This window comes from Rattus norvegicus, chromosome 8, assembly GCF_021556685.1.
Source record: "Rattus norvegicus strain SHRSP/BbbUtx chromosome 8, alternate assembly SHRSP_T2T, whole genome shotgun sequence".
NCBI lineage: Eukaryota > Metazoa > Chordata > Mammalia > Rodentia > Muridae > Rattus > Rattus norvegicus.
The window spans coordinates 35,624,724-35,696,812 of record NC_141541.1 but is presented as its reverse complement, the minus strand read 5'-3'; the positions used below and the strand labels follow the sequence as shown (position 1 = coordinate 35,696,812).

The window sequence follows — 72,089 nt, the reverse complement described above, 5'->3', positions numbered from 1 at the left end:
CTGATAGCAGGCCAAGAGCTGGTTTTCAAAGGGAGAATAGTTGTCTTCAGACGACAGTAGAGCTTTGCTCCAAAATACCAAAGGTCTTTTGTGATTCATCTACTGGGGCCTGCCCCAGAGGCTCCAAACAGCATCTCTATCTGCCATTGACACCTCGAGTACCATTGGGTCTGCTGGATCATATGGTCCAAGTGGTAGGCTGGACCTGTTGAAGAACCTTCTCCTGTTCCAGGCCCCACACAAAGCTAGCAGCTTTCTGAGTCTCTTGGTAAATAGGCCTGAGTAACACACCCAAGTGAGGAATGTGCTGTCTCCAGAATCCAAATAGAACCACTAAACATTCTTTCTTGGTAGTGGGAGGGGCCAGGTGCAATAACTTATCTTTCACCTTAGAAGGAATATCTCTGCACGCCCCACACCACTGGACTCCTAGGAATTTCACTGAGGTAGATGGTCCTTGAATTTTGGTTGGATTTATTTCCCATCCTCTGATCCGTATATGTGTTACCACATATGGTCCAATCAGCATAATGTCATCAGCATAGTGCATCAATGTGATATTTTGTGGAGCAGACAGATGATCAAGATCCCTTCTAACTAAGTTATGACACAGGGCAGGAGAGTTAATATATCCTTGAGGCAAAACTGTAAAGGTATACTGCTGGCCTTGCCAACTGAAAGCAGATTGCTTCTGGTGGTCCTTATGGACAGGTACTGAGAAGAAGGTATTTGCTAGATCAATAGCTGTGTACCAGGTACCAGGAGATGTGTTAATTTGTTTAAGTGAGGAAACTACATCTGCTACAGACGCTGCAGTCACAATTACTACATGACTTAGTTTTCAATAGTCAACTGTCATTCTCCATGATCCATCTGTCCTCTGCACTGTCCAGATAAGAGAGTTAAAGGGAGATGTGGTGGGAACCAGTACCCCTGCATACTTCAAGTCCTTAATGGTGGCACTAATTTCTACAATTCCTCCAGGAATATGATACTGTTTTGATTCGCTATTTTCTTTGGCAGAGGCAACTCTGCTAAACTTCCATTTAGCCTTTCCAACCATGATAGCTCTCACTCCACAGGTCAGGGAACCCATGTGAGAGTTCTGCCAATTTCTAAATATATCTATCCCAATTATATACATTCTGGAACTGGGGAAATGACAAGAGGATGTGTTTGGGGACCTACTGGACCTACTGTGAGTTGGAGTCAAAGCTCCATTAGTCACCTTGATTCCATAAGCCTCTATTTTAATTGGAAGCCCACAATGCTTCTTGGGATCTCCTAGGATCAGCATTGATTTAGAACCTGGAAAGTCTGATTATTTCCTTTTCCCGGGTGTACAGTTACCCTTGTAAAAGATAGATCTCTCTGGGGAAGAACTGGAGAAAGGCTAACAGCAAAAACTTTTAGGTGTCTTATCAAGCTCCTTCCTTAGGGGAGCCTGATCACCACTTCATTTAAGGGGTTCTGGGTCTGCGAACTGGCTCAAGTCTGGAAATTGATTCACTGGCTGAGATTGCCTTTTGCCATGATCCAATGTAGTCTTTCTTTCATTTATTTGAGAATATTTCTGATTATACAGATCAAATAGATATGCAGTGGGTTTCTTATCTACTTCATGCCAGGAAACACCAAGATAATTAGCCAGTACCAAAGGTCTGAACGAGTCATGCCATTAGAAATTTCACCTCTCCTGTGCTGACCATTTTGGGCTATGTCAATATAAACACTGTTTTGTCTATGATGTTCATTGTAATAACTATGATCACCTTGTCTCTGGCGATTCAATGCTGCCACCTGGCCCTTGTTACCTTGGGGCCCAATTAAACCCATTGCACTTAATTCATCCAATTGAGCAGCAGCATCTCCAACCCTAAGGTCTGCAAGGGAAAGGGCAAGAACAGAACTCTTAAAATGGGATTTGTGAAGGTCATATCTTCTGGGTCTTCCCATTGTGGAGGATTAGGTTTTACACAGCGTATCCCCTTTAGCATTGCAATTCCCTGAGCCTTAAAATCCCTTTGTCCATGCTAAGCCAAGGGACATCAGGCATCTCCAACTCCTGTTCAGTAAGTCATCTTTTGATAAATGCTTCGGCCAACCATTCAAACTTCTGACACCTTTTTCTTTTAAACTGTGCAAGCTTCCATATTAAGCCTAGACTCTCCACTCAGAGGGCTCATGTCAATACACTCAGCCTGATCTAGTTTTATGTTCCTTCCACCATTATCTCACACCCTTAAAATCCATTCCCACACATATTCTCCAGACTTCTGCTTGAATGACTTAGCAAACTCATTAAGCTCCTTAGTAGTGTAGTGCATTTCCTCATGGACAACACTTTCTACCTCCCCTCTAGGGGCCTGCTTTGCCTTGAGTCTGGTTATAGGTCTAGAAGAAACTATTGGTGGGCCTTGAGGAACATCAGTATTGTCTTCTCTGACATTTTCTTCAGAGAAGATCACTGCTGGTTTATCAGACTCTGAGGGATTAATTTCCTCATGTGAAAAAGGCATTATTTCAAGGGATGGGGCTGAGGGTACTACTTCCTCAGGAGGGGTAAACCCCTGAGAATCTGAAGATTCAAAGTTCTCAGCTTCAACAGGGTCCTTCCACATATCTCCATCCCAAGTTATAGGATCCCATTCTACGGCAATTAATGCCCTTACTTTAACTGCTGACACCCTCTGAGGCTGAGACTTGAATTTTTGCTTTAATTCAGTCAAACTTATTTTTTTTAAATGTATTTTTCTTGGATATTTTATGTATTTACATTTCAAATGTTATCCCCTTTTCTCCCTCTCTCATACCCTCTCCCCCTCCCCCTACTTCTATGAAGATGCTCCCACTCCCACCCACCCACTCCAACCTCAGTGCCGTGGCATTACCCTATATTGGGGAAATGAGCCTTCACAGGACCAAGGGCTTTTCTTCCTATTGATGCTGGACAATGCCATTCTCTGCTACATATGTGGCTGGAGTCATGGATCCCTCCATGTGTACTCATTGGTTGGTGGTTTAGTCCCTGGGAGCTCTGGGGGGTCTGGTTGGTTGAAATAGTTGTTCTTCCTATGGGGTTGCAAACCCCTTCAGCTCCTTCAGTCCTTTCTCTAACTCCTCTATTGGAGTCCCCTTGTTCAGTCCAATGGTTGGTTACCTGCAACCATCCTCATCTGTATTAGTAGGGCTCTGGCAGAACCTCTCAGGAGACACCCATATCTGGCTCCTGTCAGCAATCTCTTCTTGGCATCAGCAATACTGACTGGGTTTGGTGGCTGCATATGGGATGAATCCCCAGGTGAAGCAATCTTTGGATGACCTTTTCTTCAGTTCCTGCTTTGTATTTCCTCTTGTGAGTATTTTGTTCTCCCTTCTAAGAAGGAGTGAAGCATCCACATTTTGGTTTTCCTTCTTCTTGGGCTTCATATTATCTGTGAGTTTCTTCTTAGGTATTCCAAGCTTTTGGGATAATATCCACTTATCAATGAGTGCACACCATGTGTGTTCTTTTGTGACAGGATTACCTCGTTTGGATGATATTTTCTAGCTCCACAATTTGCCTAAGAATTTCATGTAGTCATTGTTTTTGATAGCTGAATAGTACTCCATTGTGTAGATGTACCACATTTTCTGTATCCATTCCTCTGTTGAAGGATATCTGGGTTCTTTCCAGCTTCTGGCTATTATAACTAAGGTTGTATGAACATAGTGGAGAATGTATCCTTGTTATATGTTATATGTTATATGTTATATGTTATATGTTATATGTTATATGTTAGAACATCTTTTGTGTGTATGCCCAGGAGTGGTATAGCTGGGTCCTCAGGTAGTACTATGTCCAATTTTCTGAGGAACTGGCAGACTGATTGCCAGAGTGGTTGTACCAGTTTGCAGTCCCACCAACAATGGAGGAGTGTTCCTGTTTCTCCACATCCTTGCCAGAATCTATTGTCATCTGAGTTTTTGAGCTTAGCCATTCTGACTGGTATCAGGTGGTATCTCAGGGTTGTTTTGATTTGCATTTCCCTGATGACTAAGGATGTTGAACATTTCTTTAGGTGCATCTCAGTCATTTGATATTCCTCCGTTGAGAATTTGTTTAGCTCTGAACACCATTTTTAAATGGGATTATTTGATTCTCTGGAGTCTAACTTCTTGTGTTCTTTGTATATATTAGATATTAGCCCTCTATCAGATGTAGGATTGATAAATCCCCTTTCCCAATCTGTTGGTTGCTGTTTTGTCCTATTGACAGTATCCTTTGCCTTACAAAAGTTTTGCAATTTTATACGGTCCCATTTATTGATTCTTGATCTTAGAACATAAGTCATTGGTGTTCTGTTAAGGAAAATTCCCCTGTGCCTATGTGTTCAAGGCTCTTCCCCACTTTCTCTTCTATTAGGTTCACTGTATCTGGTTTTATGTGGTGGTCTTGATCCACTTGGACTTGAGCATTGTGCAGGAAGATAAGAATGGATTGATTTGTTATTCCAAATGAATTTGCAAATTACTCTTTTTAAGTCTATGAAGAATTGTGTTGGAATTTTGATGGGGATTGCATTGAATCTGTAGATTGCTATTGGCAAAATGGCCATTTTTACTATATTAATCCTGAGAATCCATGAGCATGGGAGTTCTTTCCATCTTCTGAGATCTTCTTCAATTTCCTTCTTTAGAGACTTGAAGTTTTTGTCATACAGATCTTTCACTTGCTTAATTATAGTCGTATCCATTTTATATTATTTTTATATTATTTGTGACTATTGTGAAGGTGCCATTTCCCTAATTTCTTTCTCAGCCGGTTTATCTTTTGAGTAGAGGAAGGCTACCTATTTGTTTGAGTTAATTTTATATCCAGCTACTTTGCTGAAGTTGTTTATCAGCTGTAGGAGTTCTTTGGTGGAATTTTTGGTATTACTTAAATATACTATTATATCATCTGCAAATAGTGATATTTTGACTTCTTCCTTTCCAATTTGTATCCCCTTTACCTCTTTATGTTGTCTAATTGCTCTGGCTAGGACTTCAAGTACTATATTGAGTAGATAGGGAGAGAGTGGGAAGCCTTGTCTAGTTCCTGATTTTAATGGGATTGTTTCAAGTTTCTCTCCATTTAGCTTGATGTTGGCTACTTGCTATATATTGCCTTTACTATGTTTAATTATGGGCCTTAAATTCTCAATCTTTCCAAGACTTTTATCATGAAAGGGTGTTGAATTTTTCAAATGCTTTCTCAGCATCTAATGAAATGATCATGTGTGTTTTTTCCTTAGATTTGTTTATATAGTGAATTACTTCGATGGATTTATATTTATTGAACCATCCTTGCATCTCTGGGATAGAGCCTACTTGATCATGATGGATGATTGTTTTGATGTGTTCTTGGATTCTGTTTGCAAGAATTTTATTGAGTATTTTTGCATCAATATTCATAAGGGAAATTGGTCTGAAGTTCTTGTTGGGTCTTTGTGTGGTTTAGGTATAAGAGTAATTGTGGCTTCATAGAAGGAATTTGGTAGTGTTCTGTCTGGTTCAATTTTGTGGAATAGTTTGGATAGTATTGGTATGAGGTCTTCTATGAAAGTCTGATAGAATTCTGCACTGAACCCATCTGGACCTGGGCTCTTTTTGGTTGGGAGACTTTTAATGACTGCTTCTATTTCTTTAGGAATTATGGGGTTGTTTAAATGGTTTATCTCTTCGTGATATAACTTCAGTACCTGGTATTTGTCTAGGAAATTGGTCATTTCCTCCAGATTTTCAAGTTTTGTTGAATATAGGCTTCTGTAGTAGGATCTGATGATTTTTTTGAATTTCCTCTGATTCTGTTCTTATATCTCCATTTTCATTTCTGAGTTTGTTAATTTGGACACACTCTTTGTGTCCTCTGGTTAGCCTGGCTAAGGATTTATCTATCTTGTTGATTTTCTCAAAGAACCAGCTTTTGGTTCTGTTGATTCTTTGTGTAGTCCTTTTTGTTTCTACTTGGTTGATTTTAGTTCTGAGTTTGATTATTTCCTGCCTTCTATTCCTCCTGGGTGTATTTGCTTCTTTTTTTTTCTTTCCTTATTTGCTTGTTTATTTAAGATTTATCTTATTCTTTTTTTTTCTTTTTTTTTCGGAACTGGGGACCGAACCCAGGACCTTGCGCTCGCTAGGCAAGCGCTCTACCGCTGAGCTAAATCCCCAACCCCGATTTATCTTAATTGCATGATTGTGTATGTACCTGCCTGCATATGCACATGTGCGATTGAATACAAGTGCCTTTATAGGCCAGAGGCAGTGGATCTGCTTGAAGCTGGAGTTCCAAGCAGTTGTGAAACAAAGAACATGGGTGCTGGATCTGAACTCAGATCCTCAGCAATACCAGTACATTCTATACTATTAAGCCATTTCTCCATCCCAAAGCAGTTTTAAAAATCAATTCTCATGCATTTTCCACAGTGAAAAGGCATATTATAGAACCCCAAACAATATTGTTGTGTTTGTGTTTTTTTTTTTTTTATTAACTTGAGTATTTCTTATATACATTTCGAGTGTTATTCCCTTTCCCGGTTTCCGGGCAAACATCCTCCTCCCCCCTCCCCTTCCTTATGGGTGTTCCCCTCCCAACCCTCCCCCCATTGCCGCCCTCCCCCCAACAGTCTAGTTCACTGGGGGTTCAGTCTTAGCAGGACCCAGGGCTTCCCCTTCCACTGGTGCTCTTACTAGGATATTCATTGCTACCTATGAGGTCAGAGTCCAGGGTCAGTCCATGTATAGTCTTTAGGTAGTGGCTTACTTAGTCCCTGGAAGCTCTGGTTGCTTGGCATTGTTGTACTTTTGGGGTCTCGAGCCCCTTCAAGATCTTCCAGTTCTTTCTCTGATTCCTTCAATGGGGGTCCTATTCTCAGTTCAGTGGTTTGCTGCTGGCATTCGCCTCTGTATTTGCTGTATTCTGGCTGTGTCTCTCAGGAGCGATCTACATCCGGCTCCTGTCGGTCTGCATTTCTTTGCTTCATCCATCTTGTCTAATTGGGTGGCTGTATATGTATGGGCCACATGTGGGGCAGGCTCTGAATGGGTGTTCCTTCTGTGTCTGTTTTAATCTTTGCCTCTCTCTTCCCTGCCAAGGGTTGCCTCTCTCTTCCCTGCCAAGGGTGCTTCTTTTTGTTCTAGAGCTTTTAGGTGTGCTGTCAAGCTGCTGATATATGCTCTCTCCTGTTTCTTTCTGCAGGCACTAAGAGCTATGAGTTTTCCTCTTAGCACAACTTTCATTGTATCCCATTAGTTTGGGTATGTTGTACCTTCATTTTTATTAAATTCTAAGAAGTCTTTAATTTCTTTCTTTATTTCTTCCTTGGCCAGGTTATCATTGAGTAGAGCATTGTTCAACTTCCATGTATATGTGGGCATTCTTTCCTTATTGTTATTGAAGACCAGATTTAGTCTGTGGTGGTCAGATAGGACTCATGGGATTATTTCTATCTTTCTGTATTTGTTGAGACCTGTTTTGTGACCGATTATATGGTCAATTTTGGAGAAAGTACCATGAGGTGGTGAGAAGACGTTATATCCTTTTGTTTTAGGATAGAATGTTCTATAAATATCTGTTAAGTCCATTTAGTTCATAACTTCTGTTAGTCTGTCTATGTCTCTTTGTTTAATTTCTGTTTCCATGATCTGTCCATTGATGAGAGTGGCGTGTTGAAATCTCCTACTATTATTGTGTGCTTTGAGCTTTAGTAAGGTTTCTTTTATGTATGTAGGTGCCCTTGTATCTGGAGTATAGATATTTAGGATTGAGAGTTCATTTTGGTGGATTTTTCCTTTGATGAATATGAAGTGTCCTTCTTTATCTTTTTTGATGACTTTTGGTTGAAAATTGATTTTATTCAATATTAGAATGGCTACTCCAGCTTCCTTCTTCAGACCATTTGCTTGGAAAGTTGTTTTCCAGACTTTTACTTTGAGGTAGTGTCTGTCTTTGTCTCTGAGGTGTGTTTCCTGTAGGCAACAAAATGCTGGGTCCTCATTACGTATCCAGTTTGTTAATCTGTGTCTTTTTATTGAGGAATTGAGTCCATTGATGTTGAGAGATATTAAGGAATAGTGTTTGTTGCTTCCTATTATCTTTGTATTTGGAGGTGAGATTATGTTTGTGTGCTTCTTTTCTCTTTGTTTTGTTGCAAAAAGATTAGTTTCTCGCTTTTTCTAGGGTGTCCCTTGCTTCCTTGTGTTGGGCTTTACCATTTATTATCCTTTGTAGGGCCGAATTTGTAGAAAGATATTGTGTAAGTTTGGTTTTGTTATAGAATATCTTGGTTTCTCCATCTATGGTAATTGAGAGTTTTGTTGGATACAGTAACCTGGGCTGGCATTTGTGTTCTCTTAGGGTCTGTATGACATCTGTCCAGGATCTTCTGGCTTTCATAGTCTCTGGTGAGAAATCTGGTGTAATTCTGATAGGTCTGCCTTTATATGTTACTTGACCTTTTTCCCTTACTGCTTTCAAAATTCTTTCTTTGTTTTGTGCATTTGGTGTTTTGACTATTATGTGATGGGAGGAGTTTCTTTTCTAGTCCAATCTATTTGGAGTTCTGTAGGCTTCTTGTATGTTTTTGGGCATCTCTTTCTTTAGGTTAGGGAAGTTTTCTTCTATGATTTTGTTGAAGATATTTACTGGTCCTTTGAGCTGGGAGTCTTCACTCTCTTCTATACCTATTATCCTTAGGTTTGATCTTCTCAGTGTGTCCTGGATTTCCTGTATGTTTTGGGCCAGTAACTTTTTCCATTTTGTCTTTGATAGTTGTGTCGATGATTTCTATGGAATCTTCTGCTCCTGAGATTCTCTCTTCTATCTTTTGTGTTCTGTTGGTGATGTTTGTATCTATGGCTTCTTGTTTCTTCCTTTGGTTTTCTATATCCAGGGTTGTCTCCCTTTGTGCTTTCTTTATTATTTCTATTTCTATTTTCAATTCCTTCACCTGCTTTGTTGTGTTTTCCTCTAATCCTTTCAGGGATTTTTGTGTTTCCTCTCTAAGGCCTTCTACTTGTTTACTTGTGTTTTCCTGCATTTCTCTAAGGGAGTTCTTTATGTCTTTCTTAAAGTCCTCCATCATCATGATCAAATGTGATTCTAAATCTAGATCTTGCTTTTCTGGTGTGTTTAGATATTCAGTGTTTGCTTTGATGGGAGAATTGGGCTCTGATGAGGCCCATGTAATCTTGGTTTCTGTTGCCTGGGTTCCTGTGCTTGCCTCTTGCCATCAGGTTGTCTCTGGTGTTACTTTGTTTTGCAATTTCTGACAGTGGCTTGACCTTCCTATAGGCCTGTGTGTCAGGAGTGCTGTAGATCTATTTTCCTGTTTTCATCCAGTTATGGGAACAGAGTGTTCTGCTCTCAGGCATGTAGTCGTTCCTGTCCACTGACTTACAGCTGTTCCTGTGAGTGGGAACCAAAAGGACCTGCCCCTACTTCTGCTAGGTTCCTGTGTGCAGGGGCCCCTGATAGCACTAGGTGTTTTTCCATTGAGTCAGAAATGTGGGCAGAGATTAGTCTCCTGTGGTTTCCCAGGCATGTCTGACCCTCTGAAGGTTTAGCTCTCCCTCCCATGGGATTTGGGTATAGGGAACTGTTTTACCTGGTCCGCTCAGATCCGGGTGCATTCTGGACCGCAGGGCTCCTGCAGCTTGTCTGCTCCAATCTTCCTGTGCCCAGAGGCACTGTACAGTTTCCTCTTGGGCCAAGGATGTGAGCAAAGGTGGGCAGAAGTGGTGGTCCCTCCTGCCCTGCAGACTCAGGATTGCCCACCCTTCTGGGTAATCAGCTCTCTCTCCCATGGGGTTTGGGAGCAGGGACCCTGTATTTCTTTAAGGGAATTATTTATGCCCTTCTTAAAGTCCTCTAATGTCATCATGAGTTGTGATTTTAAATCAAAATCTTGCTTTTACAGTGTGTTGAGGTATCTAGGGCTTGCTGTGGTGGGGAAACTGGGTTCTGATGATGCCAAGTGGCCCTTGGTTTCTGTTGCTTACATTCTTGCCCTTGCCTCTTGCCATCTGCTTATCTCTGGTGTTAGCTGGTCTTGCTGTCTCTGACAGTGGCTTTACCCTTCTGTAAACCTTTGTGTCAGCACTTCTGGAGACCAGCTTTCTCCTGGTGGGATCTGGGTACAGAGAGCTGTGGGTCAGCTCTGAGCACAGACTGAAACCTGAAGGATCTTGTCCCAGAGTGCTCCTAGGTTCCTGTGTCCAGAGGGCCCCAGGCAGGTTCCTCTTGGGCCAGGAATATGAGCAGAAGTGGTGGTCTTATTTGTGCTCTCAGGTGTGACAGCACTCTTGGGAGACCAGCTTTCTCCCAGCATGATCTGGGTACTTCTTTTTTTAAAAAAATATTTATTTTATTTTATTTATATGTGTACACTGTAGCTGTTAGATGCACCAGAAGAGGGCATTGGCTTCCATTATAGATGGTTGTGAGCCACCATGTGGTTGCTGGGAATTGAAATCAGGACCTCTGGAAGAACAGTCAGTGCTCTCAATCACTGAGCCATTTCACCAGCTGAATAGGGCATTTCTTAAGTTATTGATGTGAGAGAGCCTAGCCCACTGTGGGTGTGGTCATGCCCTGTAATATTGGTCCTGGGTTCTGTAGAAAGCAGACTACGTGGGCCAGAAGGGGCAAGCCAGTGAGCAGCACTCCTCCTCAGGTTCTCCATCTGCTCCTGCCTTGTTTGATTTCCTGTCCGGATTGTCCCTATTACTCTTCTCATATTTTATCCTTACAGTTGCCATATTTTCCTTAAATGAGTTGTAGTTTTCCATATATAGTCTACAGAGTCCCACCTCCATGTCTCCTGCTTAACCATTTAGCATGTCAACAGGGTATTTACCCACATATGCCTATCTAAACTGTACTTAATCTTCAGAACTCAGATCAACAAGTCCATCCTTTATGAGTCTCCCCTGAACTTCCCTCTGGAATCAAGTGCTCCTTTTCTGAACTGTTGTATTGCCTTACTCTATATTATACTGTATATGACAGCTTCCTGTTTGAATGTCTTTCTCTTCTCCAATTAAAATGGAATTCTAAAGGATAGATCTTATCCTTTTGTAACTATTTTTTTAGATTTACTTTGATTATTTTTAGGGGAGAGAGGGGCAGTTTATGTGGTACCCTGGAAGGCATTGGGTAACCTTGAAGCATACAGTTGTGAATCACAAAGTATGGGTGCTAGGAACTGAATTCATGTTCTCTGCAAGAATGGTATAGTCCATTATTTAACAGCCATCTCTCCAGCCCTAGCAAATGTCATCATATTCCTCATAATATTTTACATTAGCCATTTCATGTAAAATTATTTCATGGATATTTGTGGGGTGAAGCAGCATGTGCAAGAATGAATTAACCATCAAGAATGAATGGTTAAATGGATGATTGGTGTGCCAGTATTGCCTAGATTTGAGAAAACCAAAATCAGACCAAATGGTTGGCTGGGCTTCACTTGGATCTTTCTTAGCTGCTTCTTCCAGGTGAGACGACTGGGGCCAAGAAAGACTAAATCCTCCTAGGAGTCACACTGCCCATTCCCAATATAGAGCTCTTAATTCTAAACCATTCTGCTCAATATTGGTCTTTTATTTCTCAGTGTCTGGCACATATATCATGGAATTAACTTTAGGAACACACATGTACACTATTTCTTTTTGTACCCTTCTTACTAATACTTTCTTAGTTCTATGCCTTCCTAGAAATCATAAATGACTTTACCATAACAGAAGATGTCATGCTCAGGATAAGTCATACAGTTGTGGCAACACAGTCCAAAAAGCGTCACTTAAAATCAAATCTAATTCCCCTAGTAGAGTCTATGGGCACGCAGGGCCTTAGCTATTATCAAAATCAACGGAACCAGGCATGGTGGCACATGCCTGTGCTCTTAGTAATTGGTAGACTGAGGCAGAAGGATCTCAATTTGAGGCTAGATTGGATTACATAGAAAGACCTGTCAGAAGAAGGAGAGGAGGTGAGGAGACGGGAAGAGAGGAAAGAAAGAAAGAATAAAAAAAAAAAAAGAAAGAACCACACAACAGGGAAACCTAAGCAATAATCTATCATAGCTGCCTCAAGCTATTGCTTCATAAGCAAGGCCCACATAATGTCAATAGCAGCTGACAAATCATTTCACAAAGCCACATTCCTAGATGAAAAGCTATAGGTGACCAATGGCTACTCAAATGGAAAATCAGATTCCTCTAGGGTCTTTACTGATAGACTGTTCAATTCTTATTGTATGTGCAACACTAATGAGGTCACGAACTTGAGCAGGGATGAAAGGGAGAAAACTATGCATACAGTATGCATATATAAAGTTTTTGTTTTTAGAGAAGCAGAAGAAAACAGCTTTGTGGAAGAGTCTTCATGCCTTTGGCCACAACACCAGGATGTCTTTGGTTTATAGCTACCTAAACTTGGTTCAGATTCTACCAAAGGACATTCTAAGACTGAGCATCTATCTTGTCCTTCTGAAAACTGACCAGAGGAAAAAAAACACAACCCTCCAGGTCCTATCATAAAACAATCATCATACCTAAAAGATCAGGGGCCACCCCTCTGAGACAGAGTAGACAGGTGCTAGGGAATGTTGCTGGAACACAGCAGTGCAATGACCACTGCTAAGCATGCAGACTAAGCCCTACTCAAAGGAACTTCTGGGAAATGTTTGCACAACTTCATTTGTGTGAACAGCACTTGCTGATAAAACTCAGGATGCAGGCTGTGGCTGTTAGCACCTCTGGGCTGGGTCCTGAAACTCCCTTGATAGTCTTTCTGCATGCTAGAGAAAGAAAACTCTGGGGGCTGGCAGTATCAGAGATCAGTCTAGAAGAAACGGTATCTCCTGCCTGGACTTTCCAAGGATAGTATGCTAAGTAGCCTTGTGCCTTTATCTCCTGAAGGCCTCAAAGCTGAGCAATCCCTAAATCCCCCAAGCCACATCAAACCCAACTAGGCACTCTGACCAGTAAATAAATACATAAATAAATAAATAAATAAATAAATAAATAAATAAATAAATAAGAAACCTTCTTCCAGGAGCCTCTGGCATCAAAGGAGTACTTCCTCCACAATGGACCCTAGACCACTTTGGGCTCCCGGCTAAACTTTCTCCACCAGAGCCTCTACTGTGAGTTCCCTACTAAGGGTCTGTAGTGCTCTGCCTCAAATTTAAATTTTGCTGATTATATCTTTGCCATCTAAATCACTCCTATGTCCTTCACATTTTATGTAACATAAAAACAAGTCCAAACACCTTTAAGAAATGAAGTTCAATTGTTTAGCCAAAAAAAAAAAAAAAACCAAAAACCAAAAAAAAAAAAAAAAAACCCCAAAACAAAACAAAACAAAAAAACCAAGAGACGATTGCTGCCACATCATACAAAGAGGCACGTGATATTTGGAGTGTAATGCTTTTAAGAAAAGAAGTGAATACCTTTGATTATCTTGAGCTATCAATTGTAACTGGTGATAAATTAGGTGACCTGGAGTATCAGATTTTCTACAACTTAGAAACATCTGCAGAAAATTCAGAAAATGATTTTGCTGGCTTCTTGCTCTTTCTCTCTCTGGAAAAATTGATGAAGGAAAAGAATGAGCTGTATGATAAAACTGAACAGCTTCAGATGCAGATAAACAATCTAAAGGTTTCTAAATGTCCCCTCGAAGAGAATCTTCTCTCCAGCAGCCATAGAACTAGAGTTGCAGAAAACCAAACTGAAGCTTTCACTATAAGGTTGGCTGAATTCTATCAGATCACTATGGACTAAGGCTGGCCTTCAACAACAACAAAAACATCAGAAAGCCCACATAAACATGGAATCTGAACAACTCTTTTCTCAATGACAACTGCTTTGTGGAAGAGTCTCCATTCCTCTGGACACAACACCAGGATGTCTTTGGTTTATAGCTAATAAAATAATAAATGTGGAGGAAATGGACAATTTTCTAGACCAAGTACCAAAGCTAAATCAGGATCAGATAAACCATCTAAACAGTCCTGTAACTCCTAATAAATTCCTACTCAGTTCTTTATAGAGATAGAAAGAGCAATTTGCAAATTCATTTGGAATAACAAAAAACCCAGATAGCGAAAATTATCCTCAAGAATAAAAGAACTTCTGGGGGAATCACCATCCCTGACCTCAAGCAGTATTACAGAGAAATAGTCATAAAAACTGTATGGTATTGGTACAGAGACCGGCAGGTAGATCAGTGGAATAGAATTAAGACCCAGAAATGAACCCACACATCTACAGTCACTTGATTTTTGACAAAGGAGCTAAAACCATCCAGAGGAAAAAAGATAGCATTTTCAACAAATGGTGCTGGTTCAGCATGTGGAAGAATGCAAATTGATCCATTCTTACTGCCCTGCATGAAGCTTAAGTCCAAGTGGATCAAGGACCTCCACATTGAACCAGATACACTCAATCTAATAGAAAAAAAATTGGGGAAGAGTCTTGAACACATGGGCACTGGGGAAAATTTCCCAAACAAAATACCAATGGCTTATGCTCTAAGATCAAGAATTGATAAATGGGACCTCATAAAACTGCAAAGCTTCTGTAAGGCAAAGGACACTGTCATTAGGACAAAATGGCAACCAACATATTGGGAAAAGATCTTTACCAATCCTACATCTGATAGAGGGCCAATATCCAATATATACAAAGAACTCAAAAAGTTAGACTCCAGAGAATCAAATAACCCTATTAAAAATGGGGAACAGAGCTAAACAAAGAATTCCCAAATGAGAAATATCATGGCTGAGAAGCACCTAAAGGAATGCTCATCAGTTAAATGCAAATCACAACAACCCTGAGATTCCACCCCACACCAGTCAGAATGGCTAAGATATAAAACTCTGGTGACAACAGATGCTGGCGAGGATATGGAGAAAGAGGAACACTCCTCCATTAGTGGGATTGCAAGCTGGTATAGCCACTGTGGAAATCAGTCTGGCAGTTCCTCAGAAAATTGGACATTGAATTACCTGAGGACCCAGCTATACCTCTCCTGGGCATATAAAAGATGCTCCAACATACAACAAAGACACATGCTCCACTATGTTTATAGCAGCCTTATTTTATAATAGCCAGAAGCTGGAAGGAACCCAGATGTCCCTCAACAGAGGAATGGATACTGAAAATGTGCATTACATAATGGAATACTACTCAGCTATTAAAAGTAATGACTTCATGAAATTCATAGGCAAATGGATGAAACTAGAAAATATCATTCTGAGTGAGGTAAACCAATCAGAAAACACACACACATGGTATGCACTCACTGATATTAGTCCAAAAAGCTTGGTTTACCCAACATACAATCCACAGACCACATGAAGCTCAAGAAGAAGGATGACCAAGTGCAGATGCTTCAGTTCTTCTTAGAAAGGGGAACAAAAATATTCATAGGAGGAGATATGGAGACAAAGTTTGGAGCAGAGACTGAAGAAAAGCCATCCAGAGACTCCACCTGGGAATCCAGTCCATATACATACAGCCATCAAATCCAGTCACTATTGCTGATACCACGAAGTGCATGCTGGCAGGAGCTTGATAATGTTGTCTCCTGAGAGGCTGTGCCAGAGCATGCCAAATTCAGAGGCAAATGCTCACAGCCAACTATTGAAGTGAGAACAGGGTCCCCATTAGAGGAGTTAGAGAAAGGATTGAAGGAGCTGAAGGGGTTTGCAACCTCATAAGAACAATATCAACCAACCAGATCTCCTAGGGACTAAACCACCATCCAAAGAGTACACATGGAGACCCCTGGATCCAGCTGCATATGTAGCAGGATGGCCTTGTTGGGCACCAATGGTAGGAGTATCCCTTGGTCCTGCCAAGGCTCCATGCCCCAGTGTAGGGAAATTTCAGGGTGGGGAGGCAGAAAGGGGTGAATGGGTGGGGAGCACCCTCATAGAAGCAAGGGTGGGGGAATGGCATAGGAGGTTTATGGACAGGAACCGGGAAAGGGGATAACATTTGAAATGTAAATATAAAAATATCCAATAAAAAATAAAAGAAAAAAATGCCCTATAGGCTTGCCTGCAGTTCAATCTCATGGATGCATTTTCTCAATTGAATTACCCACCTCTTAAATGACTTTAGCTTCTGGCTATTAGAAGTAAGGCTGCTATGAACACAGTGGAGCTTGTATCCTTGTTATATTTTGGAACACCTTTTGGGTATATGCCCAGGAGTGGTATAGCTGGGTCCTCAGGTAGCGCTATGTCCAATTTTCTGGGGATCCAACAGACTGATTTCCAGAGTGGTTGTAGCAGCTTTCAATCCCACCAACAATGGAAGAGTGTTCCTTTCTCCACATCCTTGCCAGCATCTGTTGTCACCTGAGTTTTTTATCTTAGCCATTCTGACTGGTGTGAGGTGGAGTCTCAGGGTTGTTTTGATTTGCATTTCCCTGATGACTCAGGATATTGAACATTTCTTTAGGTGCTTCTTGGCTATTCAATGTTCCTCAGTTGAGAATTCTTTGTTTGTACCCCATTTTTCATAGGGTTATTTTGGGGCTGGAGAAACGGCTCAGTGGTTAAAGCACTGACTGCTCTTTCAGAGGTCCTGACTTCCGCAGACCTCCTTCCACAGGGTCGGAACTATATCACACTCTGGGGAAGGACAACTGCAGGACGCGCCTGGTGAACTGACAGTGAAGTTGATGTCTGCCCAATGGTTTCCCAAGGGTGGGAGTTTGACAAGGTTTGCCAATGTACAGGATGCAAAAGTAGGCAGGTGGGATCCCAGAGCCTTTCATGTTGCCGCCCGTCTCTCAAGACTGAAGTGGCTTATCCCCAGTCCCACCCACTGCTTTACGGAGCCCATCTCTCCACACTCTCAAGATGGATTTCTCTCTGTGGTCAGTTAGGCCACTGTGTGGTTTCCCCTGCCGGATCCCCTTGTGGTTGGAGGGCAAACATTTTCTTGCCTGCTGGTGTGTGTGTGTGTGTGTGTGTGTGTGTGTGTGTGTGTGTGTGTGTGTGTGTGTGTGCTCGCGTATGCGCTACACAGGAGGGTTTTATTTTACTTCCCTTGAATGGAATGGCAGTTATCCAACAGGCCTGGGAGCATGTATAAATAGAGGGACACGTAAGCCTGCATTTAATATCCAGAACATAAACCAGCCACCCCGTGTGCTACACTGTCATGTTTTGATTAAAGGCTGCTGACAGCTCTACAGACCATACTGTGAGGCCGGCAAACCAACTAATCCCATTGCTGTAGTTCAGGCACAGACGGGCACGTTCACTGCCAGGAATAGTTTCTCTCCAGCAACCAGCAACTCTGAGCTACTTTTGCCTTTTCTTTTTTCTTTCTTTTTCTTTTTATTCTTGTTTCGAGTTTATTTGTAAAAACAGCATAGGACACTGGTCATCTGCAAATAGTGTGTAGGTAGGTGTGTCACAGCCGTCCGTCTGTCTTCACACTGGCAGGAGCCCTTTCTATGGGGCCTTCACAGGAGCCTGGGCACCCTTGGGGGCCTGGGCTGGAGCTGAAGTCTGGGCCTTAGCTGGAGCTTTGGCCTCTGCCTTGGTTTGTACCTCTGGCTTCGGTTGGCAGAGCCTACGACCCTTGGCCATGTAGCTTCGAATCCATTTCCCAAGCTCGGGGTGAGCCATGAACACCACACAGCTGAGTTTGCGGCTGGGCCCCTTTGGCCTCTTGGACCTTGACGGCCTGAGGCTTCACAAGGGCCTCGATGGCCTCTGCAAGTGCAGTCATTGCTTTTGCGTTGTTGGCCTGCAGCTTCTTCAGGCCTTTCTTTTTGTGCTACTTAGCAAAGCGCATGTTCCTCAGGAACGGGGGGAATCAACCCCCTTAAGAGATTCGTATCTTTGTGACTGGGGTTTCTTGATGCCATTTCTGTGCCATTTGCGGGACTGGCTGTGTGTGGTGTGGTTCTTGGACTTGGCCACGTCTGCAGGCTCCTGCAGTGCCTGGACCGGAAGAGGAGACTACTTTTGCCTTTTCTACCTCAGCTTCCTGTTACCTCTGAACCATGGCCAGAGGCCAAGTGCACATGGAAGACCGAACTGGACATGGAATCCCAAACAGTTGTCTTCTTTGATTCTTGACTTTTTTTTGTGCCAATAGTCATTCCCCAGTGTCTCTTGGACTTTAGAGCCATTTCAAAGGGGCCCATTGAAAAGTCTGCTTTTTTTTTAAAAATTTTTTTTCTTTTTTCAGTTTCCACACAAGAATGTCACTTTATGGCATATATGGCACAAAACAGAAACCTTTACTTCTAGTCAGTTCATCAATTGGATGAAAGTCATCTATCTTCTGTTTAAAACCATTACAGCTCCAGTGTCTGTGTAAAGAATGGTCTGTTTCCCAAGATCATCTCTCATTACTCTACTGTTCACTCCCTCTAGTTTAATTCTCTCTTTCTCTGCTAGCAACAGCATTTCCATCCACCTAGGCCTTCATGACCGTTCTCATTCCTCTGTGTCTTTCTCAAGACAGCACGGATTGTTTCCTAGTATTTGTTCAGTGACTAATTTATTACATGTGGTATTTTCTTTATCACCTTGTCTGCTGACTGCAGCAGACAGATTTTAGATTGGAATATAGATCTCTTGAGGATTAGAAACTCCGAAGGGAAAGGGGAGGGATCTGTGTGTCTTTGTAACACACACAGCGATGAATAGTCTGTTTGTTGATTGAATAACAATCCACTCTTGAAAAAACAGAATTCTGAGTACTTGCTAGTAAATCCAGTGAAATTTCAGTGGCATTCTCTGCCTAAATCCTGGGGAGCTGGGATACGCAGCAGTAATTCAAGTTATTTTCAGGCATCCAAGGGAGCCCAGAGAACATCATACCCCTGCTGCCCCAGAGCCCTCCAGAATGTCAGCTTGGAACTGAGCTTCCAGGTCGGATTGCTTTTAGTGCTTTTGGTTTCTCAGGATTTCATTTAATGAACTCAGAAGACCTAATTTTTACGATTGTTATCCTTTAAGAGCCTTAAAAGTTTCTACAAATCAATCAGAATTAAAAGGCCATGGACTAACATTTTATAAGATATTAAAGAAAATGTATAAGAAGTAAATTACTTTTATAGCAAATGTAGGGATTTTGTGCGTATGATAATGATGTTTGAAACTAGGGCCTCGTACATGCTAGATAAGTGCTCTATTATGGAGCCAAGCCCCTAGACACCCAAACAGCCTTTGAAATGCCTTACATATCTAAATATATCATCTCTGACTGTAAAAGTTGTTTTTAAATAGTTGATTTGACTTTAATTTATCTACATTATTTTTAAGCATGTGTGTGTGTGTGTGTGTGTGTGTGTGTGTGTGTGTGTGTGTGTGTTCACATGAATGTAGACACCCATGGAGGACAGAAGCATTGGATCCCCTGGAAGCTGGAGTTACAGGCAATCAAGAGCTGCTTGACCAAGGTGCTGTAAACCAAACTTAAGTCCCCTTTGAGAGAAAGAAGTGTACTTAACTGCTGAGCCATGTCTCCATCCCTGGACTTGACTTTGGAAACAATTTAAAGCTATTTTTGACTAATAAGATGGAGATTCCCATATGGTGTTTCCATTTAGTGTGTGCATACGCATGTGCTCCCCCAACACACAGATACAAGAATCTTGGATATGCATATAAAATGACTTCAAAGATACCCCAAAAGAGAATTGTCAGAAATGTAGTACATTTGAAAAATTATTCTGGTAGTAACAACTCCCATTTACTGAGTGGGTGCTGGAAACCAAACGAGTTCCCTGTGAGAGAAAATAAGTGTACCTAAATACTGAGCTGTGTCTCCCCAGTCCCTGGGTTCAACTTTTTGTGGGTTATTAAGTACTCCATCTCTCCATCTTAAAAAAAAAATCTCACTTGAAGATAAAAACATTCCTGTGAGAGGCATTTTATTTTTAATGAGCTCTGAGTTCTGTTTTGAGGCTGCAGGTTATAACCAGGACAGGAATTTGGATTTCTCAGACTCCAAAGTCCATGCCCTACCATAAACCCCATCATAAAGGACAGACACCAGCTAGATAGATCTGGGTACATGTGCAAGGTAGCCCAGGGCTGCTCATATCTCAGCTCCAGGGTGTCACCTGACTGCTTGTAACATCTTGAGGGTTTTCTGACAAATCTCCAGAGCTAGAAGGAGCAGTTTTTAAGAAGGAGAGGGGTTCTAATTCACAGTTGCTCTAACGTTGGTTTTGGCATTCCTTTGTCACATGCATAGGGAAGGTCCCTGAACTGGAGGCATTCAATGTTAAGAAACTTCTAGATAAACTGTATTGGTACAGATAAATCAGAGTTCATATTACTTAGCATAGGATGAGATTTTTTTTGAGATAGTAATCCCCTGTGTAGCCCTGGCTGGCCTGCATCTCACACATATTCACCTACCTCTGACTCCTGAGTGATGGAATTAAAGGTACGTGCCATCATGCCCAGTGGGTGCCATGACTTACTTGTGCTTGTGATAACTGATGCCCTGACTCTTTGGACATCAGTTTACCCCTACTTTTTTTACCCCTAATTTTCTTTTTTTTAACTCCTAATTTTCAGTGCTAATTTAGTGCAGCACCATGAGCAATGGATGTCATATACAGGAGATGCAATGATCCAACAGGGAGAAGGATCCTGAGAATGGAAGATGAAAGACAGAGGACCACATAGACATAGACTTCAAGTAAGGATGCAAAGATGATTTCAGTTAGCAAGCTGGAGAAAGATTGAATTAAAATGACTATTTGCATTAGAGTTGTGGCATCTGGAAGATAGACTAAAAAATCTTTGGGTTCATGGGAATAAGAAGAATTCATTGTGATAGAGTTAGGGAAAACTTCAGGGAAGAGTCACATCTGATTTAATGCTTGAAGAGTGGGCAAGACCCTGACAAAGAGGAAGAGAAAGATTAGTGGGAAAAACATGAGGTAGAAGTGGCCTAATGGTCAAAATGAAAATTGACTCTTCCAGAGAATCCTGGTTCAATTCTCAGCACCCACACAGTAGCTTCGCAACATCTGTAAATACAGTTTCAGATGATTCAACTGAAGATCTGAGGATTCTGGCCTCCAGTGGTAATGGATGTACATGTGGTACATAAATATACATACATATAAATAAATCTAAAGAGAAGATATTGTTGTTGTTGCTGATGATGCTGGTAATGATGATGATGTGTGTGGGTATGCCCTATGGGTAAGTGTGAAGGCAAGAGAATAGTCTTTGATATCTTTCCTCAGATATAATCAACATTCTTTTTTGAGACAGGGTCTCTCACTAGTCTTGAGTTCGCCAAACAGGCTGGGCTTTCCACTGGGCTAGTGAGCCTGAGAGATCTATCTTTGCCTCCCAAGTTCTGGCTGGGACTTCAAGCACACCACACCCAGCTTTTGAAAATGTGGGTTCTAAGGATCAAATTCAAGTCCCCATGCTTGAAGACAAATGTTTTAGTGATTAAGTGAGCTCACTAGCCTAATAGTTTAGGTTTAATATACAATGGCACTGATGAAGGCTTTAGAGCAGGGGAATTTTTTCCTGGAGATGTCTTCCTTGGCGTATGCAGCGTTAGCTGTATGACGTGGTGGGACAGTGTGTGTTTATTCTTTCCTGTCCAGAGCAGCTCTCCCAAGGAAAATGAATTTATACTGTTATTCCTGTCGGTCCCAACTTCTGTTTGATACTCTGCCATTCCTCATGTCTTTCCTTGCACATCTTTGGCAAGAGAGGAAACAGTATCATCTCATTCGTATTTCCTGCTAAGGTTTAAGTCAAGTGTTTGCTTTCACAGCCATTATCAAATGTCCTTTCTGGCGAATCAGAAGGATCGTGGACTAGGCAGTTAACCGTTGTCTAGCAGATGAAAACCCAGGTGAGTTTATGAAGGAAAAAGTTGGGAAAAGAAGCATACAGGCAGAGGTGCCGTATGGGTCAAAGCATAGATCAGCACACAACGGCTTGAGAAATATCTTAAAATAGAAGGTGCTTCTCCTGAGATTCACACTCCAGGTCCTGGCATGTAGCCCACCCTTATCATTATTAATTTCTGGAGTTCATATCAGGCACCGCACCCTGGTGTTAAGCTGTTAACCTCCAGAATCAAGGCCACAGACACTGAAGAGAATTCTTCTGTCTCAAGCTGTGGCTTTGTCGAATCTTCTATTCAGACATACCACAAAGGGTAAATATTCCATCTAATCCCATGATTCTGGGATTCTATAAATACTTTGGTGCCTCCCACTCATTTATGCCAGGACACACACACACACACACACACACACACACACACACACACACTCACACACACTCACATACACACACAGAGAGGGGAGAGGGAGAGTGAAAGGGAGAGGGAGACTATAGTAATGGCATCATTAACTACTACCAAAGAAAGAATTTGGCCCCCACTCCCCATGTGTGTCCTTAGAAGCTTAGGTGTCTCTTTGTGGCTCTGATTTCTTCTATTACTCAAAAGAATAAAATCTAAAATAACGTGGAAATAGCAAAGCATTTCTAGAGCTGTCTTTTCACAATGAAAATCTGTCCTAGGTTGAGAGACAAATTTCATTCTCAGAGTCAGGAGATGTTTAGAGTTTATCCAGTTTCCCCTGCTATGTGCTATGAAATTACAGTCAAGCCATCAGCAGAGGGCCCCCTCAGCCACAGAGCTGGTAGGAACGCTTGGAAGGCTAACCAATATGAGTGGGTGAACCTCTGACTGTGAGTGTTAAACTTAACATTCCATACAAATCTCGGGAGTGTTCTTTTTATTTTCATGAAGTACAACATTGATATTTGATAGGTGTTGCATTAAATATGCAGATTACACCAGTAATATTAATTCTTCTAGCCCGTGAGTAGAAAATACTTTTCTTTTTTTTTTTTTTTTTTTTTTGTTCTTTTTTTTCGGAGCTGGGGACCGAACCCAGGGCCTTGCGCTTCCTAGGTAAGCGCTCTACCACTGAGCCAAATCCCCAGCCCGAAAATACTTTTCTTATTTGTTTGTGTCATCTTTAATTTCTTTTGTCAATATTTAATGATTTTCACTGTAGAGACCTTTCACCTCCTTGCTTAAATAGAATAAGAATAATAAAAAATAAGGTCTTAAACTTTTTTCTATGTTTAATTATTTATGATGTATATGTATGAATGTGATGTCATATATGTGGAGGCATTTGGGGTACTGGGAATTGAACTTAGGTACTCCAGAAGAGCAGCAAGTGTTCTTAACCACTGAACCGTCTTTCTAGTCCCCGTAGTTTCTTTTCTTTCCTTTCTTCCCTCTTGTTCCTCCTTTCCTCCCTCCCCTTCTTCCCTCCTTCCTTCTTCCCCTCTTTCTTCCCCCTTTTTCTTTCTTAAGGCAATTAGAAATGCGAGCACGCTTCTTGATTTTGTATATGTGCTTTGTATCCTGTAACTTTATATTTATTAGCTCTAACAGCTCTTTTACTAGAGTTCTTAGGGTGTTCTCTATGTATGATCAAGCCATCTATAAACAGACTATTTGATTTCCTTTCCTCTAACCTGGCTGGTCTTTGATTCTTTCTCTTGTTTAGTTACTCTGGCTAGGACTTTTAGTCCTATGCTGAATAGACGTGGTGAAAATGGATATCCTTGCCTTGTTCCTGATTTTGGAGATCATAGTTAAGTGAAATAAGCCTGGCACACAAAGACACTCATAGGTGGAATCCAAGCTCACAGAACTATAGACAAGTACAGTGGTTACCAGATGCTGAAGATGAGGTAATGAGAGATATTGGGTAAAGGTACCTGTTGTAGCCAGACAGAAAGAATAAGTTTTGGTGTTGGGTTATACAGGTTAACCACAGTCAACAATACTATGTCATGTGATTCAAAATAGCTAAACGGGGCTGGGGAGGTGGCTGAGTGATAAAGAGCATATACTGTTCCTCCAGAGGACTGGGGTTCAATTCCCAGCAACTATATTAGGTGGCTCCCAACCTCCTGTAACTGTAGCTCTGGGCCAGAGCTTCCGTGGGTACCTGTTCTCATGTGCATATACTTATGCTTAGTTAAAAATATAATAATAAAATATTTTAAAAACAAAAATACCACAATATAGCTATAAGAGAGGATTTTAAAGGTTCTTATCACAGAAAAGTAGCAGATGGTTGAAATGATGGATAAATGATATATCTTAAGCTGTCCCTTACACAGTTTATAAAGTACCAAGCCCAACATTGTATTCTCTAAAGATGGCTGTCTTAGTGAGGGTTTTATTTCTGGGAACAGATCCATGTCCAAGACAACTCTTATAGTTTTCAATTAGCAATAATCGCACCTCGGATAAACCTCATTGGCTACGATACTGCCACTGTGCAAAGCTAAGACAACTCTTATAAAGGACAATATTTAATTGGGGCTGGCTTACTGTCTCAGAGGTTCAGTCCATTATCAAGCACGGCAGTGTCCAGGCAGGTATGGGGCGGGAGGAGGTGAGAGTTCTCCATCTTGTTCTGAAGGCAAAGAGGAGAAGACTAATTTCCAGGCAGTGAGGACTAGGGTCTCAAAGCCTAAGTCCTAACACACTTCCTCCAACAAGGCTACACCCACTCTAACAAGGGCACACCTCTTTTAGTGCCACTCCCTGGGTCAAGTATATTTAAACCACCACAATAATTGTTAGTTCAATTAAAACAAATTCAAAGTAACTTTATAGAGAACCCATCCTGAAAACAGAGTGCTTTAGCAAGAAGATATTTGTCAGCATTTACATTAAATGACTCTGTTTAAATTCCTGGACCAAGTTCAGCACAATGTTTAGGCTCAATGAAACACACAGCCAAGTTATCCTTCAAAGAAACCAAGAAGCAGGGCAACTCCTTGTCCAACCATTTTAATGTTTCTGGCTGGGCCATTTGGCAGCTCCTAATTATCAAATCACAGAGCCATCAGTCACTGCCCTAGGTCTGGACCAAAGCTCTATGGATGCCAGAACGCTCATTGGCATTTGCTCAGATTCACCCAGCTGACTGGAGAGCACCTGGTGGACAAGGCTCCTGTAGTGGAGCTAACGGCCATTCCCTGCTGGGTACAGAAGGCTAACATCCCTGAATGAAAATGGAGAGACTATGTAGTGAAAATATAGGTGGGGAGAAGAAATTGGATACAGATGAAATGATATTTTTCTGCAGGTAGAGCCTCTTGGGGGATATTCTGGATTTCCTCTTTGAAGTCCATACCAATTCAACACCCAGTCTGGCTCTAATCACTTGGAATTTGCTAGACTGCAGATGTCCAGATTTTCCTATCTAATTCTCCTCTGCCTGGTCCCTATCAACTTGAAGTTCATAATCAGCGTCCTTTGTTGTGCATTATCTGAGATGTGTTACCGTGAGTTAAGTCCCTTCTTTTTTTTTTTTTCCCTTTTTTTCGGAGCTGGGGATCAAACCTAGGGCCTTGTGCTTGCTAGGCAAGCGCTCTACCACTGAGCTAAATCCCCAACCCCTTAAGTCCCTTCTTGTTTGCCACCAGGTATGTTTCTATGAGAAAATAGTGAGAAAAGTCTACCAAATTTCTTGACCAGATTGAAGAGGCTCCTTGGTCTTTCACTGTGGGCAATGGGGACATATCTGGTTAGCACAGAAGGCTTTCGACCTTTTCAAATTCTAGGGAAAAGAATAGACCACATTATGACCGAATGTTTACCTCATCAAACAGTATTGAACACAGCAATAAGGCCCAATGACGATGGGAAGACTTGCATAGACACTCAGGAGGAAGTGGAGGGAAAGCAGGGTTTGTGAGGTCAGGGCTCATCTGCATGTTCCGGACAGGCTTCCAGCAAGGAACATGTCTTCCTTGGGATGGAAAGGTCGATGCATAGAAGCAGAAACTGGGGAAGCCAGAGTGGCCCGAGGGTGGTGGGAAACTCCATGATTCCTGTTTGTCCTGGCTGCTTTCGTTCAGATGGTTCTCATCAACCACGTTCAGATTGATTTCATTTGCAAAGCTCTCCTGGCAGCCTCCGTGGATGAGGCTTGGTGGCAAACTTTCTGGCACTTTCTGATCCTGTCCAGGCCTTGTCTCCTTGTGTAGTTTCTTGGCACTTGGGCTGTGCAGCAGAAATTGGCTAAGTGGAGGCTGCTGCTGAACAAAGCCAAATGTAAAACAGAGCCCTGGCAAGCCAAAGCAAGGGAGTTTTCTTAGCCTGGGGGAGGGAGCGAAGTGGATAGGAAAGCGAGAGGTTTCCTCAGAACCCTACGGAATCAGGCTCTGGGGAAGGTTTGTCATGGTAGCACCTTATCAGCATCCTTGCTAATTATGGAAGGCCAAAGGTTCGGTCTCCTGTGTGCTTTGGTCCACTAGTGGGCACTCTATAAAATGTCTGGGTCCCACTCAGTGCTACCTTCTCATTTTCTGGTCCTCATGAGACTCTGACTCCTCTTATTCCTCTGACTCCTTGTCAGTCTTCAGCTCTATCTTCTCTTGGCTGCTTCTCCGCCTCCCCCTCCAACTCCCTAAGCCCAGCTGCCTCCCAGCCCACCATTTCCCACATATGTCCCAGGTCTACTCTTCCCCTGGAAGGCATCTTGCCTATATCCCCTTGCTCGTCACATTGCTCCTGCAAGTAGAGAGTGTCTGTCTGGAGCAATGGCAATTCCTTCCCGTCCTGTCAACTGGGAAGGGACCACTGCTGCCAGGTACCATTCTCTCTATTTTTCCAAAATAGACAGTGTGTGTTTTGTTGCTCAGGTCCTGCACCTTGGCTGTCTGGCGCTCATTTTATTCCTGACATACGTCCTATAAACTCTCTCTCTCTCTCTCTCTCTCTCTCTCTCTCTCTCTCTCTCTCTCTAGCAACCACGTATATTCACATGCATTCAGTGCAGGTTTACAGTAACATGGCTTATTATCCAAAAGGTACATAATGACAGATGTGAGACATTTTTATCTTCTGAGTTAGGTAGGGTTTCATTGCTGTGAAGAGACACCATGACCACAGTAACTCTTATAAAGGAAAACATTTCACTGGAGTTGGCTTACAGTTAGAGGTTTAGTCTTTTGTTGTCATGGTGGGAAGCATGGCCACACACAGGCAGACACAGTGCTGGAGAAGGAGTTGAGAATTCTACATCTGGATTGGCAGGAAGCAGGAAGTGAAGCTGACACTGGCTAGGCTTGAACTTCTGAGATCTCAAAACCTACCTCCAGTGACACACCTCCTCCAATGAAGCCACACCTAGTCCAACAAGGCCACACCTTCTAATAGTGCCACTCCTTTTGGGCCTAGGGGGACCATTTTTATTCAAACAATCATATCCCCCATCTTTCTAGTTTTACTCTGTAAATAAGTCCTCTATCCTTCCCAATATGCATGTGCAAAGGAGAAAAATACGTGTGTGTGTGTGTGTGTGTGTGTGTGTGTGTGTGTGTTCATGTTTCTACCACTAGTAGGACACTGCTTTATTATATTTTTAAAAACTCTTTTACTTTTGAAATTAAGGTATAATCACATTATTTCTCCCTTCATTTTCACTCCCTGATCCTTCTCATGTACCCACTTGTTCTTTCTCGAGTTCACAGACTCTATTTCTTTAATTGTTGTTACACATACATACGTGCATTTGTTCTTAAATATATGAATACAATGTGCTCAGTCCATATAATTACTTGAATGTGTATGATTTCCAGACTGACCACTTGGTGTTATGTAACTGCTGGTTTTATATCAACCTGACATTTATCTGAGAGGAGGGTACCTCAACTGAAACTCTCTGTAAGATCAGGGTAGGCAAGCCTGTAGAGTATTTTATTAATAAGTGATTGAAGGGGGAGGGTCCAGCCCATTGTGAGTGGTCCTGGCTTTGATTAAAAAAAAGCAGGCTGAGGGTTGGAGATGTGATTCCATGTTTAAGTGCACTAGCTGTTCTTCCTTAGGTCTTGAGTTCAATTCTCAGCAAATGCACAGCAGTTCATAACCATCTATAATGGGATCTGTTGCTCTTTTCTGGCATGCAAGTAGGCAGAGCATTCATACATTAAAAGAATACACAAATAAATAATATTAAAAAACAAAATAAAACAGGCTGAGCAAGCCATGGGGAACAAACCAGTGACCAGTGCTCCTCCATACCTTCTGTGTCAGCTCCTGCCTCTAGGTTCCTGCCCTGTTTGAGTTCCTGTCTTGACTTCCTTCAGTGATGAGCAAGCAGTGCTGTGGAAGTGTAAGCTGAATAAAATCTTTCTTCTCCAACTTGCTTTTTGATCATGGTGTTTCATTGCAGCAATAGAAACTGAAACTGAGACAACTTTTCTCTCTCAATTTTGTGTGCTCCTTTTTAAATTCACTGAGTCCACTCAGTACCGCCAGTAGATGCATGGGGTCATCTACTAGAAGTGAGGGCATCCTCTAGGGGTCAAAACCCGAAAGGCAATCAAAACTCTCCCTTCCTCAATAGCAGTCCTAGTTACCGTTCTATTGCTATGAAGAGACATCATGATCAAGGCAGCTTATAAAGAAAGACATTTAACTGAGGGCTTGCTTATATAGTTTCAGGGATAAATCCATTTCCATCGTGGTGGGAAGGGTGGTGGCATGTAGGCAGGAGGGTATATCACCAGAGCAGTTGTGGAGAACTCATACCTGATCTGCAGGTAGAGAGAGAATAAGACTGGGCCTGGTGGGGGCTTTTGAAACCCCAAAGCCACCCCCAGTGACACACCTCCTTCAACAAGGGCACACCCCAATCCTTCCCGAAGAGTTTCACTAACTGGGGACCCAGCATTCAAACATATGATCCCATGATGGCCATTCTCATTCAAACTACTGTAACAACTATGGATCGTCAATAGCTCTTTGGCTAGTGGTGGAACTTCATAAGCTCCTACTTAACCATGGTGGGATTGGTTGGTTTGATACTGTACAGGTCTTGTGCAGTCAATCACAGCCACTGTGAGTTCATGGCAAGCTGTTTATTTTGTTCTGTACCTTACTTGTTCCACTTTTGAAATGGCTGTACGGTATTTCACTGAATTCTATACATTTATAATGTAATTAGTCATACTCAGAAGGGCATCAGGTTGTTTTTAACTGATGTTATAAAAAGTAACTTCTAATGATCCCCATAACTTATGTTTATTTTCCAAGCTTCCACTCTCCTAAGGTGGAGGACCAGGGTTAGAGTTCTATATTTCTGCTAAGCCCAACACTAAAATAAAGTGCCACACATATGGTTGGATGTTGTGTATAATTCCTATAAACCTGCTTTAAGCTCTGGGCAGACTGTGCTATACCCCCACCTGGAGAATATTGGATCCGAGGATGAAACACACACACACACACACACACACAGAGAGAGAGAGAGAGAGAGAGAGAGAGAGAGAGAGAGAGAGAGAGAGAGAGAGGGAGAGGGAGAGGGAGAGGGAGAGGGAGAGGGAGAGGGAGAGAGAGAGAGAGAGAGAGAGAGAGAGAGAGAGAGAGAGAGAGCGCTCAATTTCAACCTGCTTATTGGCTCAATTACTAGGTGATTCTAATTTCCCATGGCTAGCGTGCCCTTCCCAATAATCTTAACACCTTTTAATCTGCCCTCAGCTTAGTGATCCTGTTACCTTCTCCTTGTTTAACAAGCCTCAACTGCCCTCACCTTAGTTGTGTTTCTAATCTTCCACCTGGAGAAGTGGCCTATGACCACTCCACCCAAGATCACATGGTTGGTTACCTTTTCTCCCTCTGAAGCATGGTGAAATCCCCCTTTCTCTTCCTTAGTCTCTTAGCCTGCCTGCAGAGACTCAGAAGTTCCACTCCTTTTCTTCTGCCCAGAAACTAGCCTCTGTCATCTTTATTGATTGATCAAGAACCAAATAGGGAATAGGACCTCAGCATCAGAACCACCACCTACAGTCAGACCTGTGAAGCTTTCTTTTGTTTGTTTTGCCTTTTTTTTCTTTTACTAAAAACATTATTAACACATATTAATTGTGGGCATCAATAATAATGAATCTCATTATAACATTTCTATACATGTATTATAATAAGCATTATTAACAATCACCTTCTTCAAAAAACAGAGACCGAAGGAACACCCATTCAGAGCCTGCCCCACATGTGGCCCATACATATACAGCCACCCAATTAGACAAGATGGATGAAGCAAAGAAGTGCAGGCCGACAGGAGCCGGATGTAGATCTCTCCTGAGAGACACAGCCAGAATACAGCAAATACAGAGGCAAATGCCAGCAGCAATCCACTGAACTGAGAACAGGACCCCCGTTGATGGAATCAGAAAAAGGACTGAAAGAGCTCGAAGGGGCTTGAGACCCCATATGAACAACAATGCCAAGCAACCAGAGCTTCCAGGGACTAAGCCACTACCTAAAGACTATACATGGACTGACCCTGGACTCTGACCTCATAGGTAGCAATGCATATCCTAGTAAGAGCACCAGTGGAAGGGGAAGCCCTGGGTCCTGCTAAGACTGAACCCCCAGTGAACTAGATTGTTGGGGGGAGCGCGGCAATGGGGGGAGGGTGGGGAGGGCAATACCCATAAAGAAGGGGAGGGGGAGGGATTAGGGGGATGTTTGCCCGGAAACTGGGAAAGGGAATAACAATCGAAATGTATATAAGAAATACTCAAGTTAATAAAAAAAAAAGAAAAAAAATAATCACCTTCTTCCCCCCACCTTTTCTCCAACAGGCTGTGATACACAGCATTTATGCTTCAGATCCGGCTGTCCACTGGGTTAAGTAACTACACACTGTTTCTCCACCACTTCTTACATTCAGGGATTTTTGTAGCTGAAATGCCATTCCAACCTGTCACCTAACTGAATTTTATATATTAATTCTATAATTTGCCACACACATTCACATCTCATCCCTTTATTTATTAATTAAACTTTTTAATAAATAATGTCAGTGGGGTATTAACTGGGTGAAGAAAGTAGGGTCCACAGAAGCTGAGTTTGAAGGTTGCCCAAAGTCATCTACTTGATAATGACAGAGATAAAACTTGAAACCAGTCAACTTATCTTGTATTCTTCCTCTCCTTTCTGTCTCTCTCTGCCTCTGACTCTCTCTGCCTCTGTTTCTCTCTGTCATATCTATGAAATCAAACTTTTGCTTTTGGAATATGATAGGAGACTGAAACTCTAGAAAATTCTTCCCAAGATTTATTTCAATCGACAATTATAGTAAACTATTCAAACAAGAGGAATTATGGATAAATTTACTAATTGATTACATCTATCTGTTAGGACAGTGCACAATGGCATTTGTCTGTTGTGGAGGACCAGTCTGGAAGGCTCTGACTGGAAGCTTGTGTCTAATGAGGAAGTCAGGATGTGGGCCTGCAATTAGGGAAAAAGGACAGCAGGAAAGAACATACACATGTGGAGGGTACACATTGTGCATACTTACCCATCCATCACTTGCAGGACTTGGAAAGGACCTTTGCACTAATTCATGTCAGGTCATGCAATGCTCTACCCAGCAGATGGGGCAATTCCCAAAGGCAGACAAAGGACTCACAACTGATGGTATCCAGACAGAGGGTTAGGCTCTGTGCTCATCTCAGAATGATCTTGTCTCTCAAGGACTCAAGCCCAGCTCAGTAAGACTCTTCACTCCCTAAAGATGGGATTTCTCTCCAGTAGCTTCAAAGCTACAGGGTCTGGGCAGGTTTACCACTTGTGTCTACTGCACACGCTCAGAGCACTGCTTCTGCTGCTTCTGCTGCTAAAGAGTACAGAGGACCTATGCCTACAGAAGAAATCTGCACGTTTTAGGGAGTACTGCTAAAAGACCGTGAAATGCAGAGGTAGTGTCTGGGGTGATTGTGGGCTCGACAAGTGAACTGGAGACTTTAGGTGGAAGCAGGAGCTGCTGAGGAGCTCTGAGGAAAGGTGACAAACCTCTCACCATTTTGTTTGTTTGCTAATTTATTTATTGGATTTGGTAGGATTTAAAGTTATTTTTATTTTGTGAGTATGAATGTTTTGTCTATGTATGTATCTGTATACCACTTGCAAGCCTGGTTTCTAGGGAGGCCAGAAGAGGGTATCTGATCCCACTGGGATTGGAGTTACAGACAACTGTGAGTCACCACATAGGGAATTGAGCCTGGGTCTTCTGCAAAGGCATCCAGTGCTCTTTTTTTTTTTTTTTTTTTGGTTCTTTTTTTCGGAGCTGGGGACCTGGAGCTGGGGACCTGGGGACGGAACCCAGGGCCTTGCGCTTCCTAGGTAAGCGCTCTACCACTGAGCTAAATCCCCAGCCCCCAGTGCTCTTAACTAATGAGCCATCTCTCCAGCAGCCTTGTTGCTTATCTGTATTTCACATACTTGTTCTCTGAACACCACTAACATATGTGAAGAACAGAAGTAGTGTTCGTAGATTTACTTGTTGGGAAAGTCTTACTTGAAGGGGAAGAAACCAGAATTTTGTCACATCTAAAAGAAAAATAAAACTCTTAAAGGGATTGCAGAAATGACTCAGTGGTTTAGAACACTAAGCTGCTCTTCCAGGGATCCTGGGTTCAATTCCCAGTAACCACATGGTGGGTCACAAGCATCTGTTATGGGATCTGATTCCATCTTGTGATGTGCATGAAGACAGAACACTCATATATATGAAGTACACGAATAAACAAATCTTTTTTTTTTAAAGTCACTGTGAATAAAGTGAGGATAGGGTTAGAAGGTGGTCACATGGACCAGGAAAGGGTTAGGTAGCCATGCTGTGGCCAAGGATTCATAGATTCCGAGAAGGTGGCAGTGATGAGAGATAGAGAAGTATTGATACTTCAGCATCAGTGGACTGGTTGGCTGAGAAAGGAGGGGGAAAACAAAAGAGAGCCCATAGGTATAAGAACTGTGGGAGGAAGAGTGTTGAATCTGAGGGGAAAAAATGGAGCCAGGCCTAGTCATTGCAGAAGGGTAGTGAGTGCAACAGGCCTGACTGCTGTTCTCTAGATCACTGGCTGCAGGGTGTCCTTAGGCCAACATCTGGGAACCTGGCTTTCAGAATGACTCCCAAATGGTTAAGTGATAAGGTGGTTAGACTATGCAATCAATAGGAAGGTCTACTAGATTTTTGATAGTATTAAGAAGAAGGGGGCAACATGAATGGTCAACCTCAACTAAGCCCCATATCATCAAGTGTCTAATGGACTTCCTAACATGGAAATATCACCCCTGTGCTGCTGGGTTTTTGAGGCCAGGGGAGAGTGAATGAATCCCACTCTTCACAGAAGGGAGCTGGCATAGGCAGGCCGCATGTGGATTTCCCCAGATTCTGCCTGTGTGTGAACTGCCCATATTATTGATATGAGTATCTTTACTGCACCTCTATAACAAACCCTAGTCAGAGTTCAGCTGCAGACTGGGTCTTGAGTCCTGGAGAATCTCCAAGAGCTGGTGTGTTTTTAGGAGGTCCTTGACTCAAAAACCTCAGGATTTACACTTACACAGAGCACAGAAGAAACCAAAACCCAGAGGAACAGATGACATCAGCCAGGAAGCGTGAGGTAGAACCTCTAGGATTCCACAACTGAGGCCTAAACAAAAGGAGACAACATACACAGGAGGGCCAGAGCTCAGGCGACGATTGAGGAATGTCTGCTGGATCCAGCACAAAGTCATTAATGACCTTGGCCAGACAGTTCCTGTGGGCAGTTGTGGGGAGAACTGGCTCGTTAGGGGTCGTGAGAGGGAAGCTGTCCTCTCAAATATGAGAGGGGCAGGGACATGTGAGAGAAGTGCACACATTTTGAAAGATGGAAGAAAAAGTGAGTCTTGGAGCAAGATCTAGAAACGCAAGTGAGATGTACTATGTGGCTCACAAAGCATGTGGTCCAGCATCGATAGTAGGAAGGAATCCAGTGTCCTGGAGTATCTGGAAAGCAATGTGCTTGCAACGTGTTTAGCCCACCCTGAGGATGACAGTGACCTTTAATTCAGGACTTGACTAATGAGCAGAAGATCATAGAAGTGTAGGAAATCAACATTCTGGAAGAGGGGAGATCATATGTGGATGTCTGGAAAGAGAGACAGTCCGTGCTTCTGAGGGGTGTGGAGAGCACGGGGGAGTGGGAAATGACAGGAGTGAGTGGACTTGGCCCTGTCGACATTCTAGAACGTGCAATGGTCAGTGGAGCGAGAGGTGGGAAGTATGAACCTCAAGGAGGTGGAAAGCTGGCTGTCTCCAAGGGACACATTTTGACAGGAGAAACATATCCTCCCATGTAATAAGAACAGAGTACCCCCAAAGAATTTTAGGCTGACAGGGTTGTTCACTCCTTTAATTCCAGCACTTGGGAGATAGAGGAAGGCAGGTCTCTGTGAGCTCAAGGCCAGCCTGGTCCACAATGTGAGTTCCAAGACAGCCAGGGCCACATTGTGAGACAAATACCTTTTTTTCCCCCTCACAGTGATTTTCTAAACAAGATCAGATCCTTTCAGTTTTCCACTGTAACCCTTCAATGGCTTTCCAATACCCTAAGGATATAAATCCAACTGCTTGACAGTTCCGTGGGAACTGTCGCCTGCTCGATGCCAGCCTCCATTCTCACCATTCTTCCTCTGGTGCCAGCTTCTCTTGTCAGTTTCTTCCCAATACTTTTCTCACCTAAGAGCTCCATGCATGGTGCTTGAAGCCTAGGAGCGTCTCTTAACCTGCTTATGATTGATCTCCCCTCAAATTATCACTGTGAGGATGGGGTGGGGAGGGGTTTTTGTTTTTGTTTTTTAAAGGATGGTTTCAGCAATTAGGTGTAACTTTAGAATTAGTGGGAGAAATAGATGGAGTTCTATAACTTCTGTTTTCTGTGAATGAGGGTGTTTTTTTTTTCTACCATGAATAAGGGAATGAAATATTCCTTCAATCTGACATAACTGTATGCGAGGAAAACAGAAGGGGACTTTTGCAAATAAGACTCAAAGTGGAGAAGGAGATATTCTTTAAGATTATAACACATTACAGATAGGCTGGCAGGAAGCCAAGACTGGCACTGGGAGAAATCATTTGTCTTTATGTGTGCTGTGTTGGTCTGGTTCCATTGTGGACCTTCCTCTCCCTTCCTCCATTGCTGGGATCTGAAGAGTTATCTCTACTCAATAGTGAGATGCTTTCATGGCTTGTAGATCATGGGCAGCCAAGATATAGTGCAAGTGGTGGGAACCAGAGGGCTTCGTTGATGACGGGGAACAAAGGCTGAGTCATGAGGAACCATGTGAACATTGATTTGTGTCTCTCCTAAGAGCTGAATAATGAACTGATAAACTAGTAGAGTTAATTATTGTATCTTCATTATTTATGGAATTGACATAAATTGTAATATGCTTCTCTACTCCAGAATAATGTAAAATTGTAATGTTCTAGATTTGTCTCTGCTGGATCTGTTGACAGTGTCTCTTCCCTGTCTACTGTGATAAGAAATGCATTGTTGTGTTCTACTGAGTACTAGAGCCTAATGCTTCTTATCACAGTGAAATGTGGCAGCATTGTGAACTTGAGACTAGTGGAGAAATCACAAAATCATTTTCCTGGAAACCTAGAGCTAGAGCTGTCTGCCTCGGTCCCTGGAACAGTTCCCAGTGGACACTATGATCTATAGTGGCACGCGATGGTCTGTGGTATAACTTTACCAGTTGTGTGGATTCTGCTTGATTCTATAATGAATATGAATATTGAGCAGAATGAGTCCAGAGTGGGTCTCTGCAGTGGAGGACAAGGAAAACTCAACAAAGTAGGCGGCCTGAGAGAGGAACCTGTGCCTTGGAAAGCATTAGAACTCCAGTCAGGTCTTCATGCTTCTGTTGGCCCTTGATGAGCTGGAGAGTAAGTATACATCTCATTCTGGGTTGTGCATATATCTGTGGCAGGCCCCTTGCATATTAGAAGAATGTACTTAAGGGAAGCTGGCAACCTCAGAAAGGGCTGAATATACCCATCTGAGGCTGGAGTATTGGGAAGAAAGTCAGTGGGTCAAGGGTGTTGAGATGTTCAATGTCCTTAAGGTGCTCGAACATAGAGTTTAAATGACCCAGGAAATGACACAGCGACAAGGGAGTAGAGGCAGATGAAGAAAGTACATAACATGGGGATGGTCAATGATCTGAGGCCATGAGGATGAAGGATGTGTGGTAGGGCTAGTGAAAGATCTGGAAAGATGGTAAGTTGTGGTCAGGGAGCAGGATATTTAGATTTATGACTTCAGAGGTGGAGAAGCTCTGAGTAATCCACAAGTCAGGAAGTGGTCGTGGGAGGGGCACTGTTGACCCTTGTCATCACTGGGACCCGGTCTTTGATCTGACACTGACAAGGCTCCTCTCTCTCCTTTTAGCATCTGATGTGCCTCCCAACTCCCCTTTCTCCTCTTTCTTGTCCGGCAAGAGGAACTCAACAGCATCTCTTCTTATTTCCGGGGAAATTTATTCCACATGTGTCTGATTCACTTGAGTTTACAGAAACTCGAAATCTCTAGTGTCCAAATAGCCTTTCAACTCTTTTTTTCCCCTTCCCTTTCTTAGAAACAGGAAGTTGTGTTTGGCTGAGGACAACTCTCTCAGTGCTCCTGAGTCAAGATGTTTGGAATGGGGAACAGCGAGGCCTGGGGAAGGTTTCATTACTTTCCTCCTTGCTGGTGTGATTGTACATCACCTGCCAGGAGAGGTGAGGGGGAGCACTAGAATGTTCTGATCTCTTCTCTGAGCCAAGGCTAGAAGGAAAGTGCGTTCTAAAGGAGGCAGATGTCTTCCTCCTTCTCTGCCTTAGCTTGAAGTTTCAGTGTTTACATACTGGCATTTTTTCTCCCTTACCAGCAGTTTCTGAGAGGAACTCCTTTTTCTCTTCTGTGGTGTTTATCTGGGCTAGTCTGTAATGTTAAGAAAGGATGGCTACTTCTTTAGTGGAATGTCAGAGAATCTTCCCATTTGAAGCACAAACCAGGGAAATATGTGAGCTAGAAACAGATAGGTGCCTGGGAAGGGTCCCAATCTTCCTGAGGTAGAATGGGAGTCTCAGCTCACTTACAGTTTTCCATTAGTTCCTTTGGTGTGTTAGATAATATTGTTTAGAATATTCTTTCTCTATCTCTTCTCTAGCCTACATTTTTCTCCTTCCCCATTTTTTTTCCTGTGCTGGGGAATCAAAACCCAGGATTTCACTCATGCCAGCCATGCTTTCAACCCCAGAGCTACACTCCCAGACCTTCTACAATGTTTTCCCATGCAAAGCACATATATAGTGTTTGCTCCTTGAATAGTTGCCCATGAGCCTGCAGAAACGTCAGCTTCCATGGGTGACTTCTCTTTTATGTTTCATGCACAGAGATTTCCTCATAAAGCCATGCTGTTCTCCTGCCATGGGCCACCAAACTGCGAACCACAGTTTATCTTCTGTAATCTCAGGAGGAAGGTCTGTTTCCCACTTCCTCTGCCCTTTGTCTGCTCGTTCTGAATGATTTTAAGGTGGCTGAGGATCTGAATGATGAAGAATTTAGGGGTGTGGCTTGTTGGCAGGGATGCACCCCTTTTCACTTGGGGAATTCCCTTCCCAAACTTTTAGTCTCTGCTCATGTATTTGGGAATAACAGACACAGAAGAAACCCCAGACAAGAATTCACTTGATCTTTAATTTTTATGACAGAGTCTCATTTTGTAGCCTAGACTAGCACTGAATTTAAGATCCTCTAGTCATGGCTTCATGAGTGCTAGGGCTGCATTGGTGTGCCACCATGACTGATTCTGGATTTACTTATCATAAGGATGAAAAATTGGGAAAGAAAGGAAGAAACAAACAAACTGAAAATCGATGCCAATGCACTACCTTTGGAATATTTTGGCTAGATGCTTCGAGTATCCAGGTTAGTGGCTGAGTTACCTGCTGAATCAGGGCCTTAGGGCCTCCAATGAGAAAGCACGGGTACCACTTTCCAGGAGCAACGGGTATAAGGCGCAACCGCTCAGCAGAGGAAATCCAGTCTTTCCTTCTATGAGCTAAAAGGGTGGCTGTGGTTGGCTAGGGCCTACAACGGTGTGGTCTTCCTCCACAGCTCTGTTTGTTGAGTGCTGAGCTGCAGCTGTTGAATTTCCAGACACAAACAAGTATGTATTCTGTGAGCCTTGCTGAGCCCACACAGCAAGGGAGAGCCAAGCCGGATTCCATTCTGCCTTGCACATAAGCAACTCTGTTGCCAGCTGAACTCCAGGGCAAACACTGTGTCTGGTAACGATACTGGCCGGCGGATGGCACAGCTGGCCTGACATGGGCAGTTAGTGAGGACACACTTGTCTTTGATTATTTGGGAGAGAGTGAGGAACGGAAGGGCATACAAGACTTGCAGCAAACACACACCAGCCTCAGCAAACTGGGGCACAGAAAGGGGGGAAAGTCCCTGCGTTTATCAGCCAGGAACAACATGCCTGTGTGCACATGCTTGTTTAGATTTGCGTAAGTCCTGCCTCCTACTCACTAAAAAACTAGACGGACATGAAAAAGGCACCAAGCAGACAAGTAGATGTCAACTGTCTAGAGGCCAGCGGAGAAGGACAGTGGTGGTTGCAGTGCTACTGGCTTTACCTTGTGCCCCAAGGGTCTAAGTTCTTATTTATACTCGGACTCCATTTAGCATTGTGTTTGTCCCTGTGTCTTGAGAGAAACTTGGAACGAAGGAAAAAGGGTAATGAAAAACAGGAAGATGTAAATAGAAGGCATTTCCCTTCTATTGCTAGAATGTCATTTATTTTTTCCTTTCTTTTCTCTTTTCGTGTGTGTGTGTGTGTGTGTGTGTGTGTGTGTGTGTGTGTGTGTGTGTGTATTTATGCATGTGGCAGTCAGAGGCTGATATCAGCTGTCATTTTTGATTATCTTCCACTTTCTTTATTGAGGCAAGGCATCTGGCTGAACCCTGCGATGACGGTTACTCTAGCCAGTCAGTCTGCCTGTCGTGCCCTGTCGCTGCCTCTTGAGCTTGGAATCACACGCAGGCTGTCCAGCCCACTTGGCTTTTGACATGGGTACAGAAGATGTGAACTCCTAACTTCATATGTGTACACCAGGCACTTTATGCATGGAATCATCTCCTCGGCTCCTAGGGTGTATATATATATAATATATATATTATAATTATATTATATTATATATTATAAATATATTATATATATTATATTATAATATATTATATATATATATTTTAATGTCCACGTCATCTCATCCATTTGTGACCAAGGACTGGATTCCTTATATGGAAGACAGCCTGAGTGCTCTGCTGAACCTTGAGAGAGATGAGGAAGACAGGAGTTTAGAGGCTCTTGGGGAGACTTCCAATGGGTAGGGACTGGTCCAGGTTAATAGTGCTCATTGGGAAGCTGGAGTACAAAGAGTTTCAAGATAAGGATGAAATGTGGTGGTGGTGGGGTCACATGTTGAGCAGGAAGGGATGTCTCTGGAGTGATGGCCCCTAGGCAGAGGGTGTGAATTCTGGGATCCTAAAAGGCTCTTATGTTTTTTGTTTTTATTTTGCTTTTTGTTTGTTTTTGTTTTTGCTTAAATAAGGCAGGTCAGCACATAAGAAGGCTGATACAGCAGCTTGCTGAGTAGAACAATACTATTTCTCCAGAATAATAAGCCCCTGCCTCCAAAATAGATAGACAGACAGACAGACAGATTGATAGATAACCAGGTATGGTGGTACATACCTGCAATTCCAGCACTTGGGAGGTAGAGATAGGAGGATTAGAAGTTCAAGACCACCCTTGACTACATGGAGAGTTTAAGGTTAGCCTGGACTACATGAGATCCTCTCTCTAAATCAGAAAACACAATGAACATCAATGAAAAGATAGGGATCCCAGAGTCCTAAACTACATAACCTACAGGTTGGAATTTTCTTAAATGCAGGGTTCTTGGAATGCAGTCTCTAAAACTTCAGCCCTCCTATCACCTGATGGTTGCTGGGTATGCAGATCCACAGTCTGCTCAGCCATCATGTTGGACTGAGCCCTTTACAAGGCACTGGGGTTTGAGAACCACACTGATGTGCATCACACAGATGAACAGCTGCTTGCATGAGCTGGATTTAGCAGGCCTTTTAGATCCTAAGGCATCACTTTCTTACTGAAAGTTGAAGATACCCAGGGAAGACAGCGGCTGCCCTGTGTGTACCCCAGGTAAGCTCTGTTTAACCTTTGCCTTTGGATGCTGGGCCTCTGCCTCTTCCAAAGAAGTAATGAACCAGACTAGACAGTTTCATTGGTGTAAGATCACACTTTAGTTCAGAGACATATTTGCATAAATACTTGAAAGGGGTCCGCCCCAGCAGGAGGCAGCCTGAGAACAAGTGGCTTTCTATAACCCTGTGATGGACACCACCACCTTTTGAGACAACAGAGTTTTAATACTGAAAACAGCCATGGCCATTTCTGAAGATGGCTCGAAGATATCTATGGAGAGTGCCTTGGCACTCACCACTAACACCTGGCCTTATACACCAAGTTCCTCCCGCTGTGAGGTAGATTGATTATTGGAGAAACCAAAGAGAAAAAAAATTCTTCTTTCTCATTTAACCTTTCTAGTCCTTTGCAAAGAGGCTGGTTCTGAAATCTCACCTTTGGATCAATAAGCACACTTTTACCTTTTAACCTATACCATCTTCTTGGTCATAAACAAGGTCCAGTCCACTAGACAGTCAACTTTACAGTCTGTTACCCTTACATCCTCTTCTCTCTTCCTTATGAATTAGGTGGTACCCAAAGGGTTGTAGTAATAGAAGGCCTGGAAGGGCCATGCCATCTTGATATGTAGTGTCACCTCAGAGGAGACCTTTGTCTGTACGCCAGTAGCCCAAATCCATAAGCCTTAGACATGTCCACCAAGGGGATCAGAGGAGACATGGCTGGCTTCCACAGGGCTTGGCATCCTCAGGTTTCAGAGCCTCATCACAGGTGTCAGAGGCCTGACCTGAGGGGTCCCTGCATTCCACAGTCCGCCGCTGCCAGCCACCTCCACATGTGCTTGGACATTCAGACCAGTCCCCCAGCACCCACTCTGCATAGGGCAAGGACTGAATGATGTTGGTGCTTGCTCTTTCTTTGCTACTCTGCACGTTGAAGTCCGTGTCATTGGGGACGAAGAAGGTATATTTGACTTTTGGAGGGAAGACCTCACCAGACACAGTCAGGAGCTGTACTGTAAGAGGCTCAGGGAGGGCTTGGAAGCTCTGCAGCCGCTCCAGGGTGGCCATGGAACCACTGTACTTTAGGATGGTCCCCTTCATCAAGATGTCTTGCTCTATGGCAGAGATGGCTAGGTTACCATTGAGCAGGTACTGCCCATTGGCTGTCTTCAGTGCCAGGTAGCTGCCGTCATTCTGGACCCCTGGGTGGCTCCGTTGTTTCACATCAATATTTGTGGCACCAGCTGGGATGGTGACAATGTCATTGTAGCCATAACTATGATAGAGACAGAAAAACTCTGTTAGGGTTGGTGGCTTCCCAGCCTGGAAACTGAAATGGGTCCCCCAGCTGGTTGGGGGTGAACGGACAGAAGCAACTAGCAAATAACAAAGTGATTGACTCGAAGTTCAAAACAAATTAGATGCCAAGGCAGACAGAATTGTCTTGGGCATTGGGCTTTCTATGGCTTTCTGCTTCATCTGGCAATCTACTGCAGTGACTGAAGCAGTTAGATGCATTGATTTTGACAGCAACATAGGAGAGCCTAGGAGAAAAGGGCAGGCAACATACATTTACTACTTTGCAGTGGTAAAACTGGGCTTGGCTACCTCCAGACTCAGAGCTCAAACTCTTGTGGAAACATATGAGTCCTTTCCTTAGGCCAGAACCCAACCAGGACAGAGGACTGACACTGTCTCTTTGAATCAACCTGCATCTAGTGTTTGATTATTATGGACCTGGGAAGGGTGGGACATAAAGCTTGCTTCTTTGGAACCACTTCTTGAGTGTGCCCAAACACCAGGAGCACCATGGTTCTTAGTGATGGAATACTACTGGGGGAAATGCTTCCAGTCCATTGTAAACATGGGGCTTTATGTAGGATGTCAAAACCCAGTTACTATGGGAATCTGGGCTATTCAGGGTTGGGATAAACTATTAAGAAAGACCATCAGGTGGATTCCTTGCTATTCTTTCTGTATGTGCAGTCTAAGGTTAGGGGAGCTTTCTAAGGCCATATGTTTAGGAGGTAGGAGAAAGTGGTTAAGGTACCCATGATCTGAATAGCTCATGTTTTTTTTCATACTTATTTGAACTTACATTTGAAAACACTCCAGTGTTTTCTGGTTCTATTTTTTTTTTTTTGAGATATGTACTACCATAACATATGTAAAGAAGAAGATAGAAGAGAGGGGAGGGAGTGAAGGAGAAAGGAAGGAAAGGAGAGAGAGGAGGGATATGGAGAATTATGGAACAAGCTTCACTAGGTATAAAACCAGTCAGTAAAGGGACAAAAGCTCAGGTACTGGAGCTGGCTAGAAGGCTTAAATGCTAGAAAGTCACATGGATGTACTTGACACCAGAGAGACAAAAAAAACATTTGACCTTGACCTTGCTCTCCAGGAAGTGCAAGGGACAAACAATTGCCTGGTACTTAAAGAACCTGGTTTGCCACCCAGAGATGCCCTGGTTTTAATCTCGAGGATGGCAGGAAGAAGGAAAATGAAGAGGAAGAGGAAACAGAGGAAGAAAAAGAAATTCAGGTTTTCTGTCTATCACCAACTCTCAGTGTGACCTTAGAAGACTCAGCTAATCTTTTCCTGTCTCGGTCCCTTAATCTCAAGGTAGGGAATAACAGTTTTGTCCTTGTCTGGTAGAATAAAAGCACTTTGGAGAGCCCCAGGTGCTCTAACGCATGTGGGGTGCTCTAATGAATGTGGGGTGCTTGGGTGTGAGATTCTCTCCGAGCTCTTAGACCCGCAAGGCTACGGAACCACTGGTTTGCATCCTCTGCTCTGACGAAGGTCCAGTCACGGGAGTCAGGGCTCACTGGCCTTGGGGTTACATATCCTCTCCATAACAGGCCTAGGGGAAATGCTTTGTGGCTGAGCCCTGTGTTACTCAGTGTTGCTCTCCTGCTAACTGACTCAGAGCTGACGCATTCCCATCCATGTAGCCTTCAGCTCTAATAAAATAACGGCTACCCCAACCCATTCTCTTCAGAGCCAGACTCTGTTCCAGGTGCCCCACGCCTCCCACCTCAGTAAATCCTGACAATGACTGTGAGAAGAGGCAGCCACTGGAGCCTTGAAGTCTTTATAAGACCCCCTCACCCATCAACACAACTATTAACTACCAGCTGTTATCTAAGCTGGAGGCTATGAGTGTCCAAGGCCCTTTATGTTCCTCTGCCTAGGTACAACCTCTAGGAGACTCACCTGAAGGGGGTGAAAGAACCTGAGACCTTCCTACAGGCAGTGCCTTTGCCCCCACACACCCCACACTTGTCCAGCTTCTTAGGTGAGTTCACCACATGGTCACAGCCAGCCTTAACGCACTGTCCCCGCACACAGATGGCCAGAGTATCCGGTCCGCACAGAGTGCCATCGATCACCTGGGAAACGAAAGATAAGAGGGGGCACGTAGCACACAGAAACTGTCTGCAGGAGGACATCTCTGTCAGAGTCCAGGGGATTCTTTCTTACCTTAGTTTCAAACACTTTGAACTCACTCCTCCCACGGGCTCTGCAAAACAGTTTGCATCGGTCTCGGGGGGACACTCCTGAGTATTTGGGGACCCACTGAAGGAAATTCCCATCCAGGTCCGTGTGGTTGTAGGCATTATATTTTTCACACTGCTGCTCCCTGAAGCTTTTTCCTGAGAAGAGTAAGAAAAAGCATGGAGGACTGCTGAAGGACTCTGGTAAAGATCTAAATCTGGGCCTCCTTTTTCTCTAGGCTTTGGGCTCAGACCAAGGACACAGGCAAAAGCCCACTATTTCTAGACATACCTGGGTCAGGGAGGTATGCATGACCTTTTCTCAAAGGTCCATGAAAAGGAGCCATCCAGCCTCACATTTGGATTTCTGATACAAATATCTTTTCCATTTGAGGATGTATGATTGATACAGAGCTATATTTTCAGGACTCTGTGTTTATACTTTATGATGATTTCCCTAGTAACATCAAATATGTGGCAAGGGCACTTCTAGCCCTGGTCTTGCCTCTACAGCTCACTTTCTGTAATTCTGAATATCTATGGGAGAGCTCCATCTGCAGGTACTATAATTACTCCCCAACCAGAATTACCTATTCTTTCGATAATTGGTTTGGTATTCCTTATTATGCTCCAGAACGAGACTGGCACCTGGCATCCTGGACGTTCAAGCATCTCCCTGTGCTATTTCTAATCTATCATGGCATATTCTGCTAAATTCAGGAAAACTTGTCATTTCAAATGGCTGCATATAACTCTCATAATCCCAAGCCCAGGCACCCCTTGGGGACCCAGTACTCAGCTTCCGGTGATCTTCTCCACTGCTCATACATGAAAGCACATGTGCACAGCCTTCCGACCAATCTACCATTCAGATGTGAGTGTTTTCCTTGCACAATCCTGAATGAAGCCTGTTCTTCCCACCATGCATCTCTACCCTGGTTGTGCATCGGAATGGCCCACGGGGACTTCTAAACACAGATGCACAGTGCTGAGCTTGTTAGCTCATGTTGCTGAAGGGGTCCTGGCTGTACTTGGAAAAACATCGGGGTGACCTGACGGGAGAGTTGTCGTGGACAATCCACGAATGCTGGTTCGGGCTTTAAGGACTTTTTGTGGTCTGTCTTTGACATGCTGCAACTCCTGTTTGGCTCCTCCTGAGCAATCGATGGGGTTTATCATGCCTGTCTCTTCCTGGCATATAACTCTCTGTCTTGCCAGCATATCATCCTCTGGACCACTCTTGGCCTAAACTCTCTGAGCTTCCTTCTCTGATTTCCCCATATGCTCAGGGTTGCAGAGTAAGCCACGATTACTGTGCTGTGCAGAAGAGTTCACCATTAGACATTTTGCAAAGTCCTTGAGGACAGAGACCATGTTGCGTGCATTTATACCTTCTGCATCTATTGTGGTTACAGACACAGAGGCACTGACTGACACTTGATAGAAATGACTGATCTCTAAGTTAAAATCATTCATGCCTACCTTGGAGACTCTCATTAGTCTTCATTACCAGAAAGAAGTTTCTAGAGCTTATACTGCGGCTGAGCCTCCCTGTTTAGCAAAACTGTGGAGCCTACAGATTTCCCGATTAGATACCCAGCCCAATGCCAGGGCATCTATCTTGGAATTTCTCCTAAAGCTTCCCTTGCCTTTTCATGCTGCCAGTGCTTCCTGGAGCTGCCCAAACTGACACTGGAGGGGAAGGTGGCAAAAAAAAAATCTGATTCCCTTTCCTAAGTTGGCTACTGCCCCCTTTCCACTTTGAATTCATGAGTGTGCTTTCTAGCATGACCTAGCGGGTGAGCAAGGGGAGTCAGAGGTGGTGTTCCTTCTGTGGAAGGCTGTCAGGCAGTTGCTATGGCTCCAAGGGAAGATGGGCAGCTCTTCTCAGAAGGAATGTACCCAGGAATCAATCACACCCAGAAACCCTCCCTCCTGCCTGGGCTGAGTGCTGGCTGGAGAGACCTTGGAGGTTTGGCTCTGACACTTGCTTTGGAAAGAGCTGCCATCTGCACAGAGAAGGGTTCAGATGCCTCCGAGAGGATTACTACCTTCCACTTAATCTGTCTTCAAAGGTCCCTCTCAGATTTGGTCGGGAGAGACATGCTTTGTCTCTCTCAACAGTTCGGAAGACCAGGACAAGAGTAATCTCTTTTTTGATATCACCATCCTCTTCCTAAAGTAAGGGTTCCCAAGCTTGGCATCTCGCAGAGCACATATCGATCTGGATGAGGGCTCTGTACCTGGGGAGATCCCCTCTCCTCCTCTTGGGACCTGGTGCACCTACACCATGAGCTATTCTGACAGATTAATTACCATTTGGTGGACATTCCTCTGTCTTGCAAGATTGGTACTTGACTCTCTCTCCCAGGCAAAATCTTCCTCCATTCTGAGGTGCTGGATTATCACACTCACGGTTCGAAAACTGTATCCCTCCACCACAGGTGCGAGAACATTGTCCCCAGGGTCCCCAGGGACCCCAGTCTCCATCTACCACAGCCTGCAACACACAATGACACTGAATCAGGACCAAAGGAGAAGAGGTTTCAGTCCTCTATGCCACCTGGTGGCGTGGGCCTAACTTCCTTGCCTGAGTGTCTGGACTTCTGCAAGTGATTTAATTGCTTGGTTAATGATAGTGTGGCTTAGTTGGATGTGGCTTCATGAGCAGTGTATATAAGCAGCACCTTACCCTATCCAGGTGCCCAACACAATAACGGCTGACTGAGTATGGGAGAGTCTTTCATGGGTAAGTTTGGGTCTGGTGCAAATTTCCATTGGTGCTCATGCTGCCCTCAATGGGCAGGGTCTGGAGTCAATGTAGCTGCCTCACTCGGGGAGAACATATGACCCTAGTAGTGGACCAAGACAATGGTTCTTCGAAATAACCAACAGTGCACAATCCCCACCAATCCTTTTCCAGCTCCAGTGTCACTAGTGCTGAGGCTGAGAATCCTTGGTCTAAAGAAATGGCTGCTGAGAGGTCTTGGCAGAATTCTATAAGCTATTGGCTCCAGTGCTAGGCCAGTGCTAGGCAACATACAGGATCACTTCCAAGTTCATAACTGACTTAGGAGAACAAAGCCTTTCCTTTGACAGTGCCATCAAGGATTCTAAATCACCTCTTTTCCTATTATTAAAGCAACATATTGCCCATATAAAATGAAAGCAGAAGACTGTAAAAATAAACACAGGGAGGAAGAAAGAGAAAAAAAAAAGCTTTAAAAATGTACCACTGCCCAGAAAGATACCACTCCCATGATTGTCATAGTATCCTCCCATCCCTTTGCTCTCAACATAAAATCCTACAGCAGTGATGAACTGATTTGACAGGGGCATGCTACTGCGACAGGGCCATGATACTGTGTACAAAGCTCAGTTTCCAACCCTGGCCTCTTCGTTTGGAGGATAGATGATCCTGTGACTGTTTTATGCCACTCTCAAGGTTCCGCCTCTGAGACAGGTAGTTGGACCCTTCTTCTCTGTCAGCACTATGAGAAGAGAATGAATGGGGAGATCGGGAGGTGGCTGAGCTGGAATCCATGAACACTGCACTAGCTCAGGCTTCTGGTGAGAATGTGTGGCTTCCACAGCCCAGGGAGGCTCCCCAGTCAACACAAGAGCATGCCACCAAGGACAGCCCTTGGAACGTGCTCAGGCCACCGTGGCGATTCAGTGCTGGGCAGGGCCCAGGCTGTGGAACTCATCGGATGGCATTTCATCACGAAGGCTCCATGGCTTGCAGTAGGAGAAATGTGATCAGCCTTGCTGTTTGGATGTATTAAGAGCAGAGAGAAGACGTGAACCACTTAAAACCCTCACTGGCATTGCCTTGGGGTTTCAAGCAAGTTTCCTCTGTACTGGGCCAAGGTTTCTCTCTCTGGACACAGGCCACTCGGATCCCTTCTCCCTTCCTCTCAGAGTATGACATTCTTACCATTACAGTTACTCTCTGATTTCTACTAAGGAACTCAGCTCAAACATGGCAAGCTATCGATACTCAGCCCTTATGAAATGCTCCTACTCCGTGTCACTCTCTATTTATAGTGGATTCCTCTGGGCTCTCACTTGCTGAGTGCCCACCTTCTGGCCTTCATGCCTTTACCCATCTGCACAAGCCCTCAAAACACCCATAAACAACACCAAGGAGGAGATGCTAAACTTTGAGGAGCAGTGCAACATCCCATTGACCATGAGCAAGCTTCAGTGCTCCCCATGTGTGGGGGTAATTACGGTTTGTTTTGTTGAAAGATGACTGGTTTTTTTCTCATGAGTAACACTTGCAGCTTGGCCTGAAGCATCTTAGATCCTGACTGTCACATGTAGGAGGGGCCTTTGCCTTCTCATTGTGTTTTCCCTCTTCTCTTTCTTTCCATTTCCCTTACCTTGGGATTCTCTACTTCCTCCCGGAGCACACAGCTACCATCCAGGCACAGGTGCCCAGGGCCACAGGGCGTACCATCAGCCCAGAGCAAGCTGCCATTCTTTGTGTGGCAAATGGGCTCATCACTATCCCGATGACGGCACCAGAGCTGGACACAGATGTCCTCCACAGAGGTGTTGGGGCAGTGTCGGAAATCAGGCCCAAAGATCTGCTTGCACTGCTGGTCCAGCTCATAGAGGGTGCTGTGGCCTGGGAGGCCCGTGGGGAGGGGCAGAACTGAGGTGGGGGCATCCAGGAGGCAGTCTCCTGAGAATTGAAGAAACAGATGAGTCAGAACAAGGGCAAGGCTCCGCTCTCAGCTTTGCATAATCTCCTACACTGAGCTCCTGCACTAAACTCCAATTCTGAATGACGTACTTTAGTGTCCAGGCAGCCCAGTTTCTTCATCCCTGATCTAAACACCACCAACATCCAACCATGTACATAGAACTTGTTTAATTCTGGGCAACTGTGGCAAACATTTCTGCAGGACGAGTTTTCTCGGGCTGTCCGGAATGTGTCGGCTGTATTTCCTGTGATATTTCAGTATGCACCTCATGATGGCCAGCCACTTGCAGTATAAAACCACATCCCACATAAAGTTTAAGAACCCTGACGTGCAAAGTAAGCCTGAATATTGACATTCGTACACTATTTTTGCCTTGGCTATATCTCTGCCTCCTTCAGAAGAAGCTAGAGTACTTGCTTCACTGCTTTGTTTCACAATCTAAACATCTTTAACTGAGCACCCTTGCCCTCGATCCTGGCTCTCATATGACCTGCCCGTCACAGGCTTTTTGTCATTTCTGAGGTGCTATTCAGTCTACCACCCCAGCCCGGAACATTCTCTTCTCTGCTCTTTCAAACTACAGCCTTCCATTCCTCTACGTTCTGCTTAAACTCACTGCCTCTGGACAGCCTTCTCAGACTAATTCCTTCTGTGTTGGAACGAATAAATCTAAGTCAGCCCAGAGCCCAGGCTATGGGAAGATGAGGACAAGGAGGAGCATTCTGGGGGGATGCTTAGCATGCCTTTCTAGAATGACGTGCCGCTGAAGGCTTTCCCCACCCTATGAGCTTTGTGAGAAAGCACAGCTGCAGGGAGTCCCCAGGCCACAGCAGGTGCCAACAGCCGTGAACAGCTCTGTAGCAGATGGGTGGGGAGAATATGAGGGGAGCTGAGTGGGGCATACCATGACCATCATCCAGGAGCTCCGTGAGGTAGACAGCACTGCAGGGAGACCAGGGCAGCGTCTTGTTCACGTGGATGAAGAATGGCGCCATCATGTGGTACTTGCCCATGGGCCCAAACAGTCTCACGCATGGCTTAGAATCATCATGGGGCATGCTGAGGACGTGTCCTGGTTGTGGGTAAGGGAAGCAGAGAGCTGTGGTCCATTCCAGCTGTCCATACCTCCAAGTGCCTTGTTCTGCCTATATGATCCCTACATGGTCACCAGTGTTGAAGGTCTCAGCAGTTTTTTCCTGTTACCACCTCCCATTGGCATGGTCATGGGGACTCCCTGAACACATTTATTTTGGGTCTTATTCTAAGTGTCCTACTTCCAAGAAGTCTTTCAAGGACCATTGGAGACCCCTTTAGTTTTGGACCAAAGAGGATCTCACATCCCCTTTTACTATTGGTTGTCTAACATGGCTCTCTCTTCATAATCCACCTCCCCATGAAGCCCGACTACTTAGCTTCCTTAGATTGTCATGGTAACCATTTCTTCCATATTTTGGCATTCTCTGGGTAATGCTGCTATTGGCCCAGGACACCAATTTGGCATTTCGGTTTTATGCTCGGCGTAGGAATGGAGTTAGTAATATCAAGTACAACATCTGTACACATGGAACTACTTTGCCAATGGCTACCTGTGAGACCGCCTCCTTCTCGGAAGCCAGGCAGCGCCGCTGACTTCTGAAGCAAGTTGCTGGTATGATAAGTCTTACCTAGTTCATGGGCCAGGGTGTAGGCTGCCTGCAGTCCCTCATCCTTGATCACTGAGCAGCTCTTGTTGGGGTCACAGATGGTGCCAACATCTGCCATCCCCAGGGTGTCACACTGCTCTCCCTTCCTGCAGAAGTTCTGTTTGGTGAAGAGAGCATGCTAGGTTATTAGGATAGGCACAGAGACAAGAGGTAAGTGCCCAATGTCCCACTCAGTCTTTGGAGAGATAACACCTGATGGTAGGAGCATTGCTGAGCCTTCTAACATGTTATTTTTTAAAAATGGGAAAATCAGTAGAGCTCAGCACCTAGGCAGTCCACCTAGTTGTTCCAACTCTTTGTTTTTTCTGTCTTGGTTGTGACAGTTGGTTCACTCATGCCTTTTTTTCTAACCTGGAGAGGGGCCCAAGAAACATATCACTGTTAAGACAACACCAACATTAACACTAGCACCATATGTGCATGTGTGTGCACACACGAGTACACACACACACACACACACACACACACACACACACACACACACACACACACACACACGGCAGTGTGGGGGGCAGTGAGTGACAGTTGGCCTGTCTGGGACTTCAAAGGCCTGCATTAGGAGGTGGATCTTCCCAATCGCTCAGAGGCTAGCCCTGCAGTAAGACTGCATGGGCTTAACTTTGGTTACTACTGCTGTATGGCCTCTTTTACCTCGGTTGCAAAATGGATACATCACCACTTTATTTCCACCCGTGGCTTCTGTGAGGACCAGTGACCTGGGCCTGACATACTCGACAGTGCCCACTGGTCTTCAGGAAAGCTGTTTAAGTCACTGTAGCCACCCTCCCGTGTGAAAACTCCAGGGATCCTTAGGCGACCATTCCTATGCCTAACCAGACTGAAGACAGAACCCCTTTCCCATTCTCATTTCCAGACTTCTCCCAGGGCTGCTTGAGCCTGCTTCCTCTTGGTCTGACCTCAGCAGACAGCTGGTCCCAAACATTTGGAAAAGTGCCCCTATTAGATTCTTCTCCCCTTGCAAAGGCCTCACACTTGTCCTCATGACCCTCTTCTCATCATTCCAGCAAGAGGCCTCCAAAGTCCAGCTGGGGCCAGCAGGGAGACAGTTCCCATGTTTGGGCAAGCCTCAAAGCCCTCCCTTTGATCTGCCCATCACATCTTCCAAAAGCCTCCCCAGGCTTTCAGAACCAGCCCACACACCTGTCTGGTGAACAAGATGGCCGTGTCATAGTGCTCGGGGTGGCGGTCGCTGGGCTTGTTGAAGCGCCGCTGCCAGGAGCAGAAGTTGCGCAGTGTGAGCCCCCCGTTGTCCGACACCTCCGGGCCCCATCCTTCCTCTTCCACTATTAGCACTTTCACCACCACAAGGTTGATGGAGTTCCTGATGCTCGGGTGCTTGTAGATTCGGGCTGCCATTGACATCACTGTGAGGATGTGGTTCTACCAGGAAGGGGGAAGAGTGGGAGAATGCCAATCACTTTCATTGCCTTGGCTGCCCACTCCTACCACCTCATTAGGAGATGCTTATCTTATAAATGTCAGGCTCTGACTGGGCTTTGTAGACATGCAGCATCCCATGAGGAGTAGAAAAACATTTGAGGATTTGGTGTTATTTCCCCAGAGAAGATCAAGCCTCAGTGGCTGGCCCAAGATCACAAACTAATGAACCATCATCTGATCCCTGTCCTGTTAGATCACAAAACTTACGCACTGAATATCTAGATCAGCTTATGGGTGACCTACTTCCTAATAATTAATTAAAATTCAACACACACGGTCCTTCCATTGCACCAGCAACATTTCAAATGCAGCAACAATTGTACATGAAACATGGCTGCTGCATGGGAACTGCAAATAAAACATTCTCTTGGGTCGAATGGCTTATTCTGACTGCCCAGGACACCAACCTTGCCAAGCATCCCCATCTTCCCTGGCTTCACTCCAGAAGCAACAGTCTGAGGTCTTACAGTCAGTGGAATTTCCCTCTTAGAATCTGTCTGAGCATTTTCCTGCTGTTCACTGGGATAACTTCTACTTTTCAGCATGAGAACTGTTAACTCTGAAAACTTTACTCTAATAATTACCATTAGCAACAGCTACCCTGCAGTAGTCACTGGCCATAGTTGACGCATTACCTCATTAGCTTCTCATAGCGACTCTAGATGAGGCATTGCTGTTCTGCTTATGAATGGAAGTCACTCAAGTTCAATAAATTCTTGAAGATCACACTACTTTCTTAAAGCCAAAATGCTGGCTCAGGTGTGTGTGTGTGTGTGTGTGTGTGTGTGTGTGTGTGTGTGTGTTTCACACTCCTTCCTAGAGTTCAGCCTTCTGGTTTCTTCATGAACAGTCCCCGCCCCCTCTCCCAGTATTTATTCACTTCTATTTGGAGCTTGAGAGAAGCCAGAGGGCCTAATGAGACTCACATACAGAGAGGATCCCACCTGCTTGCCGTTCCCCCAGGCCAACTGAAAGGCCTATAGCCTTACATCATTAGTTGGCCTCTGGCCTATCCTAGAGCTTCCAACTGCCTTTTTTTTTTCTGGATTCCAAGGCTTTGAGGGGAGGCCAGATGAGAGCTTATTGTCCTGCTTTGGGGACCTTGTGGATTATTTTTCAGAGGCAGAGACAGCGGGTGACAAGCTGGCATGCCTTGAGCCCCTGGTGTGGCCAGCTGAGCAATTGCTTGCATGCTTTGCCTTTTTTGCTTCCTAGAGCCTCACCGCCCTCAGCTCCTCTCTCTCTGTTCTCCTGTGGTCTAAAAGGTGGGAGTAGAAGGGGAGGGAAGGCTATGGAGGGGACATTCCATTGAGGAAGGCCTTATGTGGGAGTTCCAGATGCATTCCATTATTTGTGCATGGGACCTGTCTGTTCATCCTGCAGGCGGTAGACCAGATGTTTCATTACTCCTACAAACAACTTGGCAGGTTTCTCAGCTCAGGTGACTCAGCATGCCATGCACTCCAGCTTGTTTAGGTTGATGTAAACATCTTATCAGCAAAGCTGCAACTTGGCATTTGTTCCCTGAGTCGGATGGCTGAGGGGGAAATATGCAACTACATCATTATGCAACGGAGGGTGAGTCCTGAGGAATGGTAGCTTGGGAGACAAGTTCCTGGCCAGATTTTGAGGGAGGACAGACAGTCTCCTGGTCTGTCTAGTGAGAGTAGAATCTGACTGGACCAACCCCTGGGGATCTCTTCTGGAGAAATCTACAACTATCCTTCCAGGGTTTCTTTCTCTTGAGTCCCAGTTCTGTGGTATGAAAACTAGGGAGGGTGAGGTCTTTTTAAAACAGTCTGGGGCCAAGATGCTGGCTTCTAGGTTTTCAAGAAGGTGGTTTAAAATGAGGTGTTGAAGATTTGGGGGACCCAAAATAGTCTGTATTCTGTATACTCAAGCTCACCAGGTCAGACCTGACTTAGGCAGAGTGACAGATGATTCCCTAGTCCCTCAGGGGAAAGGTAACAGGCTCCACGGAGGGAGGACAGCATAGGGAACTCAGGAGATCCTTTTCTCCAGATATTGAGCTGTGGTCAGACTGAGAAGGCCAAGGAATCATTGCCTCAGGCAACAGCTGACTATGAAGACAGCCTAAATTCTTTCCTATCACCAACTATCTCAGAAGATAATCTGCATGGGGAGGACCACAAAGATTCTGTGGTCCAATGTTCCTTTTAGAAGCTCCAGTCTCTGTCTCACTGAGAAGTAGGGCATCCCCATTATCTCCCATGGCCAGCTCTATCATCTAGATGCAATGGCAGGAGCTTTGCATCACAGTTCATCTCATAGCTCTCCAGGGACAAGGATTGCCAAGCTTGGGATAAGCCTGTCACCTGGCATCTGTATGCTTCTGATTCCCCATCTGTCCTCTCTAGATCCTGAAGGATGGACCTGACTTACTGATACAGGGAGCAGGCCCAGGTGCCAGTCGAGGAAAAGGTCAAATGGCTTGCTCGACCTGCCACCTGGTGTCTATTTATCCCTTCTTACCACACAAGTACAAACTGTGAGCTAAAGAGTGGGGATGAGATTCTTCCCCTATTGACTGAGGCCCCTGCTGTTTGGCAGGAACCTCCAGAACTATGCCAGAGTGGTAGGAGCCCATGGTCTCCACAGTCAAGGTGAGTCAAGCAACCTAAGTTTCCTCAGGTAAAGGTGGCATTTGTCTGGGGACCTTCTCAGTATACCCAGAATTCTTTGAGCTACAAGTAAAAAAATCCTTCTCCGGGATCCTAGATGCTCCTATGGCAGTGAAACCCTACTGTTGGGATTCTTGTGGAAGCCGAGCTTGGCAAAGTACACTAGCAGCCATGCCTCATCCTGGCTACCATGTCACCTGTACTTTGTAGCTCTTTGCTTAATGGCTTCCACACAGGAAGAACAAAGTCCTATATGGCATGTCTGGGGACATCAGAAAAGTGGCAATGTATGTCCACATGTGGTATCCTTAGTTCTCCTTCCTGATATGACCCTACGGCCTAGGATAGCTCTGTAAGTAGGAAAGGGAGAAGCAAAGGGAGAGGGAAGAGTGAGACTCACGTAGCCATCCTTTATCACACCTTGTTCCCCAAACAGCAAAAGGTGTTGTTGCAGAAGCTACCCTTCTTCAGAACTGCCAGAAGCTAATCATAAACACTCAGAGCTAGAGCAGTCTGAAAAGATGGTCTCTTTGCCATGTGGGACAGCAAAGCTGAAACGCAGTAGCTAGCATTCCAGTGATGAGTAGCCACACCGTTGTACCCGCACTGTCAAATGCTTTTAATCACCAACAGCAACTCTAGGAATAGAACTGTGCCTTGCCAAGCACCAACTACCTACCAGGCTCTGATGAGTTTCATGTTTTGTTACTTTCTGGGGACAGTCTTAGGACTTGGGTATGACTGGTCCCATTTCCCTGGTGAAGAAATCGAGGTGCAGAGAGATGGATAGTTGCCTTGGACCTCTCAGTTACATCTCTTTTCCTTCTAAGGCTATGTTCCCGGCTACTACACTATCATCAATCTTGGTTGCTACAAGGAAAACCAAACCCAAAGTTTGCAAGCAAATAAGCAAGCCCTGTCCTGAACTACACATACCCAAACACTTGGGTATTTGGATATTTTCTTTGGGAAATAGTCAGTGTCTTTGGTCATTCTCATTGCAGCAAGGGATGGCAAGGACACATTGTTTGGAAGGTGGGCTGAACATAATTAATGTAACATTCCTTTCTCCCACGAAAGCTGGCCTAAATATAGAGCTGATGAAGCCTAGACCTGTGTGTCACCGAAACCAGCTCACTATTGACATCAAAAGATGGCATTATTTGTTTTTATGCAGCCAGGCAGAGATGCCTCTGGGCAAGCCAGGGTATAGGATAACTATAGAACTAAGGCTTCTGGGGATCATTCACTGCAGAAGGACATGAGATGACCATAACAGCGTCTCTCTAGAATCAGCTCCCAGGACCTTGCATCCGGAAATGCTCTGGTCTGTTTTGAGGAGGAAGAACCACTCCTAGACTCTCCCTGCTGAGAAATAGGTTTAGAAGGTCTGGAACCTTCCCTGCTGGAACTCTGTTCTGCTCCAAGCCCACCCAGGGGACACTTAGCAGCATCTGAGATGTACGCAAAGTTAGTGGACTCTCCTGAGATGGTCCCTCTTTTCAGAAAGGCTCTCCTTTCCCAACTCTGACAGAAATCACGGATGTCCAGGCTTCAGTATTCCAGAGCTACTGAAGCAGGTCATCTGGTTCTGTTCATGTTATGCTGTTATGCTGACTTCTGCTTGAGGTTCAGGTGTGCTGCTCACACAGGGGCTTTCTCTGTGAAAGCCACCACCAAGTCCTGGTTCTTTAAGACCTGGCTTATTCAAAGCCAACTCCTCCATGTAGAAGCCAGTCCTTAACATGTAACCTGTAAGGAGGCTATGAGCAATCCATCCAGACAGATAGGAGTCACTCTGGGGTGCCTTTGGGTAATGGGTGGATGTTTGATGGTGACGATAAAAGCCCCTGGCTCTTTAAGGAACTTGGACAAGGTAATGATCTCTAGTCTAAACATTTGTGAGACTGTCTTATGATGAGCCCTTAACTCTGAAGCCAGATAAGAAAGTGGGAGGGAGGGGCCCCTCTTGTGAAGGGATTAAGTGAACTCACTTCCAGAATTCTTTCAAATGTCATTGTCACTTAGGCAATGACACCAGTCTGGATCATAGCCAATTCTTTCTTGAAGCTTTGAAGGCAATGCTGGTTTCTTTTTAGAACGGGGCTTGGCACTTCGATGGGGTATCTTGACCCTGCTGGATTTAAGGAGCCGTACCACAATGAGGACAGTTGGTAGAGGGTGAATAGAACTACAGATCTTCCTCATGAGAAGATACAGTATGGTACAGAGACAAAGAGTGATAGACTTAGGTTCAGGAAACCTGGGGTGTGTGCTACCAGTGTGACCTTAGGGAACTTCCAAATCCTTTTTGAGCTTATATTCTTCTTCCCCTGTCTCTCTCACAAGCATTTTCGCTGAGATCATGCGTGTAAAACCATTCTGTAAGTGGAAAGTGCTCAGAGAGTAGCTGAACCTTTTAGAAACTGGGCTCATGGTGAAACAGTCTCACAGATGCTCAGACCAGAGCGCATTACCTTGTCCAAGTGCCTTGCTGTTCCTTAGAGCGTTAGGGACGCCGCATTACCCAAAGGCATCCCAAAGTGACTTCAACCTGTCCAAATGGATTCTCAGAGCCTCCTCCCAGATTACTTGTTAAGGACTGGAGGAGGTGGCTTTGAGTAAGACAGGTCTTAAAGTACCCAGACTTGGTGGTTTTCACAGAGATATGAGCAACACACCTGGACCTCAAGCAGAAGTCAGCATAATCTGGGTCTGAATCAGATGTCCTGCTTCTGTAGCTCTGGGACACTGGAGCCTGGACAGCTGTGAGACTTGGGGATGTCAAATACCCCAAGTACCTCCTTGAAGGAAATGTTTAACAACTCGCTGTTTAAATGAGGAGTTGAGAGAGCAGCTAGGGAAGGCATTTTGGCTCTGCATTCTGAAAAACTGACTTGTCTCAAAATCTCTCCATGTTCTTGTTGGTCTTTCTACTTTTTGGATTTCAAGCAGATGGCAGGGTCTTATTTGGGGGCAGATATAATTTTTAGCTTTGGGTTTGTTTCTGGAGAAGCCTAGAGCCAGATGTAGTGGTCTTGGGGAATTGGAAAGCCCCTCCCTCGACCTTCTCTACTTCTCTAATACATACCAGGAGAAAGGACTCAGAAGAAATGGTTGGTACCTCCTCTTAGGGCAGGCAGAGAATCAAATATGACATCAGCACAGATCAAACCTTAAGGGGCCAATGGCCCAGAGCGGTTTTGCAGTGTTTTGAGCGGAGCCAATACCACAAGACCATGCAGAGAGCCTGTCCCAGGTTTCATTGGTCTGTGCAGCAGATAGAACAGCCATCGGGTGGACCGCTTGCCCACAGTCCTTCCTGTTCTCCCCACATGGTTTGCTCCGGAACTTTCTCATCAAGCACCTCTTCATCACAGGAGGTGGGAAAGACCAGATGACAAGCAGAAGGTGTGCTGTGTCTTTGTCTGGTCATTCTGCAAAGGTAACATCCATGCCCATGGCACCCAAAGCAGATTCAGGCTCAGGCAGAATCTAACTAGGATAGGGACCCTGATCAAGGACACCATCACTGCCAACGTGCTGACTGGGCTGTTGCAGTGTTGGGATTCCTGACTGGGGGAATTATGAGCTCTGGACAGTTTCCTCTAGCTGAGCTAACATTTATGGTTTCATATATTCCAGAAAATGGGACCCTTACCTCTTCTGCTTCTGGTAAGATTTTTGCCCTATCTTGGGAGGGGAGGTAGTGGGAGCACTTCTTGCTGAGTCAGCACCAACTGCGTGTAGTAAGGAACGCTCAGCTACTAGCAATAATGTCTTGGACTCAATTTTTCTGCCAAGGTCAGTTGAAAGCTGTAAGGGTGGCTGGGTGGACCAACCTCAGCCCTGGTTCCTTTGAATACAATAACTGGAAAAGTTCATCCTTCAGCCCTGCTCCCTCCCCTTTCTCGCCGAAACTTCAGTTTTCTGGGCTAAGCCCCCAGGCAGAAATTCTGTTCTCCTTCCTTCTTGAGCTGGATGCTGGCATTGCCAAGTTCTGCCCGGGCTGAGCGCCAGGTTGGCAAGGTAGCCCATGCCCCTTGATCAGAACCAGCTGGGCGTACAGAAGTTGGGCAGCGTCTTCCCAGGTTCGTTTCCCTCTAACGACTTTTACTTACAGACACCTCATTTCTGTACCCAAAGACAGTCACAGCCACCTTGTCCCAGCCCAGCTTCCTCTCCTAGGGAGTCTCAGAGAATCCCAGTATAGTAGAGAGTTGAGGGAAGCGGAACCAGAAAGGACAGGGTTCTTTCAAAAACACAGTTTTTAGATCCTTTTGGGAGAAGCAGGTGCCTGGGAAGGGCAGGAGACTCAGGATGCGGGCTCAGATGAGACAGAGCCAGCGCCTCTGCTGTAAATTGGAAGGGATTTAAGGATTGGGAAGTAGGAAGCCGGGGTGGCAGAAGTTAATGGAGTTACTGCTGTTTCTCAGAAAGAAGAAAGTCCCCTTCGGGGTTGGGCTTGGGAACCCGAGGGATTTTTCTCTCCCAATGGGAAAGGAAGAATTGAAAACCTCCGGGAAGCAATAGATTGTTAGAGGAAGCAATAGATTGTTAGACAGGGTCTGCGGAAGGCTCTCGAGTCCTACCTGCAGGTCCGTCCCATAGAAGGCAGCCATGGACGCATCAGCCACCAGAAGTATTTCCACGAAGCGAGCCTCGGATACAAATCTCTTGCTCCTAGTTTTGGATCCGAAGGGTGGTGTCACTTCGCGGGAGTCTTCTGTCTCTTTGCGCAACCCCTCTTTGTCCCGCTCCCTGTCCTCTTCGTTGTCACGTCTTCTCTGTCCCTGCCCATCACCCATCTCCACCTCCCATTCTAGTCCTTGAGGGAGGGGGAAGACCTCCGCGGCAGCGAGCCCGGGGTCCTCGCGGCGCTGTCCCGGCCCCCAGCGCTGCAGGCGATGCGGCTGGTCCAGGGAGTCCCCAGCGCCCTGTGGCTGGATGGTGAACTCCTCTCCAGCCAGCAAGAATGAGCCGCTCAGCCCACCACACAGGCTCATCGCCGCCAGCGACTCCCGCTCTCCATTCACTGTGCCAGAGAAGAAGCAGCCGCGCAGCCCCGGCTCGCCCCCGGCCGCCGCGCTCGAGCCCCCGAGTCGCTCGATCTTGAACTCCGGCGCCAGGAAGCTGGCGTCCGGCGCCAGGCGCAGCACGAAGCTCTGGCCGAAGGCGGACAGGTGGAAGGCGAGCTCGCTCGCGCTGCTGGGCAACCGCGTGGGCACCACTAGCTCCGAGGCCTGCGTCCCGGTTCCCGGCCTCGCCGGGGCGCCGCTGACGAGTGGTGGCGGCGGCAGCTGCAATAGCAGCAGCAGGAGGGGAGGCCACCGGGTGGCGGTGGGGTCGCGGAGCATGGGGGCAGAGGGCTGCGGAGCGGGGGAGAGGGAAAAAGACTGCCGCGCTCGGGCAGGTGCTGGTGGCCCGAGGCGGCCGGGCCGCTCTGTCCAGGAAAAATGATCAATCGGATGAGGAGACCCACTCGGCCAGCGGCAGCAGGCGTGGCGGTCCCCTGGCGGCCCCTCTGGATCGCGCAGCCCGCTCCTCCTGCGCCAGCCAAGCCAGCCAACCTACAGAACTCGAGCAGCTGGCGCCCCGGGCTGCGAGCGCGCGTCCTCCGCGGCGTCCCGTGCAGTCGCCTCCTTCCTCGGGAAACACCGAGTGGGCTGCCGAGCCCTTAGTATTTATACTTCCTTCCCGGCTTTGACATAAGAGGTTTATTTTTGATCGCTCACTATTCCCGTTTCCCCTCCCCTGGGGTCAGAGACAGAAACAGAAAAGGAGAGGAGGGGAAAAAAGGGATGAAATGTAAAACCAATCAGGAGTCAGTGAGCCCCTCCCGACAGTTAAGTAGTTAAGTGTCAACTACAGCTTTTTTTCCCTTTCTACATGACCACGTGAAGACCCACGCCAATTCCTGTAATGCTGGACACTCTCTGAAGGCAAGTCCTGGATGGGAGAGACACTAGCTTCTTCTTGTGCTAGAGCTAGGTGCTGGGGACAGACACACTCTGCACTGGTCTCAGCGACAGTATTCAGATTCCTGTACAAACCTGGCAGTGTTAAAAGAGGTTTGTGGGGAAGGTTCTAAAGTCCTTAATGGTCAAATACAAAGTGAGAGGTGGGAAAGTCATACTGAAACCACACTGTCCATTAAGAACCACCGCAGAACTTTAAGAATGCCACTGGTCAAGGCTGGCAAGGACGCTTAATGGCTTGCTTCTGAGCATAGTGGGGTGAAAGGCTACCACCAGCAAGGCAAAATAAATTCAACACCACTAATTTCCCATTTCCTATTGGTAGGAAGTACTTCACCAGTCTGCCTTCTGACATACAGTTCTTCCAGTTGCCTTGGTGACATGGGGAAAGGTGGCCAGGTCCCTTCGATGGCATTGCCCACAGCTCCAAATACATATCAATGTGTAAGAAGTTAACTCACTCTGCCATACACCACACCTTCCTGCCGAAGAGAGTGGGATCCAGGAAGAGTGATGGCGGTCTTAAGACCACAGAACGCAACATTTGTATCCACTACATTATTAAGGGTGCAGGTCCAGATTGAACTCAGAATCATGTTCTCTCAGTACCAGTACAATTCCCAGGCCCCTGCCCTGCGTCCTTTCTGAGTGGCAAATTACGGAGGGCACAGCACTTGGCAGCTAGCCTATTCCCAACTCCGACGCAGCTTTTTGCTTATGTGGACAGAGGGTGCCTACAGCAGAGTCTTCTTTCCGTTTAGCCAGCCCAATCCATTTCTGTAGCTGTGAAGGATTCCTTAGGGCTTGTTACCCACGAAGAGGAGGCTCTTAAAGTGACGTATGTCACTACAGAACCTAGGGAAAGGCCCCGACACCCCAAGTTCTCTCCATTTTAATAGCAGTGCAAAGGAGCGGTTGAGAACCTTCAAGGTGCAGAATCTCCTTCTTTTCCTATACAGAGAACTGGAAGTTTGGGTGAAACACTCCTAGAGGCAGGGGAACGGGAAGCATCTCTGCTTTTTACCAAAAATGAGCAAGATGCTCATCCCTCAACAGTTTAATATCCCTGGGACAGTGTGACCTGTACAGTTAAATGGGCAATCCCATTCGCCTCAGGGCTGTGGTGACATTTCAATTACTGGTCTTTGCTATTAAGTTCCTTGTTCATTATTTTCCAGTTTGGAACTCTGTTGTTTTTTTCCTGGTTGTTTTTTTCTTTCTTGATACAGGTTCTCACCGCATAGTCCAGGCTGGCCTCAAACTTCTTAGCTTTTCACCTTCTAGACTTCTGAGTGCCGAGGTCACAGATAAGTGCTGCGGCCTCACGCCTGGCTTTCAACTTTTGGTTTTCAATAGTAGTTAGGCCCTTCACTTGAGCCTTCTTTCTCCTTTGTGACTATCCTATCCGAGAGCCCAGCTTCTCCTTTCTCCTTACATGTTAGTAGCTATAACCAGGCTGGGGAAAATTAAATGTCGCTTGTGTTTTCATTTGGGAAAGCTCTGCAAACTGCAGCTGCTACTGTTGTAAAACAGAAAAACTGCCTTTGGAGACAGACACTGAACTGTGGACTTCATCTCTGCCCCACTTTATTAACAACCACAACTACAACCACACAATAATTGCTGTCTGGCAAACTATCCTGGGAGCCGGCCTGGCTGCTAGGTAGAAACCTGCCGGCTTCATCCTTGTGCCCTTATGGTAACTTCCAGGGATGTGCCTGCAGTTTGCAATGCAGCCACAAGGTGTCATCCGTACCTTAGTTATGCTTAACCCAAGCCTTGCAGGGATGGTGGGTGACTTGTAGAGAAGCCCCTGAGAAATTTGGTGGGTGAAGTCCATGCAGCAAAACAAACACTATCCCAGCCCACCAGGGAAAATCCCAAATGGGTCGATCGTGGACTTCCTACATTGCCATCTTGAGCCTCAATATAATTGCCAAAAGGCTTGGCAAACTGTGGTGCCCGGACTAAGGCTGCTTTCATATATTACACGGACTAAATAAAAATGTTTTATGTATTTTCAGTGGTAAATAAACAAGTAAACTATTACTATTTCACGACGTTGAAAACGCCATGAAATCCAAACTTCCGTGTTTGGAAGAAAGTTTACTGGCCACAGACATTCACAGGACCCTGGTTGCATTTGAGCTGTAGAGGATATGGAAGAACGAGCTTAGAATATTTACTATCTGGCTATTTCTAGAAAGAGGTTGTTGACCAAATGTAAAACAGCATTGGTTTGAATTTCTTAAATTTGGAGCGTGGGAGATAGATGCCACCTATAGGATTCTTAGGAAGTAAGAAGCTCAAAATAATATATATATTTTTTGCTGTGAATATGAATAGGAAATTATCTGAAAAGTTAAGATGTCTTCAACTCTATGTTTAACAGTTATTCATTATTTAATTGGCATTTAAATGATTAATTGCTTTTGTATCGGCTTAAACTTTAGGCTTCACATGCGCCCATGAAGGTCAGAGGAAGGCATGGGATCCCCTGGAACTGGAGCTACAGATAGTTGTAAGCTGCCAGATGGGTGCTGGGAATCAAAACTGAGGTCCCCTGGACGAGTGGCCGGTGTGTTTAAGGGCTGATCTTTCTCTCTAGCTTCTTCATTTTTCTTGACATATTCATTTATTTATGTGTGTGTTTGTGTGAGTATTTGTCCATTTGCACATAATTCTACACATGCATGGAGACCAGAAGAAGGCCCTAGGTATCCTGCCTTACCATCCTCTGCCTATTCTTTTGAGGCAGGTTCTCTCCCTGAGCCTGGGATTTGCTTTTTCTTGACTAGGATGGAAACCAGCAAAACCCAGAGATTTTTTCCGTCTCCATTTCTCTTGGAACTGGTTATGGGGCTTGCATGGGCACTCACGAATATACAGCACGCTCTCTCAACTGGTGCATGGCTTTTGCAGCTCTGAATGTTTGTTATCTGAAGTTTTAAATTAATTCATACTATCTCTGCCTATCACTAGTAAGAGACTTACCCCATGCCTTTGTAGTGTGTACTAAGTTCTGGTGGTCTCTAGGCTTCCAGATTCTTTCAAAACCGGGTGAGACACTAGTGGCCAACTAATCCACTTCCGCTTGCATTTTGAAGAAGAGGGCAAACGCAAACTTACCCAGAGTTGTGTACATGATGGTGGCTTTCCTGCCGTAAAGGCTATGGTCCCTTCTACAGGGAGACAGAGATTCCTTTGTAATTTGTGTTTCTCCATTAACACTGAGTTTCAACTGTGGGTGAGGCTTTGTCTTGTGTGTCCACTTTCACTGACTTGGTCTCATTTGCTCCTTAGTGGTGATAGCTACTCTCTTTTGAGTGCTTGCAGTTGCTAAATGCTGACCTGAGGGGGCGGGGAGGGTTACACAGGTGATGTGCAGGCTTGGGGTACTTGTGTAAAGTGCTTACGGTTCCTTGGGTAACACTCGGGAGATACAGGATTCTTCACATGTGCAAACTGCTAATCATTGTTTTGGGAAGAACATCTCACACAGAGTTAAGCCATCGTATTATAGAACTAGAGAGGAATGTTGGGATACAATGGACCAATGGACCAATGTCCTTCTTTGGGAGGATGCTTAAAAGTCTCTCTCTCTCTCTCTCTCTCTCTCTCTCTCTCTCTCTCTCTCTCTCTCTCATCTGGCCCTTCTGTCAAGGTTTCAAAGAAAGAAAGAAAATGGCTCCTCTCAAAGTCCAGCCACAGCCCTTAAATATACATACATAAGCAAAGTTCACTCTTTTTAAACCTTTATGTGCCATAAGTAAGTTCATTTTCTGTTATTTAGACTATCATGAGGTGGCCACAACTCCACCTAACAGTCACTGGAGAAAGGGCTTCACAGTGCCTCTCTGTCCTGCCATGGAACACGCATCTCAGGCATGCCTCAATCCATTTCCAGCATCGATTTCGCATCGACTCACACCTGTTTTCTCCCGTACACAGGCTTCAGTGTTCGTCCGTCACGTGTAAGAGAGGCTCCACCGGTACCTCTAGCTTCTCGGTCCTTTCTTAGTCCCAAGTGAAACCTCTGGGATAAAACTCAGTATTTCCAGAACCATTTGTTCATGTGCTCAAGTCGGCCGTGGCAGAGAACCAGTTCTTCTGATTAATCCCTGCTCTCATCTGGCTTCTGTGGTGTGCTCGGACAGTGTTCACAGCCATGCTTCCGGTTGTGTTATGGCTATCACCGGGAAGCAGACTAGCATGAACGACCTTATGGTAATACTGACTTCTTCTCCCTAACAAGAGTTTAATGGATTTAGAGAAGCAAAAGTGCCAATAACCCTGCTTGTGCTTTCTGTGTATGCTAATGAGTGCACAAAGTTGCTTAAGAGATGGCCCCTGTCTTCCAAGACACACACACACACACACACACACACACACACACACACACACACCACACACACACACACACACACACACACACACACACACACACACACACACACACACACACACACACACACACACACAAGGCTGTAGCTGTCCAGGGTTCCAGATAGAATGCCTCCACAATTACAATCTGTGATTACTATGAAATTGACTTGCAAGGGTTCCTTGGATATTTTAACACTAACTATGGCCACAGTGAGAATAATGGCGTGGCTGCCTGTGACCAGAAGGTGGTGCTGTTGGAACTTGGTATTTCTAGAAGTAGCTATCATGTCATGTAAGATTAGAAAGAGCAGTCCTTCCTAATTTTACAGACCAGAAAGCTGAATGTTCACCAGATTCCTGGCAGCCGCTCGTTGAAGGAGGACAGCTGCCCATCTTATTTAACGGAACCTGTGTGCTTCTTTCCTTGCTAACTTTTCTTCACCTCCATCCTTGGTCTTCATTAAGACCAGCGCCTCTCAACTCAAGAGAAGCAGAAAAAGCTGAGATGTTTCCAGTGCCTGAGACCACCTCCGTCTCAAGAATGCCCTGGCTCTCGTACACCCAATTAGTTACTAATGCAAGCAGTACATTTCCCTAAATTGCCAGTATTTATTGCAACCACCAGATGGGAGTCTTGTTACATTTACCTTTCCTAGCTGCTCTAAGAGGGTCTGAAACCTCCTTAAACAATGGTCTCATCTCCATATAACTGTTTCTCAAGCGTGCGCGTGCGCTCTCTCTCTCTCTCTCTCTCTCTCTCTCTCTCTCTCTCTCTCTCTCTCTCTCCTGATTTTGTACCCGTTTAACCTTATTTCAAAAGGAGAGGGGAGAGGAATAAAAGGAGGTAGGCACTTCAGGATAGAGAATGATTTTTCAGACATGGCAAGGTGCTTACTAAAGATTATCAAGGGAACTGAGGGAAAAGCTAGCAAGTCATTTATTAATATGTTTACTATAAGTTAGAATGTGACGTGTCATGGCACAACTAACAGTTATAAATCACCACCACCACCACCACCACCACCACCACCACCACCACCACCACCACCACAGTCATCATTGACCTTGTGCTTTGAGGACCAGCAGAGAATCAGTAAGCCAGGAACACTTAGGCTTGGTAGTAACAACCACTAGGAACGTTCAAGTTGTAAGACAGCTGACAAAAGAGACCCAAGAGAAATTAACAACGAAAGGGTTTCAGGCACTGTCAGTGCAGCATGGGAGGGTCCAGGGCCACAGGCCATGTCTTCTTCAGCAATTGGGCTGCCTACCGCTGCGTGCTTCCAGGCAGAACTCTGTAACCGTAATCGGTCGGTGGAAGTATTCAAGCAATAGCAAGAGACACATGTAAGGGGGTTGGGGATTTAGCTCAGTGGTAGAGCGCTTGCCTAGGAAGCGCAAGGCCCTGGGTTCGGTCCCCAGCTCCGGGAAAAAAAAAAAAGAACAACAACAAAAAAAAAGAGACACATGTAAGAATGTTCAAAAGGAGGATTCTGAAGGGGAAAGGAGATGATATTGTAAGACTCGCCTGTTGGGATTATCAAATATTATTGAATGATGGGACATTCTTTTGATTCTGGGTAAGAACATCTAGTTTCTATTATTTGCTGTGTCTTGAGACATCATGCTTATTGAGAATTCTTCCCCTGTCCGCCAGTCTTCCTTATGTTGCAGGGATTATACTGTCCCCAAGTGTCCTTTCAGGCAGCCCAGTCTGTTTGGGTCTCATCCTGCTTGTTTTTTTCATTAAAGAATTTTGAAGAGAGGCATAGACAGTATAGGGGTTAGGACCTAAGAGATCCCCTTTCTGACAGATATGGAATGAGACTCTTAAGTCATCTGACCAGAGCCACATGGTTGATGGGAGGTTAAGGCTGGACCTTGGGTTCTCAACGCAGGTTGTCTCCATGTCACATGTGCATAGTGTGACCGAGAACCCATTACTGTCCATTGACAGGGCTGCCAGCAGAACTTGGCTTATCAGGGTGCAGGGGCTGTACTGATGTATTCCAGTGTTCTTCTTAGCACAGTGGATTCTGCACTTTCATTCTGACCCCTTCCTTTTATGATTGTCTTCTTTTAAAAGTGAGATATTTTTTATTTTCTAATTTTGCTTATGTGAATGTGTGTGCATGCCTGTGTGCATTTATGTGCACCATATGCATGCAAGTTCTCATAGAGGCCATAGGATGTCGAATCCCCTGGAGAGTTAACAGGTAGCTGTGAGTCAATACGGTGCTGGAAAATGAACTTGGGTCTTCTACAAGAACAGTAAAGGCTGTTAACTGCATCTAGCCATCTCTCTAGCCCTTTATGTTTTCTTTCAGTAAAAGAATATCCCATCACAGAAGAATTTGAAGTCTCCTGATTTTAGTCATAATGAGTGACTACAGAGGAGTGCCGCAGTTTACATGAACTCACTGAGAACATGAAGCTGACTTTTGTTTGTCTTAAAGGTGATTGGGAAAGGGGCCAGGCCTGAGGACACAGAAAGAGAATGGGTTTACAGCCTCAAGAAGTAGAGGCAGAGGGAGGACCAGATGTGGCTTTCATTGGATTATTGCATTATGTGTGTGTATAGTTCTCCCACCTAACCTACTTGCTGATCCACTTATACACACACACATGCACACAACAACCTTCCTACCCACTCATACACACACAGGTACACACATACATATACACACACAACTTACCTACCCATTCATTTACACACACATACACACACATACAACCTTCCTACCCATCCATCTACACACACACACACACACACACACACACACACACACACAACTAACCTACCCATTCATTTACACACATTCACAACCTTCCTATGCACCTATACACATGCATACACACACTACACACACTACACACACACACACACACACACACACACACACACACACACGAGTGGTGATAAGAAACAAGGCTCACTTTTCTTTTTTCTTTTTTTTCTTTTTTCTTTTTTTTCGGAGCTGGGGACCGAACCCAGAGCCTTGCGCTTGCTAGGCAAGCGCTCTACCACTGAGCTAAATCCCCAACCCCAAGGCTCACTTTTCTATTTTTCTTTCCTACTTTTCTCTTGCTTGACCCCTGGCTTCCACTTCATTCTCCTCTCTTCTCCTTGACTTTATTCACAGTTTTTCTTCTTTCTGCATCTTGTTCCTTCCTGCCTTTCCTCTCCTAGCTGCTCTCCACCTGTATCTTCACTCTGCCCCCCCCCCCCCCGGGGGGGCTGGGGACCGAACCCAGGACCTTGCGCTTCCTAGGTAAGCGCTCTACCACTGAGCCAAATCCCCAACCCCTGTATCTTCACTCTTAATCATTTCACAAACCTCCCGTGTGCCAGAGCTGGTTCTAGACATCGGGACAAAGAAATGAGGAAAGGTAGCCCTGATGTTCCGATTGTCTGTTTCATCAAGACAGCCCTGGTCTCTCTTGAGACAGTCAAGTAACTGCCAGGTGACATTACAGGTGCAAGAGTGACACTGTATGGAAAAGCCTGGAGCAGAGAATGAAAGCTGAGTGAACACTGCCAGTGGACTAAAGCATTAAGTTATCTGAGCCCAGAGATATGTGTGTTTTGATGGGAAGAGAGCAGGTTGTGAAAGATTCTGTCTGGGTGTTTTTCTTTTCTTCTTAACTTCAATGAATGAATAGTTTATTAGGCACTAGAAGGAGAAAACTCTTACAAATGTGCAGCTGCATGTGCGTACATGCTCTCCCACACACTGACATTGAAGTGCCAGGTGGCTCTGATAAGAGGCGGGAATTGGCTGGATACATTGTAGCAAGTCTGTATTCCCAGCATTAGGAAGGCCGAGGCAGGTGGGATGCAAGTCTGAGGTTAGGCTGTGGGAAGATCCTGATTTAGAAAAGGCTGGAAATGCAACTCTGTGGTAGAGCACTTGCCTATCACGCCCAAGGCCCTGAGCTAAATCCACAGTCCTAGAGACAGAGAGCACCTTCACAGGTTCGCAGTGTGGGAAACTGCCGAGGAACACTGCTGGGGAAGTTTGGGTGGGGGGCAGTGTATGAAAAGATGAACTGTCTTCCGGGCAGCCATCTAGACGCACCAAGGGCTTTTAAGCAGGGAAATGACATGGCTGCCTTGCTGTAGTTGGTAATTATCACAGAGACCCTCAGCTGGCTAAGGTGCAGAGGACAGGAGACTTCGGAATTCTCCGCCCCAGATGAGGCATCTGTATCACGTTCCCTCCTTGATATTGATAGGCCCAATGGTATTTGTGAAGGAACGGGCGGGAAGACTGTAAGAGACAAGGGGTGGTGGGTGACAAAAGAAAAGCATCCTTCAGACAAGAACCTACCTCAATTGTGACAATATATACACAAGCCCCATGCAAACTCAAGCCAGAACGAATCCCTGCAAGAAGAGGGACATCAACACGGATGCTTTGCACGCATGTACGCCTGTACACAGTGTGTGTGCCTGGTGCCTATGGGGACCAGACCGTCCCTGGGAACTGGAGTTATGGGTGGTTGCGAACTGTCACGTGGGTGCTGGAAATCAAACCTGGGTCCTCCGGAAGAGGAACCTGTGCTCACAGGATTTACTCACTTCTCCACCTCTGGAGTGGAACGGAGAGATGGAGGAAGCTGGGAGGAAGGCAACGTCTATCCACTAGGTTACTGCCAAAGAGAGAAAGCCTGAGAGATGAGCATCTTACCGCACAGTTCAAAATGAGTCGCCAGACCAAAGACTCGGGGGCAGAAACCGACTTACTGCAAGCCTCCCCATCATGACGCTATTGGTGTCAGGAAAATGCTGGCTGGCTGGAGCATGGTTAGCAGGTAGGCTCAGCTGCCGCTCTGCTTCTGCTGGTCTTCACTGGCGAGCGTCATGTGTCTTAGAGTTGCATTCAGCCTGCGTGCTGACAGCAAAGATCGTCCTTTCTGGGTACTATCTGAGGCTCCGTCCGCTATCAGAACTTGGCTCTGAGAAATGATTTGACTCTTTTAAGGTGTAAATAAATACATACCGATGGGAGCCATTTTTGAGCTGTTATGACTTTCGCGTCAGTGTGAATGAAATGCTGGCAACACAGTCTAGAGAAAAGGGAGTGAAGATGCGTGGGAAGAGTGAGAGAGCCACAGAAAGCATAGTGGTGGTGGGAGGGGCAGCCAGCGAATGTGTGCACAGAGGGAGGCAGGCAGGCTCTGAGGAGACAGAAGTGGGGATGTGGAGGGGGCGCAGGGGAGTGTGCGAAAAGGTGTTTGCCATCTCTGGGTTTGCACAGGCCTTACTCTCTAATTTTTGCCTAAACGGAGTGAGCGGGAATCCACAACTCATCCCAGTTCTTCTTCTCAGAACAAATAAACTTCAAACTCCTGAAGCGAGAACTGTGTCACACTTTCTAATTACGAGTCCCAAATGGTGCTACTCACGCTGCTGATCCAATGTGTCTGTGCTCGTGAGAATAAGAATGTTGTCTCTAAGGAACAGGATAAGGAACTCAAAGCTCCAGGAGACTAGAGCGTGTAGCTAGTGCCTCCAAATGAAGCAGCATCAGACAACGCTGCCTAGGGCCTGGCTTGTGGACCTCTGGTTGAACTGTGATTGGCCTGTTGGTCCTCTTTCTCTGCCATGACTCATTGTGCTCACATGGTGCATAAATCTTTATAGTATTTCAAACATCTAATCAATTGGAGAAGAGACTTTTTTCTACTTTTTTTTTTGGCCCTGGACAGGGCTGGCTATCCTTCTAGAAGTCAAAGAAGGGGCTACGTGGAACCAAAGCTATGGGTAATATCTATGTGTGTGTGCTTCGGTGTCCTTTCAAGGGGAGGCTCCTCACTGTTTATGATGCTTTCTGAGGTTCCCAAATCATTAAGAATCTTTGTGCTGGAGCCCTGGTGAGTCCTGCAGATTTCCAGTAAGTTGAGTCCTCCCAGTGGTGCGGTGGCGGAGTGGTGCCTAATTAAAATAAGTGACGTGGAAAACACTCTCTTGGACTTCAACGTGAGCAGTGCCATTCTATTCTGAGAGTTGACTATAGATTTTTTTTTCTTTGTAGAAGCTCCAAAGAAGGTAGACAACGCCACCTTAGACTCTTGTGTTAATTGTTGACCCAGGCAACTCATTGGATTGGATTCTTAGGAATTCCATGTAAGCCAACTTGCATGTGTTTAAGGAGTGTGCGATAGAGTCGCCCATGGATGGATACTGAAGGTAGTGAACGTGGAAACAGGAGGGCCGAGGGGTCCCTGTGTAGAACTTAATATAAAATAAGTGTCATGGTCTTAACTCTGCCATGGACTCTTAACAAGGAGATTTGTGTCACTCATTCAAAGTCTGTGAGTCTTATTTATTTTTCTTGCTTAAATTCTTTGCTATTTTAAAACATTTCTTATTGTTGTCTATTATTGTTTTTTTATTTTTTTTATTAACTTGAGTATTTCTTATTTACATTTCGATTGTTATTCCCTTTCCCGGTTTCCAGGCCAACATCCCCCTAACCCCTCCCCCTCCCCTTCTTTATGGGTGTTCCCCTCCCCATCCTCCCCCCATTGCCGCCCTCCCTCCCAAAATCACGTTCACTGGGGGTTCAGTCTTAGCAGGACCAAGGGCTTCCCCTTCCACTGGTGATCTTACTAGGATATTCATTGCTACCTATGGGGTCAGAGTCCAGGGTCAGTCCATGTATAGTCTTTAGGTAGTGGCTTAGTCCCTGGAAGCTCTGGTTGCTTGGCATTGTTGTTCATATGGGGTCTCAAGCCCCTTCGAGCTCTTCCAGTTCTTTCTCTGATTCCTTCATTGTTGTCTATTATTAATGAATGTGTTTATATATAATGTGTGCATGTGATATGATATGTGTGCGAGAGAGAGAGAGAGAGAGAGAGAGAGAGAGAGAGAGAGAGAGAGAGAGAGCACATATGTGTGTGTGCTATGGTATGCCTGTGGAGGTCAGAGAACAACTTCTAGGAGAGGTTTTATCCTTCCACTATGGTTCTTGGATGGAAGTTTGGTCATAAGACTTGCTTAGAAATTTCCTTATCTATTGGGCTATCATGCTACCTCAAGACTAAGTTTATCTTACCCAAAGGAGAGGTATTAAAGATTCCTATTAGTCATAAGGGTAAAGTGAGAAGATATGTGTGAATTCTAAATTACATAGAATTTTGTAGGTTCCTGGTGTTCTACTAGAAAGAAAAATGGGTTGGTGGAGGAAATGAATTTACTTCTGGAGAATGATGAAAATTTAAACACTCTTTAATTTTTAGCAACTTCATATATGTAATCCATAGAGCTTGGTTATATCTATTCTGATCTCCCCTTCCTACTCCCCAGCCTGTCCTTCTCCTGTCACCATGTCCTCTGGAATGGTGGACTTTATCTCGGAGCTTCATCCAGTATCTAGAGGCTGTTCTCCATTACTATCCAGATGGAGCCTGAGGCTACAGGGCAAGCCCAATCTCAGAGGTTCTATCGTGGATAGAGTTTGGAACTTGTTTGGCAAAGCAATTGGATTGCTTTTGAAGTCTCTGGGCAGGAGTCAAGAACTTACATTTTAGCCATT

The 72,089-nt window shown here is 44.9% G+C and overlaps 1 protein-coding gene and 1 pseudogene across 1 annotated transcript; both read right to left on the bottom strand.

Annotated features, from left to right (window-relative positions):
* Positions 1-24,302: 24,302 nt before the first annotated feature.
* Positions 24,303-24,378, bottom strand: LOC120094540 (U4 spliceosomal RNA; annotated as a pseudogene).
* Positions 24,379-40,246: 15,868 nt separating this feature from the next.
* Positions 40,247-59,843, bottom strand: Adamts8 (ADAM metallopeptidase with thrombospondin type 1 motif, 8). Its single transcript, NM_001427178.1, is given in 9 exon segments — positions 40,247-41,445; positions 43,386-43,561; positions 43,653-43,825; positions 45,983-46,166; positions 48,052-48,356; positions 49,283-49,450; positions 50,043-50,178; positions 51,243-51,482; positions 58,777-59,843. Coding segments are annotated over 9 exon segments (2,718 nt in total). The 5' UTR covers positions 59,542-59,843; the 3' UTR covers positions 40,247-40,874.
* Between the last annotated feature and the right edge of the window lie 12,246 nt (positions 59,844-72,089).